General features: G+C 43.8%; 3 protein-coding genes across 3 annotated transcripts; 1 reads left to right on the plus strand and 2 right to left on the minus strand.

Annotated features, from left to right (window-relative positions):
• Positions 1-17994: 17994 nt before the first annotated feature.
• LOC140489361 (ferritin, heavy subunit-like) lies at positions 17995-49249 on the minus strand. Its single transcript, XM_072588840.1, has 5 exons — positions 47307-49249; positions 29327-29804; positions 25444-25590; positions 22158-22283; positions 17995-19889 (listed from the first exon to the last, which is right to left on the minus strand). Exons 2-5 carry the CDS (start codon positions 29426-29428, stop codon positions 19737-19739), a joined length of 528 nt encoding a protein of 175 aa, XP_072444941.1. The 5' UTR covers positions 29429-29804; positions 47307-49249; the 3' UTR covers positions 17995-19736.
• On the plus strand, positions 35202-46910 carry LOC140489359 (ferritin heavy chain, oocyte isoform-like). Its single transcript, XM_072588838.1, has 4 exons — positions 35202-35495; positions 44681-44827; positions 44940-45065; positions 46486-46910. The coding sequence occupies exons 1-4, from the start codon at positions 35241-35243 to the stop codon at positions 46639-46641; spliced, it is 684 nt and encodes a 227-aa protein (XP_072444939.1). The 5' UTR covers positions 35202-35240; the 3' UTR covers positions 46642-46910.
• Positions 49250-49412: 163 nt separating the features above from the next.
• Positions 49413-52115, minus strand: LOC140489360 (ferritin heavy chain-like). Its single transcript, XM_072588839.1, has 4 exons — positions 51865-52115; positions 51345-51491; positions 51058-51183; positions 49413-49840 (listed from the first exon to the last, which is right to left on the minus strand). The coding sequence occupies exons 1-4, from the start codon at positions 51964-51966 to the stop codon at positions 49682-49684; spliced, it is 534 nt and encodes a 177-aa protein (XP_072444940.1). The 5' UTR covers positions 51967-52115; the 3' UTR covers positions 49413-49681.
• Between the last annotated feature and the right edge of the window lie 16167 nt (positions 52116-68282).

Here is a 68282-nt window from a genome sequence, read left to right on the forward strand (position 1 = left end):
GGGACTTAGAATCAGGGGATGTAGAGTCAGTATGGATAGAGCTGAGAAATTCTAAGGGTAGAAAGACCCTCTTGGGAGTTATCTACAGGCCCCCAAACAGTAGTATGGATGTAGGGTGTAAATTGAATAAAGAGCTGAAATTGGCCTGTCGCAAAGATGTTACTACAGTTGGTATGGGGGATTTCAACATGCAGGTAGACTGGGAGAATCAGGATGGTATTGGACCTCAAGAAAGAGACTTTGTGGAGTACCTCAGAGATGGATTCTTATAACAGCTGGTGCTGGAGCCGACCAGGGAGAAGGCAATTCTGGATCTGGTATTGTGCAACAAACCAGAATTGATCAGGGACCTCAAAGTGAAGGAGCCATTGGGAAGTAGTGACCATAATACAATAAGCTTCAATCTGCAATTTGAAAGGGAGAGGGTACAATCGGTAGTGACAATATTTCAGTTGAATAAAGGGAACTATGGAGCTATGAGGGAGGAGCTGGCCAAAGTTCAATGGTGCAATACCTTAGTAGGGATGACAGTGGAGGAACAATGGCAGATATTTCAGTGTATAATGCAGAAGATGCAGGATCAGTTCATTCCAAAAAGGAAGAAAGATCCTAGGAGGAGGCAGAGGTGTCCGTGGCGGACGAGGGAAGTTAAAGCCAAAAGAGAAAAAGTATAACATAGCAAAGATGAGTGGGAAAACAGAGGACTGGGAAGCTTTTAAAGAACAACAGAGGATTACTAAGAAGGAAATACGCAGAGAAAAAGTGAGGTACGAAGGTAAACTGGCCAAAAATATAAAGGAGGATAGTAAAAGCTTTTTTAGGTATATGAAAGGGAAAAAAATGGTTAAGACTAAAACTGGGCCCTTGAAGACAGAAACAGGGGAATATATTACGGGGAACAAAGAAATGGCAGTTGAATTGGTACTTCAGATCTGTGTTCACTGGGGAAGACACAAGCAATCTCCCTGAGGTAACAGTGGCTGAAGGGCCTGAACTTAAGGGAATTTATATTTGCCAGGAATTGGTGTTGGAGAGACTGTTAGGTCTGAAGGTTGATAAGTCCCCGGGGTCTGATGGTCTACATCCCAGGGTACTGAATGAGGTGGCTCGAGAAATCGTGGATGCGTTGGTGATTATTTTCCAGAGTTCAATAGATTCAGGATCAGTTCCTGCGGATTGGAGGGTGGCTAATGTTGTACCACTTTTTAAGAAAGGAGTGAGAGAGAAAGCAGGAAATTATAGACCAGTTAGTCTGACCTCAGTGGTGGGAATGATGCTGGAGTCAATTATAAAGGATGAAATTACAACACATCTGGCTAGCAGTAACAGGATAGGTCAGAGTCAGCATGGATTTATGAAGGGGAAATCATGTTTGACTAATCTTCTGGAATTTTTTGAGGATGTAACTCTGAAGATGGACAAGTGAGATCCACTGAATGTAGTGTACCTGGACTTTCAGAAAGCTTTTGATAAAGTCCCACATAGGAGGTTAGTGAGCAAAATTAGGGCGCATGGTATTGGGGGCAAAGTACTAACTTGGATTGAAAATTAGTTGGTTGACAGGAAACAAAGAGTAGTGATAAACGGCTTCCTTTCGGAATGGCAGGCAGTGACCAGTGGGCTACCCCAGGGATCAGTGCTGGGACCGCAGCTTTTTACAATATATGTTAATGATATAGAAGATGGTATTAATAGTAACATTAGCAAATTTGCTGATGATACAAAGCTGGGTGGCAGGGTGAAATGTGAGGAGGATGTTAGGAGATTACAGGGTGACCTGGACAGGTTAGGTGAGTGGACAGATGCATGGCAGATGCAGTTTAATGTGAATAAATGTATGGTTATCCACTTTGGTGGCAAGAACAGGAAGGCAGATTACTAAATGGAGTCAAGTTAGGTAAAGGGGCAGTACAAAGAGATCTGGGTGTTCTTGTGCACCAGTCAATGAAGGCAAGCATGCAGGTACAGCAGGTAGTGAAGAAGGCTAATAGCATGCTGGTCTTCATAACAAGAGGGATTGAGTATAGAAGCAAAGAGGTTCTTCTGCAGCTGTACAGGGCCCTGGTGAGACCACACCTGGAGTACTGTGTGCAGTTCTGGTCTCCAAATTTGAGGAAAGACATTCTGGCTATTGAGGGAGTGCAGCGTAGGTTCACGAGGTCAATTCATGGAATGGCGGGACTACCTTATGCTGAAAGACTGGGCTTGTATACCCTTGAGTTTAGAAGGCTGAGAGGGGATCTGATTGTGATGTATAAGATTATTAAAGGATTGGACACTCTGGAGGCAGGAAACATGTTTCCGCTGATGGGTGAGTCCTGAACCAGAGGACACAGCTTAAAAATAAGGGGTAGGCCATTTAGGACAGAGATGAGGAGAAACTTCTTCACCCAGAGAGTGGTGGGTGTGTGGAATGCTCTGCCCCAGAAGGCAGTGGAGACCCAGTCTCTGGATTCATTTAAGAAAGAGTTGGATAGAGCTCTCAAGGACTGTGGAATGAAGGGTTATGGAGATAAGGCAGATGATACGAAGATTGGTGGAGTTGTGGATAGTGAGGAGGGCTGTTGTTGGCTGCAAAAGGATTTAGATATGATGCAGAGCTGGGCTGAGGAGTGGCAGATGGAGTTCAACCCTGCAAAGTGTGAAGTTGTCCATTTTGGAAGGACAAATAAGAATGCGGAATACAAGGTTAACGGTAGGATTCTTAGTAAGTTGGATGAACAGAGGGATCTTGGGGTCTATGTTCATAGATTTTTGAAAGTTGCCACTCAGGTGGATAGAGCTTGTAAGAAGGCCTATGGTGTATTAGCGTTCATTCGCAGAGGGATTGAATTCAAGAGTCGTGAAGTGATGTTGCAGCTGTACAGGACTTTGGTTAGGCCACATTTGGAGTACTGTGTAAAGTTCTGGTCACTTCACTTTAGGAAAGATGTGGAAGCTTTGGAGAGGGTGCAGAGGAGATTTACCAGGATGTTGCCTGGAATGGAGAATAGGTTGTACGAGGATAGGTTGAGAGTGCTAGGCCTTTACTCATTGGAACAGCGAAGGATGAGGGGTGACTTGATAGAGGTTTATAAGATGATCCGAGGAATGGATAGAGTAGACAGTCAGAAACTTTTTCCCCAGGTACAACAGAGTGTTACAAAGGGACATAAATTTAAGGTGAAGGGTGGAAGGTATAGGGGGGATGTCAGGGGTAGATTCTTTACCCAGAGAGTGATGGGGGCATGGAATGCGCTGCCTGTGGGAGTGGCAGAGTCAGATTCATTGGTGACCTTTAAGCGGCAATTGGATAGGTACATGGATGGGTGCTTAAGCCAGGACAAATGTTCGGCACAACATTGTGGGCCGAAGGGCCTTTTCTGTGCTGTATTGTTCTATGTTCTATGTTCTATGTTTTATGTTCTAAGGCAGGAACAGGATACTGATTGAGGATGATCAGCCATGATCATAATGAATGGTGGTGCAGGCTCGAAGGGCAGAATGGCCTACTCCTGCACCTATTGTCTATTGTCTATTTAATGGGGTTGATATTAAATGCCTCAATCCTTGCCTACTAACAAGACAGTTCTGACCTTTCTGCCATGGGTTTTCTTCCCTGAGTTTGTTAACTAAACGAATGATAGCTTTCCATTCTATTGTAACTTGTTGCCATAATGTCAGTGCTGTTTGCCAATGACTGTCAGTTACCTCATTTCCTGTTGCAGACAGAATGCCCCCAAATCATCAAGAAATCTCCTTTTTTGGATGTCTTTTCCCATCCCGAAAGAGTTAATTTTTAACCAGCCTTGAACTTACTGAGTAAAGTGAAGTCAAATGCAAACTCTGTTCAGTTTAGATAGAACTATCTCATTGGGTAGTATTGAATTTTGGTAAAGTGATTTTTTTTGTCCTGTTCTTCCTGACAAAAGCTGGTATAGAGTCATAGAGATGTACAGCATGGAAACAGACCCTTCGGTCCAACCCGTCCATGCCGACCAGATATCCCAACCCAATCTAGTCCCACCTATCAGCACCCGGCCCATATCCCTCCAAACCCTTCCTATTCATATACCCATCCAAATACCTCTTAAATGTTGCAATTGTACCAGCCTCCACCACTTCCTCTGGCAGCTCATTCCATACACGTACCACCCTCTGCGTGAAAAAGTTGCACCTTAGGTGTCTTCTTTATCTTTCCCCTCTCACCCTAAACCTATGCCCTCTAGTTCTGGACTCCCAGGCCCCAGGGAAAAGACTTTGCCTATTTATCCTATCCATGCCCCTCATAATTTTGTAAACCTCTATAAGGTCACCCCTCAGCCTCCGACGCTCCAGGGAAAACAACCCCAGCCTGTTCAGCTTCTCCCTGTAGCTCAGATCTTCCAACTCTGGCAACATCCTTGTAAATCTTTTCTGAACCCTTTCAAATTTCACAATATTCTTTCCGATAGGAAGGAGACCAGAATTGCACACAATATTCCAACAGTGGCCTAACCAATGTCCTGTACAGCCGCAACATGACCTCCCAACTCCTGTACTCAATACTCTGACCAATAAAGGAAAGCATACCAAACACCTTCTTCACTATCCTATCGACCTGCGACTCCACTTTCAAGGAGCTATGAACCTGCACTCCAAGGTCTCTTTGTTCAGCAACACTCCCTAGGACCTTACCATTAAGTGTATAAGTCCTGCTAAGATTTGCTTTCCCAAAATGCAGCACCTCGCAGTGATCTTTTCTTCCTCCTTACCTACCTAATACCAAACTGCTCATATAGCACATTGTTAACAATAGTTATAACTGACAAGAGATTGCAATCACTTTTTAACTTCTTCAGCTTGGTGTAGGGAAGGGTCATGCATCTTCATATCCACAGGAAATTACTTAATGCTGAAAGGGGGTGGGGGGCAGGAAGGAATGATGTGTTTTGAAGTTTTCATGATGGGTCCAATTCCACAATTCTCATTCAATTACAGAATTTACTTCTGATACCAAGCTGTTGGACTGAGCTGGACAAAATCAGAAGTCACATGCCACCAGGTTATAGTCCAACAAGTTTACTTGGAATCACAAGCTTTCAGAGCAGTGCTCCTTCATCTGTTTGTTCATGAAGATACTGATCCATTGCCACAAGGGTGGTGTTCAATGCTCATCAGAAATTTCTTTAATGTTTTTAACATCCTGCTAAAATGGAATAACTAGTTAATTGGCACAAATCCTAATGAGTAATATCCTGTTTTCCAAATTTGGGCTAATCAGCTTTGGAAGTGCTTCATTTATCAAACACTCTATAGCTGCTGCCTGAGAGAAATGTGTTTTTTTTATTTGATGGTTATTGGGTTTGACATGAGGATGCAGTTGCTGGGCATGTTATTGCTGAAAACATTTAACTGGAGAAAAATCAAACCCTTCAGGAAAATTTAAGTGGAATGTTGATTTTACTTTAACATTAATATAAAATACCTGGAGAACAACTGACATTTGATTTGTCTTTTAAAGACTTTGGCCAGAATACGTATCAGTTCATCCTTCAACAGAAGGCAAGCCTTGATCTTGCTGCTTCTGGTAGAGCTCAGGGGATCGGATGGCCTACTTCTGTTCTTCATCTGTTTGGTCAGTTATTCAGTCAGACACCACAAACAGGCCCTTCGGCCCAACCAATCCATGCCGAACACAATCCCAAACCAAACCCTTCTGCTCCTGGCCCATATCCCTCCAAACATTTCCTATTCATGAACTTATCCAAATATCTTTTAAATGTTGTAATTGTACTCACATCTACCACTTCTGCAGGAAGATCATTCCACATGCAAACCATTGAGTAAAAAGTTTGCCCCTTAGTCTTTTTTTAAATCTTCTTCCTTTGTCCTTAATGTGTCCCCTAGACTTGGAATTCCCCATCGGAGGGAAAAGACAACAACCGTTACTTTCCCATGCAATAGATGCCAAACTTCCTTTTTAATCTTGGCAGTCCTTGTCTGTGGCTCAATGTCGTGTTAACGTGGTCAGCCAGGTTGTTCTCAGAGTGAGTTCCCTGATTGGGGCAGTTAACTAGTCCAATCAGGCAGCCCTGCATGAGTGTCTGGGGTTCTGTTCAATTGGAGAGCTGGCTCTGAGGAAGCCAGACCAATGGCAAGGAATTTCCACGTGTCATTAAAAAGTTACTTGGTGCTGGGATACCAGCCTCTGTGGAGTTATTTCACTCCCCTCTCTCACACAGATGACCACATCATCCAAGATGTTTTTGTTGGGATTTGAGCAATCTCATTTTTGTAAACCATGATGGGGTGATGGCTTCCTTTCCAGGCAGTGGAGGGTCTGGTTCCATCTTGGATACTCAGGCTGTGGCACTGGGGATGGATTCCCCGTACTGGGTGGAGTAACATTAGGTGTAGCTGCCATGGTATCATGGTCAAAGGGATTTTTTTTAAACTTTGCTCATGGGACATAGTTTGGCTGACTGGGCCATCATTTGTTGCAAGTGAAAAGGTGGCGAGACACTGCCTTGAACAACTGCAGTCCTCGGGTGGGTAGGGATAAGGGCAGCCACACTTCTGTTAGGAAGTATCAGATTTTTACCCAGTGATGCAAAAGGAACACTGTTCCAAGCCAATATGTGATTGTCATTGCAGTTTCCATGTATCTCTCATTTTGTTCAATGAATGCACAATTGAAGGAGCTTTAGTAACTGCTTCTACACTCGTGTCTCTCTGTCCTGGTGATGAAGTTAAGTGGTGGATGTAGTGCTGACTGCTTTGTCCTAGATGGCCTGAGTCTTTGAGTGTTGAGGGAGCTGTATTCATCCAAGCAATTGGAGTAGATGGTGGCAAAGTATTCCAGGAGTGAGTCATTGCTGTAGATTTTCTTGTCTCTAAGTTGCTCTTCAATACTGTAGGTACATCAGGCTGGTTCAGGGTTGGTCAGTCGTAACAACAGGGATGTTGGTGGGTGTATTATACCATTGAATTTGAAAAGAAGATGGTTAGATTAAAAACCAAAAGGACTGTGGATGCTGGAAACCAGAAACAAAATTGCTGGAAAAGTTCAGCAGTCTAGCAGCATCTTGGAGAGAAATCAGAGTTAATGTTTCAGGTCCTGTGACCCTTCCACAGATAGTTTGATTCTCTCTCCAAGGGGAAATTATAATTTCCAGAAAGTGGGAAGCAGGCAATTCAGCCCATCAGGTCCACACCAAACCTCTGAAGAGCATCCCATCCAGACCTGTCCCATCCCTGTCACCCTGCATTTCCTATGGCCAATCCACCCTAACTGGCACATCTTTGGAATGTGGGAGGAAACCCACACACAGGGAGAATGTGCAAACTTCACACAGTTGCCTGAGGGTGGAATCGTACCCCAGTCTCTGGTGCTGTGACGCAGTAGTGTGAGCCACCGAGTTGCCCCAATATAACCTTTTGCTTGCACTTTATCATCCTAAGATGAGATGTTGTCCATGTCCTACTGCATCAGGCTATTGACAATTTTCAGTTTCTGAAGAGTCCTGATAATGTTGAACATTGCAATCATCAGCAACTGTCCTTAGTTTTTGAGGATCACCAAATATACATACTCCAGTTTCTGTTCACGAGTTGGTCCGAACAGATTCCTTGTCAACAGGCATTCTGCTCTACTGAGCAATCACTTTCCAATTAGTTTGCACTTGGAATGGTTCCTCCGTTTGTTAAATAACCCGAAGCACATCAGTGTTGCAATCGGACCTTTATACAGGATAGAGCAGCGCTTCAATAATTATCTATGCTTGATCTTTTAAAAAAGGTTACACCCTGAAACATCTGACCTATGTAAATTCCATTCACAAAGGCTCCACCCCAAGTGGAGGATGATTTGACTTGACAGCAGATGGAACCTCTGGGCTTTGAGTAAAGAAATCAGCTTCCATATAAGCTGTTTGTTCAATCTATTCCAGCTAGTATTTTTTACTGCTATACTTTCCCTCTCAGTATCTTTTTACCCTCATTGCTCTCCCCATTTGCCTTCAGTTGAAGTGAAGATCATGGATGAATTGAAGGGGGAAGGAGAGTAGAAATTCAAGTTTCTGCTACCTCTGAGCCATCAAAGGTCTGAGCTCATTCCTCCTATCTGGATACAGTGACTAGAAAATGTCTGATGTGAGATGGATGAGAATGCTGGTGGGTGCAAGGGAAATACTAGTACCAACTAGATGGGCCAATTGATCTATTTCGCTGCAGTTACTCTGTTTTGTCTCAGATCTATCAGAGCCATTTCACAATACAATTAACAATTCAAAAGTAAGAGACTCAGCATGTTGTGGAATAATGTATGAGTGGTATTGGTAATATTATTGGAATAAGTAATCCAGTGACCCAGACTCATGATCTGGGGAGACATGTTCAAATCCCCATCAAGACAGTGGGAAATTCAATTAATTCATAAATTGAAACCATGAAACTAGTTTCAGGAATGCTGACCATGGGACTAGCATTGATTGCCATTTTTAAAAATCTCATTGCGTCTGTGACTGCTCTGTCCTTACCCGGTCTGGCTGTGTCTGTACATCCACAGCAATGTGGTTGACCATTAACTACACTCTGAAATAGCCATGTGAGCCACTCTGCTCGAGGGCAACTTGGAATGGGGGGAGGGAGGGGGGTGGAGAACAAATATTTGGCTTTGCCAAGGATACCCCACCCTATTCCTTTCATAGCTCAAAACTAGACTTGGACAAATAAATGTAAATATCTGCTATGACAGAAAAATCAATACAGTGAACTCTAAATATCTGCCCACCCATTAACCTAAGTGCAACACCCTCCAATCATCAAACCTTGAGGATAGATTAAGCACAAAGACTTACTGTTGAAAACCCAAACGTCAGAGCCTTGGTGATAATTGTCTTGACATTCAAGTGCAATGGCAGCTTTTAAAATGAGGAGAGAGTAATCTTCTGATCTCATAAGAGCTTTGGAAAGTTAAATGATTTAAGGTGAAAGAAAGTGGATCTCAGGAAGGCTACCACTAACAAATGGAACTGGCAATAATTTAGGCCTCAGCTGGAGTTTTTGACTGACTCTGGGTCCTACATGGTTCAAGAATGACGTCAAGACATTGGAAAGGGTGCACTTGAGTTTCACCCAAATGATAGCAGTGACAAGGGACTTCAGTTCCATGGAGAGACCAGGGAAGAGGATTTCTTTTGAGCAGGTTAAGAGGGAGATTTAAGTGGTCTTGAAGGAATAAATGAGGAAGCTTCCACTGAGGGGCAAGTTGGTTACCAAAGGTAACTGTCATTATAGTCCAAGAGTTGAGGTGTGGGTTTTCTTTTTGCCACAGCAAGTTGCTGTGATTTGGAACATGCTGTCTGTAACAGCAGCGGATGGAGATTCAATAGGAACTTTAAAAGAAATTAGATACTAAGATAAAAAGGATAAATATAGAGCACTGGGGAAAGGGCAAAAAGGAGTAGTACATTGTAAAGCTTCTAAATACGAAAAATTATCTGAGTGGAATCCTTCTGTGCTGTATAACCTTGTGATTTTGAAAATATACTCAGGAACGAAGGGACAATGTATAAATCCATTGTCAGACAATTTTCCGACCCCATGCCTATCTTTTAAATCTCAACCCTTGCTCAATTCCAAGTCAATATATGATCATGTAGTAAGCCCAACCATGAATGCTATTCAGTTAATTGTGCATTTCTGAAGGTCAGAACATTAAACATATCTATAAATCTATAGATTCATCATTAGCTGGACCATGTTGCATTCTCCTACTGCTTTCAGTCTGCAACTAGAAACTGCAGAAAATAGGTTCAACCTTATTGAAACATGCAAAGTTCTAAGAGGACTTGGCAGGGTAGGTGCTGACAGGTTGTTCACCCTTACGAGAAAGTCCAGGACTGGAAAGCATCATCCAGAATAAGACGTTTCATACTTAAGACTGAGATGAGGAGGAATTCCTTCCTTCAGAAGGTAGTGAATCTGTGGAATTATTTATCATAGAGTTGGGTTGTTAAGTATATTCAAGGCTGAAATAGACCTTTTTTATCATCAGTAAGCAAATCAAGGATTATGGGGAAGAGACAGGAAAGTGTTCTGTGTTCTCATTGAATGGTAGAACAGGCTCAATGGGCCAAATGGCCTACTTCTGCTCCTACACCATATGGGTTTTGGTACTGGTATCATACTCTAGTGGGAACAAGGAGGACTGGTGGCAATGAGTGGGAGCAGCGGCCATTTGAGTGGGAGCAGCGGCCGAGGAAAAACGAACCCGGGAGACTACAGCTAAGGTAAGACAGTTTGTTTCAAAATTACTTACCTGTAGCGGGCAGCGGAAGTGAGGTTGGAGCGCATAGCTGGGCGGGAAGGTAAGTGATTAGTATTTGAGTGGGTGTGTTCTAGACCCCAGGTCCTACTTTCGTAGGGCCTCCCTCCCACCCTCCTCCTCTAACCTAACTTTAAAGTCCACAGGTTATTGACTCAGTGTTCTTGTTTTTGGAGACAGTGTACAGTCATGGCAGCACAGGCGGTGGAATGTTCCTCCTGCAGGATGTTTGAGGTAGGGGTGACCACCGATACTCCTGCCGACTTCGTGTGCAGGAAATGCAGTCAGATCCTGATCCTCACCGAACGAGTTAGGGAACTGGAACTGGAACTGGATGAGCTGAGGATTATTAGAGAGGCTGAGAGGGTGATCGATAGAAGCTACAGGGACATAGTTACGCCAGAGAACAGAGGTAGCTGGGTAACAGTTAGAGGTGGGAAGGGGAAGAAACAGGCAGTGCAGGGTTCCCCTGTAGTCGTTCCCCTAAAAAATAAGTATGCAGCTTTGGAAACTGTTGGGGGGGACAGCCTTGCAGGTGTAAGCTGCAGTGAAGGGGTCTGTGGCTCTGAGATTCAGAAGGGAAAGGGGGAGAAGAAGAGAGCGCTAGTTATAGGGGACTCTCTAGTTAGAGGGACGGACAGGCGGTTCTGTGGACATGGGCGAGACTCTCGGATGGTTTGTTGCCTCCCGGGTGCTAGGGTCCGAGACGTCTCGGACCGTGTCTTCAGAATCCTTAAGGGGGAGGGTGTGCAGCCAGAAGTCGTGGTACACATTGGCACCAACGACATAGGTAGGAAGAGGGGCGGGGAGGTCATTCAAGAGCTCAAGGAGTTAGGCTGGAAGCTAAAAGCTAGGACAGACAGAGTCGTCATCTCTGGGTTGTTGCCGGTGCCACGTGACAGAGAGGCAAAGAATAGGGAGAGAGTGCAGTTGAACACGTGGCTGCAAGGATGGTGTAGGAGGGAGGGCTTCAGATATTTGGACAATTGGACTGCATTCTGGGGAAGGTGGGACCTGTATAAACAGGACGGGTTGCACCTGAACCAGAAGGGCACCAATATCCTGGGGGGTAGGTTTGCTAGCACTCTTCGGGGGGGTTTAAACTAATTTGGCAGGGGGATGGGATCCGGACTTGTAGTCCAGCAAGTAAGCTAGCTGTGTGTCAGGATGTCCAAGACTGTAGGGAGGCTGTGGAGAAGGTAGCACTGACAGGGACTACTTACGGACACAGAGATGGGCTCAAGTGCGTATACTTCAATGCAAGGAGTATCAGAAATAAGGTGGGTGAACTTAAGGCGTGGATCGGTACCTGGGACTACGATGTTGTAGCCATCACGGAAACATGGATAGATGAGGGACAGGAATGGCTGTTGGAGGTTCCTGGTTACAGATGTTTCAGTAAGATTAGGGAGGGTGGTAAAAAAGGAGGGGGGGTGGCATTGCTAATTAGAAATGGTATAACGGCTGCAGAAAGGAAGTTTGAGGGAGATCTGCCTCTGGAGGTAGTATGGGCTGAAGTCAGAAATAGGAAAGGTGCAGTCACCTTGTTGGGTGTTTATTATAGGCCCCCCAATAGCAGCAAAGATGTGGAGAAACAGATTGGGAAACAGATTTTGGAAAGGTGCAGAAGCCACAGGGTCGTAGTCATGGGCGACTTCAACTTCCCAAATATTGATTGGAAGCTCTTTAGATCAAGTAGATTGGATGGGGCGGTGTTTGTGCAGTGTGTCCAGGAAGCTTTTCTAACGCAGTATGTAGATTGTCCAACCAGAGGGGAGGCCATATTGGATTTGGTACTCGGTAACGAACCGGGACAAGTGGTGGGCTTGTTAGTGGGTGAACATTTTGGTGATGGCGACCACAATTCTGTCACTTTCACCTTGGTTATGGAGAGGGATAGGTGCACACAACAAGGAAGTTTTTACAATTGGGGGAAGGGAAATTACGATGCTGTAAGACAGGATTTGAGGAGCATACGTTGGGAGCATAGGCTGTCAGGGAAGGATGTGGTGGAAATGTGGGACTTTTTCAAGGAGCAGATACGACGTGTCCTTGATATGTATGTACCGATCAGGCAGGAAAGAAATGGTCGTGTGAGGGAGCCTTGGTTGACGAGGGAGGTTGAATGTCTAGTAAAGAGGAAGAAGGAGGCTTACATAAGGTTGAGGAAACAAGGTTCAGACAGAGCAGTGGAGGGATACAGGATAGCCAGAAGGGACCTGAAGAAAGGGATTAGGAGAGCTAAGAGAGGGCATGAAAAATCCCTGGCGGATAGGATCAAGGATAACCCCAAGGCATTCTATGCGTATGTGAGAAACCTGAGAATGACGAGAACGAGGGTAGGTCCGATCAAGGACAGTGGTGGGAGACTGTGTATTGAGTCGGAAGAGATAGGAGAGGTCTTGAACAAGTACTTCTCTTCAGTATTTACGAACGAGAGGGACTGTATTGTTGAAGAGGAGAGTGTGAAACGGACTGATAAGCTAGAAGAGATATCTGTTAGGAAGGAAGATGTGTTGGACATTTTGAACAACTTGAGGATAGACAAGTCCCCCGGGCCTGACGGGATATATCCTAGGATTATGTGGGAAGCAAGAGAGGAAATTGCAGTACCGTTGGCAATGATCTTCTCGTCTTCACTGGCAACGGGGGTGGTACCAGGGGACTGGAGAGTAGCGAATGTTGTGCCCCTGTTCAAAAAAGGGAATAGGGATAACCCCGGGAATTACAGGCCAGTTAGTCTTACTTCTGTGGTAGGCAAAGTAATGGAAAGGGTACTGAGGGATAGGATTTACGAGTATCTGGAACGGCACTGCTTGATTAGGGACAGCCAGCACGGATTTGTGAAGGGTAGGTCTTGCCTTACAAGTCTTATTGAATTCTTCGAGGAGGTGACCAAGCATGTGGATGAGGGTAGAGCAGTGGATGTAGTGTACATGGATTTTAGTAAGGCATTTGATAAGGTTCCCCATGGTAGGCTTATGCGGAAAGTCAGGAGGCATGGGATAGAGGGAAATTTGGCCAATTGGATAGAAAACTGGCTAACCGGTCGAAGTCAGAGAGTGGTGGTAGATGGTAAATATTCAGCATGGAGTCCAGTTACAAGTGGAGTTCCGCAGGGATCAGTTCTGGGCCCTCTGCTGTTTGTAATTTTTATTAATGACTTAGATGAGGGAGTCGAAGGGTGGGTCAGTAAATTTGCAGATGATACAAAGATAGGTGGAGTTGTGGACAGTGAGGAGGGCTGTTGTCGGCTGCAGAGGGACTTAGATATGATGCAGAGCTGGGCTGAGGAGTGGCAGATGGAGTTCAACCCTGCCAAGTGTGAAGTTGTCCATTTTGGAAGAACAAATAAGAATGCGGAATACAGGGTTAATGGTAGGGTTCTTGGTCAGGTGGAGGAACAGAGGGATCTTGGGGTCTATGTACATAGATCTTTGAAGGTTGCCACTCAGGTGGATAGAGTTTGTAAGAAGGCCTATGGAGTATTATCGTTCATTAGCAGAGGGATTGAATTCAAGAGTCGTGAGGTGATGTTGCAGCTGTACAGGACTTTGGTTAGGCCACATTTGGAGTACTGTGTGCAGTTCTGGTCGCCTCACTTTAGGAAAGATGTGGAAGCTTTGGAGAGGGTGCAGAGAAGATTTACCAGGATGTTGCCTGGAATGGAGAGTAGGTCATACGAGGATAGGTTGAGAGTTCTCGGCCTTTTCTCGTTGGAACGGCGAAGGATGAGGGGTGACTTGATAGAGGTTTATAAGATGATCAGAGGAATAGATAGAGTAGACAGTCAGAAACTTTTTCCCCGGGTACAACAGAGTGTTACAAGGGGACATAAATTTAAGGTGAAGGGTGGAAGGTATAGGGGAGATGTCAGGGGTGGGTTCTTCACCCAGAGAGTGGTGGGGGCATGGAATGCGCTGCCCGTGGGAGTGGTAGAGTCAGATTCATTGGCGACCTTTAAGCGGCATTTGGATAGGTACATGGATGGGTGCTTAATCTAGGATAGAAGTTCGGCACAACATCGTGGGCCGAAGGGCCTGTTCTGTGCTGTATTGTTCTATGTTCTATGTTCTATGAATCTACCCGGGGTGTTCCAGATGCTTGTTTAAGGATTCATTAAGTGCACAATTACACAATGTGGGCAGTGTTGGATTCCAACATTACAATAAATTCTTGTTTTAATAGGTGCTGTTCTTCAGCAGCTCTAATACATCTATAAAAGCAAATAGATAGTTAATCTGTCTTTGAATCTCTACTGCCTAAACATTTTAAAGGTCCTGTGTTGCAAATAGCCAGAAAAGCCTATTACACTTCTAGCTGTAGGCTAAAAGATCATGTTTCCATTTCTCCTCCTCTTTTATGTATTCATTCATGAAATGTAAGCATCACTGGGCAACAAATTTGCAGTCCTAATTGCTCCTTGAGAAGGTGATGATTAGTAGCCCCTTGAACCGCTGCAGTCCATGTGCTGTAGATAGACCCACAGTGATGTTTGGGAAGGAATTCCCTGGAATTGACCCAGTGACAGTGAAGGAATGATAACATATTTCCTACTCAGGATGAATGTGGAAGGGTACTTGCAGGGGATGGTGTTCACATGTATCTGCTGTCCTTGTCCTTCTAAATGAATATGGTCATGGGTTTAAAAGGTGCTGTCTACAAGCTTTGGTGAATTTCTGTGGTGCATTTGTAGATAGTACACACTGCTGCAACTGAGCGTTGGTGGTGGAGGGAGTAGATGTTTGTAGGTTTAGTGCCAATCAAGTGGGCTGCTTTATCCTGGATGGTGTCAAGCTTCTTGAGTCTTGTTAGAGCTGCACCCATCTAGACAAGTGGGGAATATTCCATCACACACCTGACTTGAGCATTGTACATGGTGGACAGGGTTTGAGGAGTCAGAGGTGAGTTGCAGGATTGTTGGTTGGTCAGTTCAGGTTATTGATAAACCTTAGAATATTGATGGACCCAAGGGTTCAGGTGCATAGTTTTTTGATAGTTGCATCATTGGGAGACAGGGTGGTTAAGACGTTTAACATGCTTGCCTTCATTGCTCAGATCATTGAGTGTAAGAGTTGGGACGCCATGTTGAAGTTGTACAAGATGTTGATGAGGTTTCTTCTGGAATAGTGTGTACAGTTCTGGTCACCTGCCATAGGAAGAAGGTTCAGAACAGATTTATCAGGATGTTGCCAGAAGTAAGATTTCAGTTATAAGGAGAGGATGGATAGGCTGGAATTTTCTTTCCCAGGAGCAGAGAAGCTGAAGGGTGACCTTATAGAGATTTGTAAAATCGTGAAGGGCATAAAAAGGTGAATGGCAAAGGTTTTTTTTTCCCCTAGAGTGGGTGAGTTCAAAATTAGTTGGTATATTTTAAAGGTGAAAGGAGAAAAGATTTAAAAAGGACCTGAGAGGCAACCTTTTCACACAGAGGATGGTTTGTATGCGGAATGAACTGCCAGAGGAAGCTGTGGATGTAAGTACTGTTGAAATATGTAAAAGATATTTGGACAGGTACATGAATAGGAAAGGGAGATGGGAGAATTTATTTGGAGGGAAATGGGCCAAATGCCGGCAAGCGGGACTACTTTAATTTGGGAAACGTGGTCAGCATGGACGTGTTGACCTGAAGGGTTTGTTTCCGTACAGTGGAATTTCAATCAGGAAATTCAATCATTCTTGCCTGAATTGTATTATATGTACTCATTTGATGAGTGTTATAGGCTCAGTTGTGTCACTACATGGCTGCATCTGAATTCCAACACTGTGTACCAGAATGGTTAATGGTTAAGTCTCTACAAGGGAGATGGGGGAGAAGTGGCCAACTTCACAGGACCAATAGCCTACTGTGCAGGACAGAACCAGGCACTGCTTGTTCTGCTGATAAAGGCTGCCTGACCACCGTGGTTATTAATGTTACTAAATTAAAAACAGCCAGGAGGACAGTGAAACTGATGTATTGTATCTATATGACCCTTGGATGGATGGTCTCAGAGTCAAGATTAGAGTGGTGTTGGAAAGGCACAGCACGTCAGGCAGCATCAGAGGAGCAAGAAAATCGATGTTTCGGGCAAAAGCCCTTCATCAGGAATGACATTACCCGAAATGTCAATTTTCCTGCTCTTCGGATGCTGCCTGACCTGCTGTGCTTTTCCAGCACCACTCTAATCTTGACTCTGATCTCCAGCATCTGCAGTCCTCATTTTTGTCTGGATGATCTCAGAGTCATGAGGGTCCTGGTCAGGACACTAACTTTCAGAAGAAAACGTACACGTGTTTGAAGACCATTGGCAGCATAATCTACGAACCATCACTGAAGCAGGACCCATTGAGCTTGAAGTTCAGGGAAGGGGGACAGATCCCCCTCAGTTACTATAACTGTCCCTCACCACCGTGGGTAATATCACATCAGAGTCTGAAGCATGTTTGTGTTATAATTTTATGATGTAATGCTGCAGTGTTAAATTGACTGAGTGACAAATACAGACCTAGATTGTATTCACAGTCGAGACTGTAATCACTGTGTTGACTGGTGTTGATCCAGAGTGGACAATGGGCAACACTAGCATTTATTGCCTATCCCTAATTGCCCTTCAGAAGGTGTGTCTAACTGAGTGGGTTTCAAAACCACTTTAGGAAAAATTAGGAAACATCCCAAGGGCCTGGTATCACCAATAGGGCAGGTTGGACAAGCCAAGCAGATTTCCTCTTCAAAAGGAAACGCAACTCCAACTGCGTTTTTCACAACAATCGATAATTTCCTGCTTACAGTATGGAAATGGTTCAAGGCACCTTTTTGTGCTACAGCCACAGTGATGCAAACAGCCTGCACAGTAGCCCCAGTCATTGGAGTTAGTAATTGTATTGTACAGGCTGGGAGAAAAGGTTCTTCTGCTAGATACCAAGGGGGTGGCATTTAATGTGGTGATGATAAATACAGAATGGAGAAAAGGAGCAGAAGGAATTGTTGATTAAGTAAGCGGCAGATGGTTCATTTGTGCCTTAAAGATATCTGGAGCTGTGGGGACGGTCTCTGTGTTGTCTTTAATATCCATGCAATTCAATATATCAATGCGACCAATTCCCTTCCAACTGGCTGTATCTGTATCATTTCAAAGAGATTAATGAAGTAAAGAAATGAGAAGTGATGATGTTGAATTAATATTGAGCTAACCATAATCTAAATAAATCGAGAACCAATTTCTAGGTCAAAAGGCAGTGTGGAGGTTCAAGTCTAAATAAACACAGTTTCACTTTGAGGACTCAGGTTGCACCAGTGCACTGGAACACAATCACTGGAATTGTCAACATTAAGATCTGATTTAGCACTGAACCTTGTGTCCAATCTCCACTTACTTGCACCTTGTATCCTGCAACTTACAAATAGGGATCAGAATAGGCAAGAAATGCAAGCAGCTGGAGACCATTCAGCCCATCAAGTCTGCTCCATCATTTAACATGATCATGACTGATCTCAGGCTTCAATTCCACATTCCCACCCAATTCCCCCATATCACTTCGATCCCAGTCAGTGATGATCCCCTGTTTCACACATGTTAATGTCATCTACAATGCTATGATTCATGAGAGTGACAAGTAATTGCAACGAAACTTCATCATGGAGATATTCTACCTTATCAAACTACTGAGAGATGATTAAAGGCATTTACAGTGACTGGTCCTATTTACAGAATACTCCAACAACATTGTGCATGGTCTGGTTTTATTGATTAAATTCTTTGAAATACATGCGATGGCAGTGAGTGCTTCATCACTATTGAAGGGTTAGGGATTTCTCACAGAACGGACATCCCAATTTTACACAGTGCTCAAACAATTGGTATTGAGAAAACTATGTAAGAACGAGAGCAGGAAAGTTGGAAGATTACCAATTGCCAATTTAGAAGGTGTGCAAAGTGAGGTCCTGCAGGTTAGCTGAGTTCCACGGTGCTAAGTTGTTGAGTTACCACTTGAGCTTGTGCTTCAGAAATGGAGCAGCTCCAGATCCCAGGAAATCACTAGAGGAGGTGGGGGAGAAAGGAGAGTAGAGTCTGGATGTACTGAGATTTTCAATTGTCTTGGCCAGGTTCCATGGTTGGGGGAGGGGAGGGGAGGGGAGGGGAGGGGAGGGGAGGGGAGAGGAGGTAAACAACTTGAAGGTCTGTTGCTGTGTCACCATTTTGATTGCTGAAAAAGGACACATTTTTCTCAATGCTTTGTGTCATGCACTCAAAAGGACCATTTGCAAGAAATACTATTTCACAAGCAAAACCAATATTTATACTGCATGAGAGGAGAGTACTAATTGGTTGACAAGAGGACACCTATTGGTAGAGGGGTTTCTATGGAGAATGTGTGAGTTAATGATGACTGACAGTTAACTATCAGCCTCTGTTTAAATTTTGGACCAGGCAGCTTGCATCTGATTGGTTACTGAGAAATGAATCAGTAAAGAGTTGTCACCTATTTTGGTTGAAAATTCAGACAGAGCCTGGCATTTAGCTGCCAATCCCATTAACTAGTGCATTCTCCATAGCAACACCTCATTCCATTGCAATTAACTTGTCAAATAATTAGGATTCTCCTCTTGTTGGGTTTGCCCTTTAGATTGGTATTTTTGCAAACTGTGAATAAAAGATGAAAAGCTTTGTTGAGGAAGTCTTCACCAGTGCTCAATTTCTATGCTACAAAAAACAGTTTTGATTTAATTTGACATATAGTAGGACAGGACGACAAGGGATGGGCAAAATCACTTAGGAGGCACCAGTTGGCAATCATGTCCTTGCCAGCAGGTCAGGTTGTGAGGGAGCAGCTGCATCAGACATCTTCATTTTGGGGAAGTCCAGAACTAGAGGCCATGGGTTTAAGGTGACAGGTGAAAGATTTAAAAGGGACCTAAGGGGCAACTTTTTCATGCAGAGACTGGTGTGTATATGGAATGAGGAAGTGATGGAGGCTGGTACAACTACAGTATTTAAAAGACATCTGGATCGGTATATGAATAGGAAGGGTTCAGAGGGAAATGGGCCCAGTGCTGGCAAATGGGACTAGATTAATTTAGAATCTCTGGTCAGCATGGACGAGTCGGACCGAAGGGTCTGTTTCCGTGCTGTACAGCTCTATGAGTGGTAGAGACTCACTGAGGGCCATATGACCTCTTCCTGTTCCAAACCCGTTTGTGACCTATGGAAAAATTTCTTCTAGTGAGTTATTACCGTAGTCAACGTCAGGAACTTGTTACTCTGCTGCCTAGTTATTCAATGAAAGGAGTTGTACACATTAGCAATCCAGCAATGTTAGCTGCTAAACTAAATTGGCAAACAGTGGGGAGTTTTCTAATGGGTGTCAAACGACAGAGAATTCTAGAACCTTCAGGCTCTGGAGAATATTTTGAGAAATAGATGCTGTCAATGAGTTGGAGGGTGTGAGGAGTCTGGTGTTGCATGGTCTACTCTCCCCCCAAAGTGTGCTTGTTGAACAGGTATTCAGCCATGCCATTCTGAGGGGCACCTAAGCGATGCAGGTTAGTGACGTGGTCACCAAGTTTCTTGATGGTCTTGACTTGCTTCTCCAAGTAATGGGTCTCCAGAAAGTTAGACAACTGGAAGAGAATGAGATATAACCACTGTTTACTATGCATGAAACATTGATTGCTTTTGAAGGTTAAAGCAAATCTAGTGTATCAGGCAAGGACAAGTTGTACGATTTTGTTTACTGTCCCCTACTTTGAGCAAAGGGGAATGTGAGCAAAAGAACAGGAATTATTCACCTGAATCTGTTCCCCACCTGACAATGAGATCACGATGAGCTTCTACATAAGTCCACTTTCCCATTTTAGAATCAAACAGTACAGAAGAGGCCTTTCAGCCCATTATGTCTGTACAGGAAAATACACTGCCACCTACTCTCGTCCCATTTTCTCCCACCAAGCCCATTGCCTTGAATGTTGGAACACTTCAAGTGCTCATCCAAACACTTTTTTAAAAGGTTGTGAGGTTTCCTGCCTCAACTCCTCTCCCAGGCAGCGCATTACTGACCTTCACCACACTCTAGATTAAAAAAAGGTTTTCCTCAAGTCCCCCTCTAAAGCTCCTGCCTTTCACTTTAAAATTATGCCCCACACATTATTGACCCTTCATCTAAAGGAAACAGCTGCTTTCCATCCATCCTGTCCATGTTATTGATAAATGAACACACCTCAATCAGGTTTCCCCCAGCCTTCTGTGCTCCAAAGAAAACAACCCATGCTTATCCAGCCTCTCTTCATCGCTGACATGCCCCATCCCAGGCAATATCCTGGTGAATCTCCTCTACACCCCCTTTAGTCTAGTCTATAGTGAAGTGACCAGAACTGCACACAGTACTCCAGCTGTGGCCTAACCAAAGTTCTGCATAGCTCCAACATGACTTTCCAGATCTTAACAGCAATGCAATGGTTGATAAAGGAAAGCATCCTTTATGCCTCCTCAACTAATCTCTGACTCTGACCCTATAACCCATGGCTCTGGACTCTCCAATCAGGGGAACAGCCTCTCTGTATCTGCCCTGTCAAACTCTCTAGGAACTCTATAAGTTTCAACAGACTTGTCTCTCATTTTTCTAACTCCAAATAACATAATCACTTTCTAATCAATCTCTACAGGCCCATTCTATTCATTTGTAAGTTCATAGGAGTGTAGAAAACAGGAACAGAAGTAGGCCATTCAGCCCCTCTGTTCCTCCATCAACTAAACCATGGCTAATCTTCTACCTCAACACCATTTATCTCACTTGATATCTTAAAGATTGTTAGATTTATAGAACTCCGATGGCTTGACTCCACAGCCCTCTGGTTGAGAGAATTCCACCACTCTACAAATGGAAAAATTCATATTCTGTCAGTCCTAAATGTCCTTTTAGTCTGGGGCTGTGTCCCCTGATTCTAGATCACCGTCCTCCAGCCACAGGAAACATCCTTCCTGTTCATACCCTCATGAGACCAGGAAGAACACTGCTTTCTTCGATGAGATCACCTTTCGTTCTTAGAACTGTAGATCATCATAGAATCCCTACAGAGTGGAAATAGGCCATTTCACCCTACAAGTCCACACTGACCCTCCGAAGAGTATCCCACCCAGACCCATTCCCCTACATTTATCCCTGACTAATGAACACTATGGGCAATGTAGTATGGCCAATTCACCTAACATGTACATCTTTGGACTGTGGGAGGAAACCGGAGCACCCGGAGGAAACCCACGCTGACATGGGAATAATGAGCAAACTCCACGCAGACAGTTGCCCGAGGCTGAAATCGAACCTGGGTTCCTGGCACTATAAGGCAGCAGTGCTAACCACTGAGCCACCACATAGGAAGCATGGGCTCCTCAAGCTGTCCTCATGCGATAATCCTGCCACCTCCGGGATTATTAACCACTGGCATCCACCAAAACAGATCCTCCTTCCAAAAACTGAGTGATTTCAAACATCATTGTCACCACTAAAGGGGCCATGATTGGCAAGTCTGCAAGTAACTCTAAATCTCTTTGTCTGAAAGGATTGAGTTGACATATCTGAATGGAGCAGCAAGCCAACGAGGGTGGAAGGGCTTCAAGCATTCAGTTAAAAAGAGACATGAGAGCACTTGTAGTTACAAACGCTCCTGAGCCTGTAGGAGCAGCCAAACTTGCCACAAATAGTGAGGCCATTCCAAATGGCACACTTGCAGCATTTCTATTTCCTGACCATCCATGTAAACACGGTTTTCAGAGACCGTCACAATATCAATTTTATGCAAAAAAAAATTCAATTGCTCTCCACCAACACATTACAAGTTGAATTCCAACAACCCAAACAAACTTAGGTTATATTTCTTTTACTGAATACGTACATGAGGGTCACTTCTATCCTTCGAGAGTTTGTACAGCTCCAGCAGGCTTTGGTTAATGTTCTTCTCCAACTGCAGAGCACACTGCATTGCCTGCAGACCACTGTCCCAGTCATCTTGTTCTGGTCTCTAGAAAGGAAAGTTAGTGATAATCAGGACAAACAAAGAATGCATGGGGAATCCCTGGAATCTAACTATCCAGTTATTCTATACAACATCGATTCCTGGGATGAAAGGACTGCCTTATGAGGAAAACATAAGCTGTTTGGACCAGTGCACATTGTAGTTTAGAAGAATGAGAGGTGATTTTATTGAAAGAAGCATCACAAAATAAACTGGACAAGGTGAGTGCTGAAAGTATGTCTTACAGACCAGGTCAGACACCCTCAAAATATTTCAAGAAGGTAGCCTAGGCCCTAATGTTTTCTTATTTTAAAGGCAGGTGTGTAGTGGATATTCCAGGTGTGATGCAGCTGGTCAAACCACTCGGCATTAAGTGAAACAGAATTTGTTTAAACGTTACAGTTGAAACACGAACAAAAGAAAATAGAATTTAGAACGACTTAACTATTTGAAAACTTAACCGACTCGATACAACAACCTAGCTAAGGAGCTGTTCTGTAACCTCCCATAAACACACCCCTTGGTAAAAGGTAAACTCAAACACAAGTTCTTACAGGCAGGAGAGATTTCAGAGAGAAAAGTCAGGCAGGGATCATCTGCTGAAACATCGAACCTTTTTTGCACTGTGGTAACTTCTGCTACAGCTACCAGCAGGTTCTCTGCTACAACTAAACCAAACTAGAAAAAACCTGAACTGGGAGTACTGGCCACTCCCCTGCCACTGTTAAAGTAGACATATCGGCACCTCTGGCTTAATGACCCCTCGTGAAAAAAACCAAGGACAAAATAAATTTCTTAAAGTGATGGCATTGTCACAGATGTCTCGCCTTGTACGGGAGTTCTCTATCCCAAATAGCAATGAAGACAGGGTCATTCAATACATTCAAGGTTGAGTTAGATTTTTAATTGTGACCGTCAAGGATTATAGGTAGGAGTTAAGACCAGGATCACGTCAGTCCAGACTTTATTGAATACCAGAGCAGGCTCAAGGGTCTTAATAACCTACTCTTGCTCCTGTTTCTCGTGTCAGAATCTTACACAATTTTCCAGCAAGCTTTTTGATGGGCAGTAAGTTTACAGCGAGTGAGACAATGGACAGTAACATGGGAATGAAGGCTTTTTGGTTAAGCAAAGATATTAAGGAATATGGGCCAAAGCTGCAATATGGAGTTAGGCCACAGATCAACTATGCTCTCATTAGATGGCAGAATAGGGGCTAAATGACCTATTCTTGTTCCTACCTTCCTTTCTCACTTTGTTGTTAATTGGACACAAACATCTCATGTAGCACATGCATTAAGAGAATGCCGAGTTAATGTACAGCTTTGGGGTTGAAATACAACAGAGAATGAGGCTATGAGAAACAATACAGAGCTACTGCTATACCAATATGTTAATGTCCTAATCCCAGAAGAGCATTCCATCTGCCTCTATGTGATAATTCATTCTCAGAATGATGGAGTAATGAATAGAGAATAGATTTGTTCAAGGAGTCTTCCAGAGCTGAGTGTAAAACAGCATGGGTTATACAATCATAGAGTCATAGAGTTACACAGCACAGAAACAGACCCTTCAGCCCAATTCATTCATGCCAATCTGATGTCCTAACCTAATCCAGTCCCATTTGCCAGAACTTGGCCCATATCCCTCAAAACCCTCCCTATTCACGTACCCATCCAGATACTTTTAAATGTTGTCATTGTACAACCTCCACTGGCAGCTTCCTCTGGCAGCTCATTCTATCCATGCATCACCCTCTGCGTGAAAATGTTGCCCTTTAGGTTCCTTTTAAATCTTGCCCCCTCTCACCTTAAACAAATGCCCTCTCGTTCTGGACTCCCCCACCCAGGGAAAGGACCAAATCTATTTACCCTATCCATGCACCCCATAATTTTATAAACCTCTATAAGGTCACCCCTCAACCTCCGACGGCCCAGGGAAAAGAGCCTCAGCCTATTCAGCCTCTCCCTGTAGCTCAAACCCTCCAAAACTGGCAACATCCTTGTAAATCTTTTCTGAATATCTTTACTATAGCAGGGAAACCAGAATTGAATGCAGTTTTCCAAAACTAGCCGAACCAATATCCTGCACAATCACAACATGATGTCAATAGCTAATTTGTTTTGGACCTTTTGAAACAAGTGAATGGGTTCACTTTTTACCTTTAGTATTGCAGATCTTGATTGTTGCTGGAAAAAGAGACATTTTGTCGAAGCTATTGTTATAGAATCTAGAGTCATACAGCATAGAAACAAACCCTTTGGTCTAACTAGTCCACATCAACCATGTTCCTCAACTAAACTAATCTCACCTGCCCACATTTGACCCATATTCCTCCAAACCTTTCCTAATCATTACCCTGTCCAAATGTCTTTTAATTGCTGTAACTGTACCTACATTCACCACTTCCTGTGGCAGTTCATTTCACACACTAACCACTCTGTGTAAAAAAGTTGCTCCTCATGTTCTTTTTAAACCTTTCTCCTCTCTCACCTTAAAAATATGCCACCCCTCCCACCCCACCAGTTTTGAACTCTCCCCTAAAGCAGGGAAAAGACCTTTGCTATTCACCTTATCTATACCCCTCTTGATTTTACAAACCCCTACAAGGTTACCCCTCAGCCTCCTACACTCCAGTAAAAAAATCCCAGCCTACTTTTTAACTCAAACCCTCTATCCCTGGCAACATCCTGATTAGTCTTTTCTGAACCGAACCCAATTCAATAATATCCTTCCTATAGCAGGGCGACCACAGCTGTACATGTACTCCAGAAGAAGCCTCGTTTTTGCACTCTTCAGGTCTGATGCAAGAATGCCAAATACCAAACACAGGGCCCCACCCTCTGCAAACAGAAAGAAAACACCCAGGATATATGCCTTTTGCAATTAAACGAAAGCACTGGGGACAACAGTTGCCCATTGAATTATCTATAGCAATGCCTTGAGCAACGAGAGTTCATTTCCAAACTAATCAGTATCTTTGTCTCATGTAGAAAATGTTGTTGCTCCCTTTGAAAACTGGCATTCTTGCATCTGTCCTGATTAATGTAAAATGCAATATTTCAACAATGTGTCACCTTAATCAGTGACACGTAAGTAGACATTAAGTTTGCAACATTTGGCATATAACAAATCTGTTCCTATTAGTTGCTTTCGACAGGCTAACCTTGATATCTTGCAGGGCGATGTGACCTCCTCGTTGATTCTGGAATTTCATCAGATTCTCCGCTTGCTCATGTTCCTTGTCTGACTGCTTCTTGAAGAACTTCACAAAGTTGCCCAGGGCAATAGATCCTTGGTCAAAGTAATAGGACTGCAGAACAGAGGACAGGATGGGGTGAAATGTAAGGAAAATCAATTTAACAGATTTCCAAAGTGTGATTGTCTGGGAAAGATACAGAGGGATTCTATTTTATTCATTCTTAGGGTACACATATCGCTAAGAATGGCCAGCATTTTTTGCCTGTCCCTAATTGCCCCTTGAGAAAGTGGTGGTGAGCTGTCTTTTTGAACCACTGCAGTCCATGTGGTGTTAAGGAGAATTAAACATTTTGTTGTGAGGCTGGAGTCACCTATAAGCCAATCCATGAAGAAATAGCAGATTTCTTCCTCTTGAGAGGTAGGAGTGAACCAGATGGTTCAATAATCTCATAGTTTGATGGTCATTAATACTTAGAATAGCATTTTAGCTTGGATTTATTCATCAACTGAAGTCAATCTGTGATGGTACTTGAAGTCATTGAATCATACAGTATAGAAGAGGCCCTTCAGCCCATCAAGTCTGTACTATCAAAAGTATATTGCTACCTTATTACCCTGTTCCCAGTTTATCTTGGCCTGATTCTCACATCCCAGACCATTGAGTCAGGTGTTTGGATTCTTAGTCCTGCAACATTACCACTACACGTGGATGAAAAAAACCACCATTTCGACTGGGACAACACATCTATCCTGGGACAGACTAAGCAAAGACATGTCAGAGAATTCCTCGAGGCCTGGCACTGCAACCACAACGTCATAAACAAACACATAGATCTAGATACCATCTATCAACCCCTCAGAAAACGAACAGGAAATGACATCACCACAAACCCCAGGAACCCCATCCAGGACAAACATATAAATAGAAAACAGGAGACAACAGCTTCGCTTCACTTGGAGGTCGCCACTGATGTTACCTAACCAGGTAATGAAACGTCTGGATATCAAACCTACAGTTCAACGAGCAAACCTACACCCTAAACCTCAACCTGAGCTACAAACCTTGACAAACCTTGCACATTACCACTACGCTACCATCCCCTTTGTTCTAATGCAGCCTCTAACCCTTATCTTAGAATCATACAATCATCAAATTATATAGTACTGAAGATGTCCTTCAAACCATTAAGTCTACTGTCAAAAATAGACTAAATCTGAACTCATTCCACTTTCTAGCACTTGGCCCACAGCCTTTAATGTTGTGACACTTCAAATGCTCATCCAAGAACTGTTTTAAAGGTTCAGGTTTCCCACCTCAACTACCCTCTGGGCAGTACATTCCAGACCTCCTCCTAGCCCCACCTCCCAACCCCCACCACCCTGTGGGTGAGAAAATAATTCCTCAATTTTTTATTATCATTGAGTCAAACGGTACTTTTTTGCAGTAGGCATCAGCAGAAGGAGAGTCTAGATTAGAGTGGTGCTGGAAAAGCACAGCAGGTCAGGCAGCACCAGAGGAGCAGGAAAATCGACGTTCCGGGCAAAAGCCCTTCATCAGGAATGGAAGCAGGGAGCCTCCATGGTGGAGAGAAAATGGGGGTGGGGGGGGGAGCTGGGGAGAAGGTGGCAAAGAGTACAATAGGTGAATGGGGGTGGGGATGGAGGTGATAGGTCAAAGAGGAGGGTGGAGCAGACAGGTGGGAAGGAAGATTGGCAGGTAGGACAGATCATGAGGATGGTGCTGAGCTGGAAGGTTGGAACTGGGGTAAGGTGGGGGGAGGGGAAATGAGGAAACTGGTGAAGTCCACATTGATGCCCTGGGGTTGAAGATGAGGCGTTCTTCCTCGAGGAGTCAGGTGGTGAGGGAGTGGCAGTGGATCTGTTTCCCTCAGATTGTGCCATGATTGAGAAAAAAAGTCTCTTTAGAATCAGGATTATATCAGTAGCGTCCCAGTTTTAATGGCCAGTTGGTTATTATCACACATTGGAAGAGAAATGCCTCAGCTCCCTTCAGTTTACTGAGGCTTATAATCTGTTATCATTTTGTCAGAATCAATCCATTATTCTCATTGTACTAATACGTGCTCGTTCCTATTCACTTGTTTGGGAAATCATGCGATAAACATATGTCCGATTTCATTATTTACAAGGCATTTTCATTCAGCTGTCATACCAACAGTCATTAGCGAAGCTTAAAAATCAGTCTTCAGTTTGCTGATTGACATTTGAAACTTTGGAGGTGATTTCAGCTGCTTTGGGTAGGTCAATAATGAAGGCTGAGACAGAAATTGCTGGAGAAACTCAGCAAGTCTGACTGTAGAGAGAAAGCAGGGTTATCGTTTCAGGTCTTATAGAATCATAGAGATTTACAGCACGGAAGCACAGCTTTCAGTCCAACTCATCAATGCCGACCAGATATCCCAACCTAATCTAGTTCCAATTGGTCCATATTCCCTCTCAATCCTTCCTATTCATATATGCATTCAGAGATCTCCAGCAATTTCTGTTTTTATTTCAGTTTTCCTGCTTTGTTTTAGTAAAGGCTAAGAGAGGGTTCCCAACTGTCAAGTTCTCAAGTGCCCCAGGTTTTTTTAGTTTAAGATAATGTTTAATGGGTAACACAAGCACAAGTTAAATAGGATACATACAATATTCTTAAAGCCATCTCACATTGAAGACAGTGTTAAACTGCACACCTGAGAATATAGTCTTAGCTCGTTAAAGATTCCTAATGATTGGAAGTTCTACTCCCAGAAATTATTGAATTGAATTAGTTTTATTGTCACATGGACTCAAAAGAGTACAATTAAAGTTTACAGTTGCTGCATTACTTAGGTATAAAAGTACAGATACTTAAAATCAAATTCTTAGAAAGTACAGCTGTAGGTAGATAGGATAGTGAAAAAGGCCAAGTTGTGGCTGTACAGGACATTGGTTAGGCTGTTTTTGGAATATAGCATACAATTCTGGTCTCCTTCCTATCAGAAAGATGTTGTGAAACTTGAAAGGGTTCAGAAAAGACTTATAAAGATGTTGCCAGTGTTGGGGGGTTTGAGCTATGGCAAAGGCTGAACAGGCTGGGGCTGTTTTCCCTGGAGTGTCGGAAGCTGAGGGGTGACCTTAAAGAGGTTTATAAAATCATGAGGAGCATGGATAGGGTAAATAGCCAAAGTCTTTTCCCCAGGGTAGGTGAGTCCAAAACTGGAGAGTATAGGTTTAAGGTGAAAGAGGAAAGATTTAAAAGGGAACTGAGGGGCAGCTTTTTCACGCAGAGGGTGGTACATGTGTGGAACGACCTGCCAGAGGAAGTGGTGGAGGCTGGTACAATTACAACATTTAAAAGGCATCTGGATGGGTATATGAATAGGAAAGGTTTTAGGGATATGGGCCAAAGGCTGGTAAATAGGACTACATTAACTTAGGATAATTGGTCAGCATGGACGAGTTGGACTGAAGGATCTGTTCCCGTGCTGTACATCTCTATGACTATGAAAAAAAAATTAGGAAAGTAAAGGAATAGTTCAGCATTATAGATCATAGGAATAAATTAGAAAAATAAAGAAATAAAAATTTCAGAGCATCAGTCTTTCCGACTCCATCCATGCCCACACCTAGCCTCATCTTCGTCATTTTAGACATATAACAGTGCAACAAAAGGTCAATAAGCTCAGTCGTTTCATGCAACAGACTGGGGGAAGGAACTATTTTCCATACTTAAGCTCGGGAAAAATATCAAAAAATTGTTTTCTGTGCAAGTTACCACTAATCCTTCAAGGGGAAGGTGCAGATTGAAAAGACCAACATGAATTCCTGACAGGTTTGGAATTTGCTTCAGATTCAAAACTCACCATGGAGAGGTAAACATACGAGGCGTAGAGTTCCATGTTGATCATGCGATTGACAGCACTCTCACAGTCCTTGTGATAATTCAGGCGGATATTATGGTCCATGCTGAACCGGTCTTTAAAACAGGGTCAAATCCTCAGAGCTGGTATTGACTCAGGAACAGCTGCTCTAGGCACTCAGAGTCAACATCTGAAAATATATTGCAGGTGCCCCCGAATTTATATTATTGCTCAGGCACAGCCCACTCTCCCTTCAAGTTGCTACATGCTTATTGAGTGACAGATCTTCCAACTAATCGAGCAGCTCAGGTGTGAACAGCAGGGAGTGGTGGCGAGATGGCCTGAGATTTGGGAAGGATTGACAAATCAGCTCGGTGGCTTCCTGACTTTGTCCTGGTGGTTTCGTCCGCATCAGGAAGGCTCTGACGGGAGGATCTTCAAAGCTTTCCCTCCGAAAGGATGTTTCCTCATGTGGGGCAATCTGGAACGAGAGGTCAACAGTTCTGGAATAAATCTGCCGATTTAAAGCAGAGGTGAGGAGGAGTTTATTTCAAAGGGTCATGAATCTGTGGAATTCACTCCCCCAGAGTGCGCAGTGGGTGCCAAGACACTGAGTAAATTTAAGGAGGAGATAGACAGATTTTTAATTAGTAACAGGTTGAAAGGTTATGGAGAGCAGGAAAGTGGAGTTAAGGCTGAGACTAGATCAGCTATGATTGTATCTATTGCAGCGCAGGGTCAAGGGGCTGAATGGCCTTATCCTACTCCTAGTTCTTACGTTTTTATTTGTATCATATTAGGTGAGGAATGATTTTTGGTGAAATCAGCAGGGAAATAGAAACATTTTGGGTGTGACAGTCTTCTCTCAGTTATCCTAACAAAGGTGTTGATCAGTTTTTTTAAATCTCTCTCTCTCTCTCTCTCTCTGTCTATCCCAATGGGTTCACTCGTCCTAAAATTTCCTCTAATATTTGATGTTGGTGATCTTAGAGTCATAGGGCTGTACAGCATGGAAACAGAGCCTTCGGTCCTACTCGCCTATGTCAACCAGATATCTTAAACTAATCCAGTCCTATTTGCCTGCATTTGGGCCATATCCCTCTAAACCTTTCCTATTCATGTACCCATCCAGATGTCTTTTAAATGTTGTAATTGTACCAGCCTCCATCACTTCCTCTGGCAGCTCATTCCATACGTGCACCACCCTCTACGTGAAAACGTTGCCCTTTGGGTCCCTCTTAATTTTTTCCCCTCTCACCTTAAGCCTATACCCTCTAGATCTAGACTCCCCCACTCCAGGGAAATGACTTTGTCTATTTACCCTATCTGTGCCCCTCATGATTTTATAAACCTCTATAACGTTACCCCTCAGCCTCCAAAGCTCCAGGGAAAACAGCTCCAGTCTATTCAGCCTCTCCCCATGGCTCAAATCCTCCAATCCTGGCCACATCCTTGTAAATCTTTTCCAAACCCTTCAAGTTTCACCACATCCTTCCAATATGGGGGAGACCAGAATTGCATGCAATATTCTAAAAGTGACCGAACCAATATCCTATGCAGCTGCATCATGACCTCCCAACTCCTATACTCAGTGCACTGACCAATAAAAGAAAGCATACCAAACACCTTCTTCACTCTCCTGTCTTCCTGCAACTCCGCTTTCAAGGAACTTATTGAAGTATAAAAGGTCCTGAAATCACATATGATCAGCTGGCAACTCAAAAGAGGTTTCTCCATGTGGGAGAGATTGGAATGAGGGGACACAGTTTAAAAATACTGGGTGTCCCAATTAAGACAGAAATGAGAAGAACGTTTTTCTCTCAAGAGAGTCATGAGTCTGTAGAGTTTTCTTCCCCAGATGAGGTGGAAAAGGAGTCATAGAGGTCTACAGCATGGAAATAGGCCCTTCAGCCCAACTTGTCCATGCTGCCCAGTTTTCAGAGTCAAATTAGTCCTATTCACCTGTATTTTTTCCATATCCTTGCACACCTATCCCATCCATGTATCTGTCTAAATGTTTCTTAAAATGACTAAATTGCACTCACTTCCACCACTACACCTGGCAGCCCATTCCAGACACTCACCACTCTCTGTGTGAAATGTTTTTAAGGAGATAGATAGATTCATGACTAACAAGGATATTGGGGTGTAGTAGGGTGGGGCGGGGCGGTGGGTGTTGCAAAGGGAGCAATGTGAAGTCGAGGCCACAGTCAGACCAGCCATGGTCATGGTGAATGCTGGAGCAGGCTTGAGGGGCCGGATGGCATACTCCTGCTCATCATTTGTAAGTTCATTGTTGAATAGTTAGCTGCTCGGATCAGGAGTGAACTGCCTGGATCAGGTTCTGCAGATGCTGGAGACTCACAATGAAAATAATGGAGAAACTCAGTAGGTCTGGCATCTTCTGTGGAGGGAGAAACAAAGTTAATGTTTTGAGTCCTGTATGACTTTTCTTTGGAACTCAGAACACGTATGACTCCATTCTGAAGATCAGTCATAGTGGTCGGGAAACATCATCCCTCTCTCCAGGGATGCTGCTGGAGCTACTGAGCTTCTCCAGCACTCTCTGTTTTCAATCAAAATGGGAACTGGATCATTATCTAAAGAGGAAAGCTTTGTGGGGAAGGAGTGGCACTAGAGTGAATTAAATTAAATTCATATAATTTCTAATCAAATTAAATTTGAGAGAAAACTAAACCATTATTTATAAAGGGACAATGTGTTGGGAAGAATGACACAAAGTAAGATGCTCAGAGAACCAGTACAGAGTCGAGTGTGGTGCTGGAAAAGCACAGGTCAGGCAGCATCTGAGGAGCAGGAGAATAGACGTTTCGGGCATAAGTCCTTCATCAGGATTCCTGATGAAGGGCTTATGCCCGAAATGTTGATTCTCTTGCTCCTCAGATGCTGCCTGACCTGCTGTGCTTTTCCAGCATCACACTCTCAACTCTGATCTCCAGCATCTGCAGACCTCACTCTCTCCTAGAGAACAAACAAGATGGGCTGAATGGTCACTCCACAGCAATTCTATGATTCTGCATAAGGCATTGGACAGTCAATGGACTTTGGTCATACCTTCTATTTTCTGTTTTGCCTTTAAAACTCAACATTCTAACAAGTATAAGGTAAAGTCACTATAGTCTGACCAGCCAATAGGGCTGCTCGGTCATTAGGCGGGGATTTAACCTGAGGGCCACCACGTCTCAGGCGAGGGGAGAAGTTGGTAAAGAGAGACCTTCAAGGTAACTTCAGCTGATGCAGTAATTGAACCCACAATGTGAGCATCACTCTGTTCGTAAACGAGCCAGCCAGCTAATGGACCCCTATCCTATGGCAGGAACACTCACTCTGTTAAATTAGGGAGAATCGAGTGGAATTGCACTGGGAAAGTACAAAAATAAACATCAGAATGCAATCCATTTTCAGTAATTTCTTTTGTCAAACTGAATCCAAAACTTTAATATACATAAAATTCTATTCTAATCAAGACAATCTATTAATCTCCATGAGATTATATCATACATTGAATTAGACAATGGTTACTGTGTAGAAGGAAGCCATATTTCTTTTTATTCCATTCTGGGATTCGGGTATTACTGGTCTTTCCCTAATTGTCTTTTGAGAAAGCGGTAATAAAACGCCTTCATGAACTGTTTCAGTCCTTAGGGTGTAGGGACCACCCGCAGTGCTGTTAGAAAGGGAATTCCAGGATTTTGATCCAGTGACACTTAAGGAACAACAATATATTTCCAAGTTGGAATGGTGAGTGGCTTGGAAGGGAACGTTCAAGTAGTTGTGTTCATATATTTTACTGCTGTCCTTGTTCTTCTGGATGGAGGAAGTCATGGGTTTAGCAGGAGATGTTGAAGGAGCCTTGGTGAATTTCTGAAATGCATCTTGTAGATGGTACACACTTCTCTGGTGTTTTGAAGAAGGATAATGTCGGACTGGAAACGTTAACTCTGTTTCTCTCTTCCACAGATGCTACAGACCTGTGGAGGTTCTCTAGCACTTCCTGTTTTGAGTTGAGATCTCCCACATCTTCAATGGAGTCAGAATTTGTACAAAATAAAGAGAGGTCCTCCACTCCATTCTGTCTGCACACAGTCTTCAAACATCCACCCATTCTAAAATAGTTCTGAAGGAAGTTCTCTGGATCTGAAACGTCAATTCTGCTTTCTCTCTGCTGCCAGACCTGCAGGGGTTCTCCAGGACATTCTGATTTTATTTCTGATTTCCAGCATGTATAGTAGTTTGTTTTTATATTATTGCTCTTCTGGCTCTGATCCGTCTTTTTAAAACAAACTGCAGAATCACGTATTCAGCACACAAGCAAACATAGGCATGCCAGTTCTGATCTGTTAGATCATATCAACTAATCCCATCTTTTTCCAATAGTAATATAATATAAAAGTAAAATACTACACATGCTGGAGGTCAGAAATAAAATCAAAAAGTGCTGGCGAAACTCAACATCTGTGGAGAGGTAAACAGTTAATGTAGCAAGTTCAGTGTGAGTTTTCGTTGGAAGATGGTGTTTTTTCAGCTGTCGATAGAGGCAGAGGAGAAGCAAGTGGAACAAATTAGATTAGATTACAGTGTGGAAACAGGCCCTTCGGCCCAACAAGTCCACACCGATCCGCCGAAGCGCAACCCACCCATACCCCTACATTTACCCCTTACCTAACACTACGGGCAATTTGGCATGGCCAATTCACCTGACCAGCACATCTTTGGACTGTGGGAGGAAACCGGAGCACCCGGAGGAAACCCACGCAGACACGGGGAGAACATGCAAACTCCACACAGTCAGTCGCCTGAGGTGGGAATTGAACCCGGGTCTCTGGCGCTGTGAGGCAGCAGTGCTAACCACTGTGCCACCGTGCCGCCCACGGTGAGGGTGGTGAGGGTGCCCAGAGCAACTGACAAAGGGAGTGCCAATGGTAGTGAGGGAGTGATCGAGATGGTCATTAGATGTTGATGTTAGCTACGAAAAGGAGAAAATTAGTCCATACCACTTAGGACAAAGTTGACGAGTGACAATGTGCCCTAGGCACTTTACAGCCCTCTCGGTCTTAACACTGAGCCCTTTATTAGGGTTGTGATAACCCCGACAAGGCCCCTGGAGAATCACTAATTAATCTCCACATGGAGCTCAGTGAACATGTGTTTGTTGGGTAACAGGCAATGGTCTGTCCAGCTGGAACTCATTACCTAAGTCCTTCGTAATGCAGACCCATGCCACATTGGTACTTTCCTGGTGGTGGAGAAAAAAATTCAATAAAGTCTAGTCACAACGTGTCTTTATTTACTAAGACAAAAACAAAAAGACAGTGAATGGGGGCCCTCTCGTGGTGCAGTGGTAGTATCCCTATCCTTGGAGCATGAGACCCAGGTTCAAGTCCCACTTGTGCCAGAGGTGTGTAATTACATCTTTGAACAGGTTGATAAGGTTAAATTAAAGCAAACCTATATGCTCATAATGAGGTTTGCTTGTAAATACTCAATTGGATACACTGATGTTCTTACTGGTGGGGCCACAGGATATTAAAACAAAGTAAAGCACACCCATAAAAGCGGTGGACGCCACACCCAAGATGGCGGAGCTTTGTGGCAACTCGAGGGCTTTCCACACCCAAGATGGCGGCGGCCCTGCCACATCCAAAATGGCGACCCGCCCCGATGCTGCTCCAGGGAGCCGGCCACGTGACGCCGTCTCTTCCCAACCTGACGGTTGGAGTGCGCGCGCTCCCCCCCAACCCCGCCATTTGCAGCCAATCAGTGGGAGCGGAGCCGGCGCGCGTGGCCCCGATCGGGTGCGTGCACGGCGCCGTGCGCGCTCCCCCCCCCCCCCCCCCCCCCCGCCTCGCCTCGCCTCGCCTCGAGCCGCCGCCTGTCGTGCCTGAGCCCCCAGGCCATGGGCAGCCTGTGGCGCCTGTTAACGGGCGGTTGTCGCTTCCTCCTGGTCGCGCCTCGCCTCCCTGGCCTCCTGCCACCCCCGGGCCCGCCTTGCTACCCCCTCGCCGCCCGGGCACAGCTGCAGGTCCGGAGGGGGCCCCAGGGCCCGCGGAAATGGGGCAAAAACCGTCAGGACTACCCGAGGGAATGTGAGGAAGGCATCAACAGACAGATCAACCAGGAGCTCACCGCCTTCTATGTCTACCTGTCCATGGTGAGAGTGGATCCCAGCGGGGAATCCAGCAGATCCCAGTCACTCCTGTACATCCACCAGGTCCCATTTGATCCAACACAGCACATCCGAACACCCAGCACACCCCCCAAACAAGAAACCAGCAGATCCCATTTGACCCAGGACATCCTGCACACACTCCAGCAAGGAATCCAGCAGGTTCAACCTACTCCGGATCCCATTCACTCCAACACACCCCCCAAAAAAGGAATCCAGCGGATCCCATTTGATCCAATACTTTGCATCAGGACACCCAACAGACCCCATTCACTCCAGCACGTTCCCCCGTCAAGATTTCCTGGATCCTGTTTCAGCACATCCCAACAGGGAATCCAACAGATACCGTTTGATCCAGCACATCCCAACAGGACATCCAGCACATCCCATTCACTCCAATACATTCCCACAACGAGGAAGCAACTGGATCCCATTTGATCCAACGCATCAAATCAAGATACCCAGCAGATGCAATTCAGTACTGCACACCCCCAGCAAGGAATCCCACAGACACAACACACCCTAGACTGTAGTCACTCCAGCATATTCCAACAGGGAAGCCAGCAGATATCATTCTCTCTAGCACACGCCAACAGGAAATTCAATAGATCCCACTGATACCAATACTTTTAATAGGGAAACCCAGCGGATCCTCACTGCCTCATGTATAATGTCCTGGATAGTCCTGGACTATCCCATTCACTTTGCCACATCCCAGGAGAGACCTCAGCATATTCCCATGCAGTTCAGTCATTTCCAGCAAGGAATCCCAGCACAAGCATGGAGAAAATCCTGAAGCTTCCAGCATACCTCAGGAGAGAATCCAAGCATATTCTCACTGTTAAATCCCAGAAAGGAATCCCAACATGTACCCACGAGACCCCAAGATAAAAATCCAGCCAGTCATGTTCAACTCTGAACATGCGAGGAGGGAAACCCAGCATGTTAAGGAGACAGTCCGACAGATCACATTCAGATTAACATGTCTTTGGAGATAAATCCCAGGAGAGAATCAAGCACATCCCATTCAAGACAGTATATCCTGATGCATCCTACAGAGTCCAGGATGTGTCACAAGGGATTCCAGCACATCCCAGCAAGGTGTCCCAGTACATCTAGCCTAACACCAGCCATCCCATTCCCTACATTAACACACCAGCTTCAAAGCAGAAATAGCAAGACTCCACAGTAGCAAAAAAAATCCAGTGCAACCTATACAATGGAACATAACCCACACAGCACAACTAAGAACCTCTATTTTCCTCTCAATTAAAACACATGCCCTGAAACAATTCCAACATCTTCCCTCACTTTCCCATGCCAAAATATAAATTCAGTTTGGCTGGAGATAAGTGACAAAGGGAAAACATCATGGCTGGGTGTGGTTTGTAGCCCTAATAATAATTAAAGTCTAGTTCAGAGTATATAACATTACTATTCAAGAAAGTGGGGAGCCAGGAAGCATAAAGCTATTATCTAAGATTGGGAACTTGCTAGAATTCAGTAATGTAGCAGGTCATTTAGAACATCATCATGCAAACAGGCAGAGTCAACATGGTTTTGTGAAAGGGAACCTGACAGGTTTATTACAGTTCTAGGTGAATGTTAAAAGTATGGTAAAGAAGGGGGGATAGCAATATTTGGATTTACAATATGCATTCAAAAGGATGAATAAACAGTTAATTGACAGGATATAAGCTCATGGTGTTTGGGGGGCTATGTTAGCATGGATAGAGGGAGGTGACACCCTTGTGGTATTATAATTGGACTGTTAATCCATTGACCCAGCATTGATCCAATAGGGTGGCTCAGTGGTTAGCACTGCTGCTTCATGGTGCTCGGAACCAAGGTTTGATTCCATTTTCAGGTGACTGTGTGGAGTTTGTATATTCTTCCTGTCCCTAGTGCATGTTTCCTCTTGGTGCTTTGGTTTACTCCCTCAGTCTGAAGATGTGCAAGTTAGGTGGATTGACTATGGTAAATTGCCTGTAGTGTCCAGGGATGTGTAGGTTAGGTGGGCTCGCCATGGGAAATGTGGGATTATAGGGATAGTTTGTGAGGATAGGGATTGGGTGTGGACTCAATGGGCCAAACGACCTGCTTCCACACTCTGGAATCTATGACCCAGGTAACATTCTGGGGATCCAGTTTCAAATCCTGCCATGGCAAGTAATGGAATTTGAATTAATTAAAATTTGGAATTAAGAGTCGATTGTGGGTGGGTGAGCGAAAGCCCATCTGGTTCACTAATGTCCTTTAGGGAAGGAAATTGCCATCCTTACCTCCGTGTGACTCCAGACCTACAGCTACGTAATTGACTCTTAACTCAATTAGGGATGGGCGATAAGTGCTGGCTGTGCCAGTAATGGCCTCATCCTCCAATAAAAAAAGGACTGGCTGACTAACTAACAAGAAACAGAGTCAGCATAAAAGGTCATTTTCAGATTGGTGAACTATTAACTAGTCAAGTGACAAGGGATCAGTGCTGAGACTTGAACTATTTGCAATTACCATTAATCAGTTGAATGAAAGGTCAGACTGTATTTTAATTAGATTTACTGATGGTATAAGGATATGTACGAAAGCAAATTCTCAGAAGGATAGGAGTTTAAGAGAAATGGATAGGTTAAGTTATGGAGTTTAATGTTGGACAATGTGAGGATATACACTTCATTAGAAGAATAGAAGTCCCAGGTTCGATTCCAGCCTTGGGCGACTGTCTGTGTGGGGTTTGCACATTCTCCCCGTGTCTAACTGGGTTTCCTCCGGGTGCTCCGGTTTCCTCCCACAGTCCAAAGATGTGCAGGGTAGGTGAATTGGACATGCTAAATTGCCCATAGTGTTAGGTACATTAGTTAGAGGGAAATGGGTCTGGGTGGGTTACTCTTCAGAGGGTCGGTGTGGACTGGTTGGGCCGAAGGGCCTGTTTCCACACCGAAGGGAATCTAATCTAGTCTAATCTAAAAAAATGAAATATTATTTAATGGAGAGAGACTGGAGAATGCTGCATTACAGTGGGATCTGGGTTATCATATATTAATCACAATGGTGAGCATGGAGTTACACCAAGTAATTATAAAAGCAAATGGACCATTTGTCTTTATTGCAAAGAGAAAGGAGTATAAAAATAGCAAAATCCTGTTGTGGTTCTGTTCGCCGAGCTGGGAATTTGTGTTGCAGACGTTTCGTCCCCTGTCTAGGTTACATCCTCAGTGCTTGGGAGCCTCCCGTGAAGAGCTTCTGTGATCTTTCCTCCGGCATTTGTAGTGGTTTGAATCTCCCGATTCCGGTTGTCAGTTCCGACTGTCTGCTGCAGTGGTCGGTATATTGGGTCCAGGTCGATGTGCTTATTGATTGAATCTGTGGACGAGTGCCATGCCTCTAGGAATTCCCTGGCTGTTCTCTGTTTGGCTTGTCCTATAATAGTAGTGTTGTCCCAGTCAAATTCATGTTGCTTATCATCTGCGTGTGTGGCTACTAAGGATAGCTGGTCATGTCGTTTCGTGGCTAGTTGGTGTTCATGGATGCAGATCGTTAGCTGACTTCCTGTTTGTCCTATATAATGTTTTGTGCAGTCCTTGCATGGGATTTTGTACACTACATTGGTTTTGCTCATGCTGGGTATTGGGTCCCTCGTTTTGGTGAGTTGTTGTCAGAGAATGACTTGGTTTGTGTGCTGTTATGAGTCCTAGTGGTCGCAATAGTCTGGCTGTCAGTTCGGAAATGCTCTTGGTGTATGGTAGTGTGGCTAGTCCTTTGGGTTGCGGCATGTCCTCGTTCCGTTGTCTTTCCCTTAGGCATCTGTTGATGAAATTGCGTGGGTATCCGTTTTTGGCGAATACATTGTATAGGTGTTCTTCTTCCTCTTTTTGCAGTTCTGGTGTACTGCAGTGTGTTGTGGCCCTTTTGAATAGTGTCTTGATGCCCAAGGGAAAGACAACGGAACGAGGACATGCCACAACCCAAAGGACTAGCCACACTACCATACATCAAGAGCATTTCCGAACTGACAGCCAGACTATTGCGACCACTAGGACTCATAACAGCACACACACCAACAGCCATTCTTAGACAACAACTCACCAGAACGAAGGACCCGATACCCAGCATGAGCAAAACCAATGTAGTGTACAAAATCCCATGCAAGGACTGCACAAAACACTACATAGGACTAACAGGAAGACAGCTAACAATCTCCATCCATGAACATCAACAAGCCACGAAACAACATGACCAGCTATCCTTAGTAGCCACACACGCAGATGACAAGCAACATGAATTCGACTGGGACAACACTACTATTATAGGACAAGCCAAACAGAGAACAGCCAGGGAATTCCTAGAGGCATGGCACTCGTCCACAGATTCAATCAATAAGCACATCGACCTGGGCCCAATATACCGACCACTGCAGCAGACAGCTGGAACTGACAACCAGAAGCGGCAGATTCAAACCACTAAAAATGCCGGAGGAAAGATCACAGAAGTGCTTCACAGGAGGCTCCTAAGCACTGAGGATGTCACCTAGACAGGGGACGAAACGTCTGCAACACAAATTCCCAGCTCAGCAAACACAACCACAACAACGAGCACCCGAGCTACAAATCTTCCCACAAAGTTTTAGCAAAATCCTGTTACATTGGTAGCTGGATTGGAATACAGTTTTAGTGTCCATTTTGAGTGAGTAACATACAAGTTTCCCCTGACTCCGAAAGTAGAGCCAAAATGCTGTAAAACGAAGAAGCAATTACTTATATCGTAAAAGCGAAAATCCTCTCCACATTTCTTTCAGTTAGCGAACACAGGTTCCAGTGTAAGTCTTTTGTAGAAGTGAAGTGGCGTAAAGCAAACTTTCAAAAAGCGAGGGATACCTGTAATTGCATTGGAAGCAGTCCAGAGAAGACTTCCTTGGATAAAGGAATTTGTTTTACAAGGAAAGGTTGTACTCAATGGAGTTTAGAAGAAACAAATGCTCTTATTGAAACAAAAGATTCTGAGCAAGTCTGGAAGGATTTGTTTTTCTAGGGGGTACCTAGAACCAGGGGTCACAGTTTCAAAATTTACAGTCTCATTTAAAATAAAAAGAGAAAATGCCAGAGGAACTCAGCAAGTCTAATAGTATCTGTGGAAAAAAAAACAGAGATGGAAATATGAAAAAGGAGGCGTAAGCGGAATGAAACAGAAGGTCAGGGAAAGGTTATCGGGTGAAGGAATGTAGAGATCAGACATTGAGCATTTTATTTCACAATGATTGATAATGATTATACTGAAGCAAAGCATAGATTCAATGTAGGGCTTAATGGTAGATTAGTGTGTTCTTGTGTAGGGCAATTTCCCTACCTCTGAGTCAGAAGCACTAGGTTCAAGTCCCACCTTCACTGAGGTGTATCATAACATGTCCGAACAGGCTAAATACAAACCAACATTAATAGCAGACTAAAGGTCAGCTCTGACCAAATGTGAAGACATGAGAGCTCAGGGATAGAGAATCATTAGTCTTTGAAATTCTTTCCACAAAGAGCAAGAGAGATTGGGTCATTGAATATATTTAAGGTTGCTTTAGATGTATTTTTGATTGATTAAGAATGAAAGTGGACTAACAGAAAAGTGGACTTGAGGCCACAGTCAGATCAGTGAAGATTTTATCAACTGGTCGAACAGGTTCAATGGACTGAATGGCCTACTCCTGTTCCCATTCGATATAATCTTATGATCATTGACTCTCAATGCCAGTACATCACACAATCAATTCTCAACTGCCCTCTCAGAATCCGAGGAATCAGTTAATCTCTCTCATAGTTTAACAGATTTGACAAATTATAAAGCAACATGTAATCTTGTTGATTTGCATGAATCATAGGACATTGGTTTCATATTAAACAGTCTTTAATGACACAATATTTGAAGTCATCAGACAGTATATCTTGAAGACACAGTCCCTTAAAATAATTAAGGCTTAATCCAGCGTAGTTTTTGTTTTGAATTGAGAACAGGAAGAATATAGAATTACCTGTGGAATTCCATACGGCAAAGTGCCGTGAATACTGGGACAGTGAGTAAATTTAAGGAGGAGTTAGACAGATTTTTAATTGGTAATGGGTTGAAGGGATATGGAAAGAAATCAGGAAAATGGGGGTGAGGAGCAGATCAGCCATGATTGAATGGCAGAGCAGATTCAATGGACTGAATGGCCTAACTCTGCTCCTATATCTTATGAACTTAGAGTCATAATATTGGCAAGAAATATGAAATGACACAAAAAGCAAGGACTAGAAATCATCCAGGAGGTCAGATAGTACCTGGATAGAGATAGAGCAAATGAACTTTGAAGTTTGGTGGCCTATTGTCCAAACTGGAAGATGTTAGAGACTAGTCATCATTGAGCAGGGACAAAACATGACTATAATGTGAATTAAAATTAGAAGTTATACAAATAGATATAAACAGTGGAGACTTATGTTGAAGGGCTAATGTTAGCTCACATTCAGCTAAGGCTGGCCTTTTTATTACAAACCCCTATGCCTGTTTATAAAGAGTATAAGCTTGTCATATTGTAATTACACCTTATGATAGTTGGAGCTGCTGAAGAACCTCCAGTGGCAGGAGGATGTAACTGCAGTGTGACATGTTTATATTAGCAATTTCATTGATAAAGAAAGAATTTGCATTGTATAGCTCCTTTCTCAACCTAACGACATCCCAAAATACTTAACAGCAAGCAAGGTGTTTTGCTGATATTTATTTACTTATGCAGGAAACAGGATGCCAGTTTCCTCAAAGCAAAGAACAAAGAAAATTTACAGCCCAGGAACAGGCCCTTCGGCCCTCCAAGCCTGAGCCGATCCTAATCAACAGCCTAAACCTATCGCCCAATTCCTAAGCATCTGTATCCCTCTGCTCCCCACCTACTCCTGCATCTGTCCAGATGCATCTTAAATTAATCTACCGTGCCTGCCTCTACTACCTCTGCTGGCAATGTGTTCCAGGCATCTACCACCCTCTGCGTAAAGTACTTGCCGTGTGTATCCATCTTAAACTTTTCACTTCTCACCTTGAACGCGTGACCTCTCGTTACTGAATCCCTCATGTGGGGAAAAAGCTTATCTCTATCTGCCCTGTCTATACCCTATTTTGCAGACCTCAATCAGGTCCCCCCTCAATCTCCTTTTTTCTACTGAAAAAATCCTAACCTACTCAACCTCTCTTCATAGCTAGCACCTTCAATACCAGGCAACATCCTCGTAAACCTCCTCTGCACCTTCTCCAAAGCATCTACATCCCTTTGGTAATGTGGCGACCAGAACTGTACACAGTATTCTAATGCAGCCAAACCAATGTCTTGTACAATTTTAACATGACTTGCCAGCTCTTATATTCAATACCCCGTCCAATGAAGGAAAGCATATCAAATACCTTCTTGACCACTCTACCCACCTGCGCAGCCACCTTCAGGGTACAATGGACCTGAACTCCCAGATCTCTCTGCTCATCAACTTTTCCCAAGGCTCTTCCATTTATAGTATAGTTGGCTCTAGAATCAAACTTCCCAAAATGCATCACATCACATTTGCCTGGATTGAACTCCATCTGCCACTTCTCCGTCCAACTCTCCTGTCTATCTATATTGTCCTGTATTCTTTGACAGTCCCCTATGCTTTCTGCTACTCCACCAATTTTCAAGTCATCTGCAAGCTTACTGATCAGACCAACAGTGCCCTCTTCCAGATAATTTATGGATATTACAAACAACAGTGGCCCCAGCACTGGCCCCTGTGGAACACCACTGGTCACTTTTCTGCATTTGGAGAAACTCCCTTCAATGACTACACTCTGTCTCCTGTTGCTCAACCAGTTCTTTATTCACCTAGCTAGAACACCCTGCACACCATGTGACTTCACTTTCTCCATTAGTTTACTATGGGGAACCTTATCAAATGCCTTACTCAAGTCCATGTATATGACACCTACAGTCCTTCCTTCATCTCTCAACTTGGTCACTTCCTCTCTACCTCACACAAAACCATGTTGCCTATCACTGATAAGCCCGTTCTTTTCCAAACTTTCCCACCACTGACATCAGGCTCACTGGTCTGTAGTTAACCTGGAATATCCCTAATACCATTCTTGTACATGAGCAACCCTCCAGTCATCCGGCACTTCACCTGTGTTTAAGGATGCTACAAAAGATATCTGTCAGGACCCCAGCTACTTCCTCTCTTGCTTCTCTCAGCAACCTGGGAGGTCCTGGGGTCTTGTCTACTTTAATATCCTTTAGCCAACCCAATACATCTTCTCTCCTTATGTCAACGTGATCCAGAGTAGACAAACTTCTGTCTATAATTTCAGCATTCATCACCTCCGTTCCTCAGTGAACAATGATGCAAAGTAACCATTAAGAATCTCACCCATTTTCTCAGGTTCGACACACAACCTTCCTTCCTTATCCTTCAGTGGACCAACCCTTTCTCTAGTTAGTCTCTTGCTTCTTATATAAGAAAAGTTGACAGAATCAATAAGACAGTGAACAAATAAAACAACTGTGGATGATGGAAATCTGAAACAAAAGCAGAAATTGCTGAAGAAACTCAGCAGGTCTGGCAACATCTCTGGAGAGAGAGCAGAGTTAATGTTTGGAGTCCAGAACAGTTCTGAAGAAGGGTCACTGAACTCGGGACATTAACTGCTTTCTCTCCACTAAGTCACCTGTTTGTTTTACTGGTTATGGTAGAAAGATAAATACTGGCTGGGAAACCAGGGATAACAGGCCTGGTCTCTGAAATACAATAAAACCATTGGGTTTTTTACATGTGTCTGAGGGTGTTTTGCAAAGGAAGACGTCACTTTGGAGAACTTCTTGAGTTGCACGTAAATAACTACAATGGACATGTATCTCTCCGGAGAGAAATGCAAACTTAGATTTTTCTGAGGTCTGTGTGTTACATACTGGTACAAAGCTGCCATTTACACATTCTTACTTACCCTGAGAAGATTATGTGATTGCCTCTTGAAGCCTTAAAGGTTTCATAGTCTGCTCTGAGTTGGTCATGAACGATAGGATATTGACAGGGTGACTATAAATGAAGGGTTGGGTATATTCATGTTGGGGTGGCATGTCCCTTGAAGGTGGTGTTTTAAATATTGTCATTGTGCAGTGTTCTTTTCTGCCTCAGTCATACTACTTTGACCGGGAAGATGTCGCTTTGCGGAACTTTGCCAAGTTCTACTTTGAGCAGGCACTTGAGGAACAGAAACATGCAAAGTTGCTGATGGATTTTCAGAATCAACGTGGAGGCCGCATCATCTTCTGGGACATCAAGGTTAGTGGGTGAGAGATCTCTCTACCCTTTTTTCTTCCCTGTTCCCAATGCCTTCTCCTTAATGTTAAGCAATTTGGTTCAACTCCATTGACCCAATTGTCTTTATTCATAGAAACCCAGCCGGGATGAGTGGGGAAATGGCTTGGAAGCTATGGAACAGGCCCTGGACCTGGAGAAAACGGTGAACAAATCTATCCTGGATCTACACAAAGTGGCATCCGAGCACAACGATCTTGTTGTGAGTTCACCAAACATTGCCAACCCCTTTCCACTCTGATTTGATGTACACATTTGTTGCCCTAAGAACTGGAAAAGTTCTGTATAGATTTAACGCAGTCGTTTAAAGCTATAAGAGACCCTCCTGGAATCAGTAAGTAGAAACTGTTTGTGCTGGCTGGAAGTTAATATCAAAAAGATTAGGGTTCAAGATAATTGGCAAAAGAAACAGAGCGATGGATAGAGTGTTTTTTTAAACTTAACACAGAGCATTATGAAAGGGTGGTGAAAGCAAATTCTGGTAACTTACCAAAGGGATAAATATAGGAGGATTTGAAGGGCTGTGGGGAATGAGTAGGAGAGTGAGAGAAACTAGATGACTCTTCCTTTTAGCTAGCCTGGAAGTGTGGGGTTGCATAGTCTCCTTTGCTAAGCAGTTCTGTGATTAAACATAGAGGGGCGAATGTACAAAGCAACATACTTAATGGCTGTTTTGTTTGACTCACCTTCGTTAGTAAAACCAGGTGACAAGCTCATGGAATCTGGCCATGATTTACCGATTAATACAAAGAGACATTGCACCCAGAAAGGACAGAACGCCCCCTCAGTTTCAACCCTGTGATTGTAAGCTGGTGTTACGCCAGTGACTCTGCATAAGACACTTGGAAACAAATATCACAAATGCTCAGATCAGTTAGTGGACATTGGAAAATCCCTCTTTAGCCAGTGACTAATTAGATACATTCTCAAGGGTTCATAGCCATCTTACAGAAGGGGAACAAACCTATAGTGTGGAAATTTGATTCTCATCTGAGCAAACTACAACAGCGTTTATTTGAAGGACAGCAGAAAGATTCAAAAGTCTATTGTATCAGGAAACTTTTTAAAAAATCATTCAGAGGATGTGGGCATTGTTGGGTTAGTTGACCTTGAGAACGTGGTGGTGAGCTGCCTTCTTGAACTGCTGCAGCTGTTGGTAGTCCCACAATGTCATTAGGGAGGGAGTTGCAGGATGTTGACTCAAGTATAAAGTTGCCATAGTCCTACTGGACCAAAGGACTGCTGTTTCATTAGAGACAACTGGTGGTGGTTTAACGTGAGGGTGAACCACGCTTCAGGCAAAGGGAGAGAGTGAGAAGGAGAATCCTTCATGGTAACCTCAGCAAGTGCGGAAATTTAACTCATTCTGTTGGCATTACATTGCATCAAATATCAGCCATCCAGCCAAATGAGCTAGCCAACTACCAATCAAGGAGTAGGATCTAATCATTAATCAATCTCTGACTAGTTGTGGACAATTTCGAGCTTGAAATGTGCTTCACTATTCAACTGAACAATGTACATGAACTGAGGCTGGTAACCAAATCTATCAGTAGAGTCTGGAGTGACATAAATATTGGTATAGAGGCAGTCCTCAGCACTACATTTTCTTTCTGTTTCAGCTATGTGAGTTCCTGGAATCTAACTACTTGAATGAGCAAATTGAGGCCATTAGGATGTTTGGAGATCACATCACCAACCTGAAGCGGTTGGGAGCTCCTGAGAATGGCATGGGAGAGTACCTGTTCGACAAGCACACCCTGGGGGAAGGCAGCTAACAGTCAAGGACACCTGGCTATCGTATGTCAATAGAGCACAGCCTCGTGTTCTGCCAAGTTATCACCCTGACCAGCCAGATGGGAATCTATAGCAAAATTGAACAGTAGACCGTGTTGTCCCATATGTTACATTATAGCACTGTTATTGCTGGAATAAATGGACTGTGGCATTAAAGTGAATCCATTTTGGCAACAGTAATCCATTCGATAAGTACTTCCAGAAAGAATACACTTGGCAATCTGTTCCCAAATAAAAGTGGTTAAGTCTTTACTGTTTTGCCTTTCACTGTTTCTTGGATCCACAAGGAAAGATTGGGGCTCATTTTAAAATTGGGGAAACTTGCACTGGGTCAGTATATGGGTATGGAACAACTGCTGTGCTTGGCTGGGTAACCAGTCAGATGCCTCCTCTATTCCTCCCTGTGTAACTTGCCCTAGTGACAAACCTTGATGATTTGCTGGTCTTTTTTCTCAGGAACCAACTTCTTTTGAGCCTAATTTACATAAACCTGGGCCCACCTTGTGTAATGTTGCAGTTGTGACAATATAACCACCCAGACCCATGGTTAAACTGGAATCCTTTCTGAAATATGTGCTCCAGTCCCACACAAAATTTTAAGGGTGCTTAAGGAACAAAATCTGCAAGGGCACCTCAAAGAACTTACCTTTATGGATGAGCCTTTCACAGCCAATGAAGTCTTTTTGAAGTGGTGTCACACATCTGGAGGGAAGCCAGCGTGTACAACAGAAAAGACAAGATGGCCAAATGTTGTTGATGGATGGATGAATGTTGGCCAAAACACCTGGGAGGCTGAACATCAAATACAAAAAAAAGCAGGTCAGAGTGTGCAGCACTCCTTCACTACCACCCTGGCAATGCCAGATGAGGTTGTGTTCAAAATCTCAGGATTGGGGCTTGAACCAGCAGATGGAGGTCACAGTTTGGAAAAGTTACACAAGGTTCATATTGAACAAAGATGGTAAGCAAGTTGGAGGAACATAGCGACATTAGCATTTGTGCTTCCAAGGGTTTAATTATTTTAAAAATGGTAGTTTTATAGATGCGAATCTGATGGATCTACTAACATTTGGACATCATGCTGTACGAAGTCTATTACAAGCCTGGTTTTCTTTGCTAAATATGTGGCTTGCTACCACTCCCCACTGGAGTACAAGATCTTCATGAGCAGAGGCAGCTGACTGATGGCAAGAGGACTGTGTTTAAGGCATTACCACAGATAATGTACCCAGGAATAATTAAAGTGCTTGTTCATTGAACAAGGAAATTGTAGAAAGTTTTGTACAGTCATTCAGTGATACCGAATGTGAGTACTGCTCAGAAAAAGCATCCGCAAGTCTATTTTTGTCTTAACATTGACCAGGCTAGATGCAAAATAAGTTATACATTTCAAAAGGAACAATCGTTTATATAGTGGTCATGTCCTTACTTCTAAGCCATGAGATCCAGGTTTAAGTCCTACCTGCTCCAGAGGTGTGTAATAAATATCCCTGATCAGACTGATAAGTAAATTATAAAGCAGAGCGTCCTTTAATTTATAAGCCATCCAGAATCACTTGGAGAGTATAGTCACCATTGCCACACCCATCAACAACTAGACAAAGTGTAGGGCCCCTTAAAAGATATTTGTATTGAACCTTAGGAGAGATATTAAGTGAACATTGTCAGTTTTTACTGTGGAAAAAGAAATGTAAGCTGGAGAATTCAGGGAAATTTAAATAGACATTTTTAAAACAATTCACATTACAGAAGAGGAAATGCTGGAGGTCTCAAAATATAAAGGTGCAGAAATCTTGGAACCTGATCTAGTGTGTGTCTCAGGTTGTTGTGGGAAGTTATGGAAGCAAGAAATTAGGGATAGTTGACATGGTTTTGCAAGAGGGAAATTATCTCTCAAACTGGACTTTACTTTTGGAGGAAGTAACCAAGAAGATTGAGGAGGGCAGAGTGCTAAGACACTTGTTTACTTGGACTTTACCAAAGCCCTTGACAATGTTCCATGTGGAAGACTAATTAGATCATGTGATTCAGGGCAAGCTTGCTAATTAGCTAGCTTCAAGGTGGTGGTAGAGTAGCAGCATTCAGGTTAGAGTGCAGGGCTTGTCCATTTCCATCAGCTTTCCTTTAAAGCAGGTCTCTTGCCTTGATTGCAGCAGCTCGTGCTGCACACGAAAGGCTGATTAAGATGGTGGCATATGAAGAGCAGCAAGGCTAATTAAATGGCAAAAGGAGATATCTAGGAGTGGTGGGAAGCAAAGCCAGGACAAGGTGAACATGGCTCCAGACCAGACTTGCAGGCTGAGCAAGGGCTCTATATTAAGGATATGGAGTTGAGAGACAGTTCAGGAAAGGCTTACCAGACTATTGCTGGGAATGAAAGATTTAAATTAGTGAGTTATTCTCACCCCACACCCCCAAAGGAAGTTAAATTATTATGGTGTGGGATGTTAATAAGCTATCAGCTGCTTCCCCCACCCACTGGTTAGAATAGAGACTGGAGGGCTTCTGGGAATAAAAAAAGCCAGGGAGAGATTTTAAATCTAAAGGGGCTATTTTGTTTTAAAACCAAAAATGTGTTGTGTGTGTGGAGTGAACTTCCAGAGGAAGGGTAGGATAAAGGCAGAAGGACTCACTTTAGAACATGTTGAAAGTGGACTGGTTGGACTGCTTAGATGGGGTGGAGAGACTGGAAAGAGATTACAGCTACATATTGGAGTATAGATGAAGTGCATTTTAATTAAGCAATAGACAGTTTCAACACTTAAACTTTTATTTACTTAAAATCAGCAGCTGTGCCATATAGCTTCACAATTTGTGCACTTGATAGAAAGTTTCACTGAGTTGACCCAAAAGCATGTTTACTTTCACCTTTCCCTTACTCAAATTCAAAGTTAATACCCATGAAAGAAAGATAGTACCAAAAACCTGACTCCATTCAAAAAAGGTAGACAAAATTCACTTGTAAAAAGAACATTTTGTAGGTGGTTTTAGAGGCACACTGATTTCAAAGTGGCGAATCTTTTAGCTGCTGCTCTCTCCCAGTGTGTGCTTGTCAAACAGGTACTCTGCCATGCCAGTCTGGGGAGCTCCCATACGGACCAGGTTGGTGATAAAATCACCAAGCTGCTTGATAGCCTTTACTTGTTCATCCAAATAGTGAGTTTCCAGGAAGTCACACATCTAGAGGCAAGATATTAAAAATAGTTACGCTTTTAGAAAGTGTGTTCTGGTTTTAGAAAAAGCAGGTAAGACTTGAGCTTTGATAAGAACAGCACTTGTCATATTTCATCAATCCTCAAGTAGTCAAAAATCTGTAGGAAGAGGCCATTTGGCCCACTGAATCTATACTAACTCTGAAGAGGACTCCATTCAAGCTTTCCCCCACCAAATCCTTGCAACTTCACATTTACCCTGGTTAATTTAAACTGCCCAGCTTTTGGGGCAGGGACAGAAGGAGGAGGGAAGACAAGCCAAAGTACCCAGATGCCCAAGTAGACAATGCAATGGACAGTAGGCTGGAGTAAACCCAGGCCTCTGGCATGAAGATGGGCAGTGCTAACCCCTGGAGTCACTGCCACCTTCAACAAAGTTTTGAAGAAAAACTAAAACATTTAAAAAGGCATCTGGATGGGTATATGAATAGGAAGGGTTAGAGGTATGGGCCAAGTGCTGGCAGGAGACACTAGATTGGGATATCTAGTCAGCATGACCAAGTCAGACCAAAGGGTCTGTTTCCATGCTGCACATTTCTAACAGATTAACTAATCAGCTACGCAAGCAACTGACTAGAGTTGCTGTGTTTGTAGTGCTACCAGCAAGTGTTCAACACTTCGTTATTTTCACCAGTGCAGTCCCACAATCACAACCCTCCCCTTGCCAGAGGTGGTGAGGCTCAGCTTACATTCACCAGTCATGCCAGGGAATGGTCCTATGGTGACTAAGTGAATATTTAATCCTAATCTTAAAAACTCAAACCAATTGTGTTGATAAACTAATCAAGGTCAGAGGTCAGAACTAGTGCACAAGATATTTTAAATGCACTCAATTCAGTATTGCTGTGTTAACTTGCCTAGAGTTTGAATTTAAAAAGGCCATTTCAGGCAAAAGGGCTTTTGCCCAAGATGTCAATTTTCCTGCTCCTTGGATGCTGCACTTTTTCTATACCACTAATCTAGAATCTGCAGCCCTTGTTTTTACCTTTATCAAAAAAGGGATGATCTGTATAAATACAAAGGCCTGAACAGCATTAAATGTACAAATCTGTGCTAGGAATCCTGTTGTTATCTTAGTACTTTAAAATGATTAATGAAACCAATATTTGGGTGGAGGGAGGGAGGGAGGGGTGGAGAAAGCAGGTTAGGATCAGTTTGGGAGGTAACAAAGGAATCGATACTCACATGAGGATCGACCTTGTCAGAAGCCAGTTTGTGCAGTTCCAGCAGAGACTGGTTCACAGTCTTTTCCAGATGGAGGGCACACCTCATGGCTTCGAGTGTATTGCTCCATTCATCACGGTCAGGTTTCTGGGTGGGGAAAAGGAAAAGAAAAGAAAGATCAGATTAAAATTTCATTTTAAAAAAAAAGGTGGTGATTAGACAGACAAATCTTGAACACGACGACAGACATGTCGTCTGCTGTTTGCACGTAGAGGCCATTTGTGGCTTTATTGCTGAAAAAAACTAACCGCGACATCCTGAAGGATCACACGGCCCCCTCGTTGGTTTTGAAACTGCATCAGCTTCTCTGCATGTTCCCGTTCCTCATGGGACTGATGCTGGAAAAATTTGGCAACGTGTTTCAGAGCAACATCATCCCGGTCAAAGAAGGCATACTGAGGAAAGGGAAGGGGAAGAAAAAAAAAAGTTTAAGGAACGCATTTTAAAAATACAAATATTGAAGTTACAATAAAAAGGCTAAAAAGAAAGTTGCGTCAAGTTACTATTTACTGATTTCTCAGTTTGTTTTGCTGAAACATTCTAGCCAGAATGAAGTTACCGTGCTGAGGGGGAAGAGGGCGTTGTTCGAGAAAGAGACAAAGGAATCAGCTACAAAGTTTGGTTTTAAAAGAGGTTTAAGGCTTTATTTGAGAGACAGAGGTTAATTTAGGACTACCCACCTCCCCCAATCCAGAAATTAGAACAGATTCAACTTTAACAGAGGCTTATTTTAAAAAAAAATTGATAAGAGCATTTGCCCAGCCTTACCATAGACATGTAGACATAAGAAGCATAGAGCTCCATGTTAATCTGGCGATTAATAGCCGCTTCGCAATCCTGGTGGTAATTCTGGCGAACCTGGGAGGCCATTATCTGATCTTGCTGTGGTTGTCCAAAGGAAAAGTGTTAAAAAAAATTTTTCTTGAAAAGGTTAGACGAGTGAGGAAGAAACTAGGGTTCTATTCCGTTCAAACACTGTTGAAGCAAGAATACAACCCGAATTCTGAGCTACAGCCGCCCCCGAGCCTCTTATTTAACGCGCTACACGCCGCCCACAATCTTGTTACCGCCTCTCTGAGATGATTCAGCAGAAAATGGTTAACCCCTCCAGTACTGGGCTCCTTACCGTCAACTCCTTAACCACGTTGAATTAACAAAGGAATCTGTTCTTGTTGTAACTTGAGACATTGCTAGCCAGTTTGAGGGGTGATAGACATTGTGATAGAATTCCTGCAGTGCACAAGGGGGTCATCCAGCCCATTGAGTCTGAGCATCCCACCCAGACCCCTCCCCTATATCCCCATTACCTGACATTTCCCATGGCTAATCCACCTACATCCCTGGACATAAATGGCAATTTCCCATGGCCAATCCATCCAAACCTGAACAACTTTGGACTGTGGGAGGAAACCGGAACACCCAGAGGAAATCCTCCAGACACAGGGAGAATGTGCAAACTCCACAGTGTCACCTGAGGATGGAATCAAATCTGATCCCTGGCGCTATGCACCAACAGTGCTAGCCAGTGAGCCACCGTGCAGCCCCAAGGTTTGCACTTGTAATACCAAAGCATACAGGACTATGGGCCAAGTGCTGTAAAATGGGATTACCCAGTGTGGCATTCAGGAACCTTGGCAAGACTGGAATCAACAGGAATTGGGGGAAGTTCTCCATTGTTTGGAGTCAAACCTGGCATGTAAAAACATTATCCATTATCCAAACAAACGGTTATCCTAGCAATCATTTATGCGGACAAAATCCTCCCTGTCCGTCTTGTTCAGATAATTGAGGTTCTTCTATATATGGAGATAATTCTGAAAACTTGCCCAACAATTTTATGAATATTTTGAATTCATTCTTTCATAGGATGTGGGTATTGCTGGCAAGACCACCATATGCAGTTCACTCTGAGGGCTGTTAGGAAACAACCACATTGCTGTGGGTATGGAGTCACATGTAGGCCAGGCCAGATCATAGATTTCCTTCCTTAAAAGGGCATGACTGGACCAGATGTTGCTTTTCTGACTATCAATGATACTGTAATGCTCACCATTTATTAGCAATGGCTTTCAACTCCAGATTTATCAATAAAATTCAAATTCTACCGGTTGCCATGGTGGGGATTTGAACTCATGCTCCTAGGACTTTAGCCTAAGACACATCTCTGCTCTGGCCCAAGCCAGTCAGCAGGCCTCCCAATGCTCAGTGGGCACTAGGGACCATCCCTGACCCACATGAGGTGGATGGGCCTGCTCACTACCCAGTGTCTCAACAAGTAAGGTTGAGTTTCCAGTCAGCACCAACAGATGGGCAGGTGTAACAAAACACTTTGGAGTTGATCGTACCTGTTCTCGAATGACTGCGCTCTGTAGTCACGTTAGCGAGAAGCTCTTAACAAAAATGATTCTGTAAGCCTGCTTCATTCACAATGTTAGAGAAACAGAAATTACTGGCGAAACTCAGCATATGTGTGTACCTCACACTCATTTGAGCTTGGAAATGTTGCCGGCCACCTATGACGAGACAACTCTGAAGAGCAAGCAGCTGACACTGTAGTGTAAGGGGTTAAGTCTGATAGTGAGTGATTCTAATGAGACAGTGTGCATCATCAGAAGAACTGATACAATGTCACATGATCCTGTGCTCTCTTGCAGCATCGCATTGTAACCACAATAGGATGTTTTTTAAGTAAAATGATTTCCTGAACTCAGCAGCCTCTGTAAATGTTCCTCAACCATCCAGCGGGTCCAGGATTAGTATACGTCCCACCTCCTTGTTGTCAATCTGGACTGTTTCTTCAATACCAACCTAAATTCCAAATGAATGAGGATTCAGGCACTCTGTGAATGTTTACATGTCAGAATATTATTTCATGGCTTTCGACAAAAAAGTACCTTATTTCTATCTGGGCTCTTGGGTGAAATGCTTTCTCATGAGTTTACAAATGCTAAGTGGAAATAGTTTATCCCCTTGAGTTAAGAAATTCATTACCTTTCTATTTAATTGAAAAGTATGTGCAGAGACAGTGGTCGCACTTCTGGATCATTCATAGTACAATGTAGGGCCATCGATTATCACAGACAGTGAAGCATCAGGACACGTGCAGACCGATTCACTGCATTTGTATTGGCTGTGACTTCAGTGGCTGGCACTTTCTCCTGGTTAGAGGTTGTGGCATCAAAGCCCACACCAGAGACTCAGTGACACTGACAGTGCAGCATTGAGGGAGCGCCATGTTGTTCAAGTCGTTCAGGTCGAGGCCATGCCTGAGTTCTCACTTGGGTGCAATATAAACAATCCGACGGACACTGTTTGGAAGAAGATATCCTGGTCCCTGTCCAATATTCACCCCAAGTTGGCTGGTCTGACTCCAATGCTGGGCAGCACAGTGGTTAGCACTGCTGCCTCACAGCGCCAGAGACCCGGCTTCAATTCCTGCCTCAGGTAACTGTCTGTGTGGAGTTTGCACATTCTCCCCGTGTCTGAGTGGGTTTGCTCCGGTTTCCTCCCACAATCCAAAAATGTGCAGGTTAGGTGAATTGGCCTGGCTAAATTGCCCATAGTGTTAGGTGAAGGGGTAAATTAGGGGAATGGGTCTAGGTGGGTTGCGCTTTGGCAGGTCGGTGTGGACTTGTTGGGCCGAAGGGCCTGTTTCCACACTGTAAGTAAGTAATCTAAGATATCTCCTTTTAAACAGTGTCCATGGGACCGTGTACATTGCACACATGCCATATTTTTATTTATTCATTCATGGGATGAGGGCACCTCTCATTAGGCCAGCATTTATTGCCCATCACTAATTGCCCAGAGAGCACTTAAGAGTTAACTACATCGCTGTGGATCTGGAGACACATGTAGGTCAGACCGGATAAGTATAGCAAATTTCTTTCCCGAAAGGGCATTAGTGTGCCAGGTGGGTTTTTCCTGACAATTAGCAATGGATTTATGATCATCATTAGATTCTTAATTCCAGATTTTTATTGGATTCATATGCCACTATCTGCCATAGTGGGATCCAAACTCAGGTCCCCAGAACATTACCTTGGTCTCCAGATTAACAGGCCAGCAATAATACCACTAGGTCATTGTTTCGTTGTTGTGGGATCTTGCTGTGCACACCTTGGCTGCCATTTTTTTCCTGCATTGGAAGAGTAATGACACATCAAAAGCTCCTTAGCTGTAAAGTGCATTATGATGTCCTGAGGTTGTGAAAGGCACAAACTAAATGCCAATCCTTTTACTTCAATAAGATTCGATGGAAAATTCAGTAGCAAGTTGGTGGCTAAGTGTCATGTCACTGCACCATGAATCCAGAGACCCCAGGTTAAAGCTCTTCAGATACCAGTTCATAAGACAGCTAATGGAATTTGATGGAATTTGACTGAATAAGTAAAAACTGGAATTGAAATCCAGTCTCAGTAATGGTGACCAGGACCGACACTCATTTATTGTCGTTAAAACCCATCTGTCCCTTCAGAGAAGGAAATCTGACCTACCCATGACTCCAGACTCACTGTGGTTGGCTGTTAACTGCCCTCTGAAATGGTCGAGCGAGCCACCTATTTCAAGGGGCAATTGGGGATTGGCAACAAACACTGGCTTGTCCAATGAGAGAATAAAGAAACCTGAAATTTGAAATTGGTGGGATGGCAGGGTGTGTAAAATTGATACAAGCACAGAGATTGCTGGAGAAATTCAGCAGCTCTGGCAGTACCTGTGGCGAGAGAAACAGAGTCAATGTTTCCAGCCCTGTTACCCATCTCATGTAAAACTGACTGTGTGGAGATTTCAAACAAACAAGAGAAGATTTCCCACTTTTGTGTTTCCCTCTAACATCTTCATCATTAAATTATTTGTCTTATTTTTTGAGGCTTTGATTTACCTACACAACAGGAAGCATGTTAAAGTAATTAGATGAGTGCAAGGCAATTGGACTTGGCTTAAGAATGACAAATGGATGCATCAGCAGCAAACACAAAAATTTGCAGAGTGCAAAGCCAATTAATGAGTTGTAAATATTAACTCCAGATATGGAATGTGATTGGAATCATGTTTAGCGTCCAGGTGGTTCTCAACACGTCTCACACCGACCTCATAATGTCTCTCTTCAGTTCAATCTATCATTGCCAGATTTTAAGATTAATGTTGTAATTTATTGTAATACTGCTGACCAGCTAGCATTGAGTAATAAGGAGCAATTAGCAATTCAGTATGTAGACTCGTGAGATGATGAGTCACTTGAGGGCAACTTTAAGAATTTAATCATGTGATAAGGGCAAGGCCAGCATTTATTGCTCATCCCTAAATTGCCCTTGACATAAGGGTCATTCCAGAGGGCACATAAGAGTCACATTGCTGTTGGTCTGGATTCACACATAGGTCAGACCAAGTAAGGACAGCAGATTTCCTACCCAGACGGGTTTTTTTTAACTATACATTCACAGGATGTGGATGTCACTGTCTCGGCCAGCATTTATTGCCCGTCACTAATTGCCCAGCGGGCAGTTAAGAGTCAACCACATTGTTCTGGGTCTGGAGTCACACGTAGGCCAGACTACTTTCCTTCCCTAAGGGCCATTGGTGAAACCACAGAGTTCGCCATTAGACTATCTTTTCCCCCCTAGAATTCCTACATTGTGAAACAGGCGATTTGGCCCATATAGTCCACACCGACCCTCCGAAGATTATCCCATCCAAACCCACCCTATTCCTGTAACCCTGCATTTTCCATGGCTAACCCACCTAAGCTGCACATCCCTGGATACTACAGAGTAATTTCCCATGGCCAATCTGCCTAACCTGCACATCTTTGGACTGCAGGAGGAAACCACACAGACACAGGGAGAATGTGCAAACTCTAGTCGTCCAAGGGTGGAATCGTACCTGGGCCCCTGGTGCAGTGAGGCAGCAGTGCTAACCACTGATTGCGGATTTTTAATATCCCCATAATATTAGAATACGATTCTGGAATACTGGTCTAATGACAGTACCACTACATGACTGTCATCTGCAATATAAGCACATACTCTCAGCCTTTAAACCAGTGTAGGTCTGAAGAAGTACTGTACAGTACTGTCAGAAGTGTTGTTCCAGTAGCCATGTCTGCATCTTATGTAAAATATCCCCATAACACCATACAAAGAAAAAGTGCAAAATTATTCCAATGTCCTGTCCAAAATGTTGTTAATCTGAGGCACAACAGTTCTAATTATGTAGGGAGAAATAGATACTGCAGATGCTGGAGATTAGAGCCAAGATTAGAGTATTGCTGGAAAAGCACAGCAGGTAGGGCAGCATCCGAGGAGCAGGAAAATCGACTTTTCGGGCAAAAGCCCTTCATCAGGAAAGTTGTAACTATGTTACATTCTGTGCATATAAAACAGACAGGCAGGCAGGCAGAAAATGCAGAAGCTTAAACAACAGATTCAAGAACAGCTTCTTTCCCTCTGTAATCAGATCACTTCAAACCTAATGTTGTTGCCGTAACTTTGTATACCTCTCTCTGTCTAAGCACTCTGTGATCTGTATGTCTTTGTTTGCTATATGATCTGCATGTACTGCTTGCAAAACAAAACTTTTCATTGTACTCAGGTACATGTGACAGCAATAAATCAAATCAAATTAAAGATGTTACATTCAGTGTCTGTCAAATTTATCATCACAAAATTAAAGAGCATGCCATATCTTCTTGCCTGAGTGTAGTAACACAGCTTCTAACTATCCCCCAATGATCCAACTCCTGAGTCTCAGAAAGATTCTTATGGAAGATCGTATATTGGGGGAAGCGCTATACTGAAATATTGAGTATTTGGAATAGGCAGAGTACAGATCCTTCTCAAACTGTGTGTGGTTTGTAAAACCTAGAATATATAATGTCTAAGGTTTGATGTGATTTCGCATTTGGACAACACTTGAAGAACAATCTGAATGTGCCAAGAATTACACTAACATCCAATTTAAGGTTATCAGTTAAGCTTCCAGTATGGTTCACTTGCACTTGCTGGAAGATCTGTAGATTTATAAGCTGATACCAATCTCCTACAGGGATACCTAGATGTTGTGCCTTTTATGATTTAGGGAGAATAATTCCCTGGGCAATTTCTCAGGCAATGCCTCAACCAATCAGTCAACCTTTCCACCGATCAGCACTCTTTTCTCACACAGCATAAATTGTTGTTCCCGTTGTAATTTGACATTCTTGCAATTACGTCCTGATAGGTTCCAGATGGGTTCGGCATCACGCTTCTTTTCTCAGCAGCAGTAACAGAGTAAACCCCAGTTGAACCTCTCTCACTCAATCCCTCAAACTGACAATCCTCCAGTGCTGAAATAAAATGGATATTCCTGGGATCTCTCAGTAGCATTAGCAAAAGGAATGAAGGTTAACCACTTTTTTGTTGGAACCCATGGATCTTTGACCTCAAACTTTGGCCACATCTTCTCTTCACAGACTGTCCTCAGTCTGGCTCAGCAAGTGTTTCTAACCTTTTTCTGTTCTCATTTCAGATTTGCAGCATCCACAGTACTTTTGTTCTCCCTCAGTGCTGTGTCACCCTGGGTCACGCATGCAACTCCTGGACTGGAGCTTGAACCCATGACATTTCAACTGAGTCATGCTGACTGTTCATTCATCAGTGCTGACTGGCTAGTCACCTGCTGTCCACAGAGGTTAATTGTCATGCATTCTGAAACTTGCAGCCTAACCTGAATGAGAAAGGCCAAATCAAGACACTCTTTCTCTGGCGTGATTTGCGCTTGCAAACCTGAGTTGTTTGCAGAGCCTTCCTGTGCGCAAGATTGCAAACTGAACTTGCCTCCTAAATAATAGTGAGGACACTTCAAAAACGATTTGTGAAGCACTTTGGGATGCCCCGTGAATGTAACAGGTTCTATATAAATGAAGCTTCCTTCTCAGCTGTGACTTCCTGTTCTGTCAGCTTCCTGGGCATTAATCTTTGGGATTCTTTCCCTTAGACCTCGCTCTGCCTCTTTGTTGATAAACTCTTCGCAATGCCAAAGTATCAGGGGACTCCAGACCCAGGGGTCACAGTCTGAGGGTACGGGCTAAACCATTTAAAACTGAAATGAGGAGAGGCCAATGGGCTGAGGAGTAACAGATGGAGATTAATTTAGATAAATGTGAGGTGCTGCATTTTGGGAAAGTGAATCTCAGCAGGACTTATACACCTTATGGTAAGGTCCTAGGGAGTGTTGCTGAACAAAGAGACCTTGGAGTGCAGGTTCATAGCTCCTTGAAAATGGAGTCACAGGTAGATAGGATAGTGAAGAAGGCGTTTGGTATGCTTTCCTTTATTGGTCAGAGTATTGAGTACAGGAGTTGGGAGGTCATGTTGCAGCTGTACAGGACATTGGTTAGGCCATTGTTGGAATATTGCATGCAATTCTGGTCTCCTTCCTATCGGAAGGATGCTGTAACGCTTGAAAGAGTTCAGAAAAGATTTACAAGGATGCTGCCCGGGTTGGAGGCTTGGAGCTATAGGGAGAGGTTGAACATGCTGGGGCTGTTTTCCCTGGAGTGTTGAAGGCTGAGGGGTAACCTTATAGAGGTTTATAAAATCATAAGGGGCATGGATAGGGTAAATAGACAAGGTCTTTTCCCTGGGGTGAGGGAGTCCAGAACTAGAGGGCATAGGTTTAGGGTGAGAGGGAAATGATATAAAAGAGACCTAAGGGGCAACCTTTTCACACAGAGGGTGGTACATGTATGGAATGGGCTGCCAGTGGTAGTGGTGGAGGCTGGTACAACTACAACATTTGAAAGACATCTGGATCAGTATATGAATAGGAAGGGCTTGGCAGTATATGGGCTGGGTGCTGGCAAGTGGGACTAGATTGGGGTGGGATATCTGGTCGGCAAAGATGAGTTGGACTGAAGGGTCTATACCTCCCTATGACTCTATGACTCTAAATGTCTTCACCCAGAGAGTGGGGAACCTGTAGAATTCTCTACTACAGAAAGCAGGTGAGACCAAAACATTGAATTCAAGAAGGAGCTGACAAACACTTAGAGATCAAAAGGATGGGGGTAAAGCAGGAGCAAGCTAATGAGTTGGATGATCAACCATGATTATGATGAATGGCAGAGCAGGCTCAAAGGGCTGAATGGCCTACTTTCTCAGTTTCTATGTGGTCTCTCCTAATATCTTGTCATGTGTCTCAGTTTCAAATCCAGCTTAAATCATTGCTCTTGGGAAACACCTTGAGATCTTTTCATGCGCATTACAGTCTATGGAATTCACTGCCACAGAGGGCAGTGGAGGCCGGGATGTTGAGTATATTTAAGAATGAGGTCAATAGGTTCTTGAGTATCAAGGGGATCAAGAGTTACGGGGCAAAAGCGGGAGAATGGGATTGAGAAACCTATCAGCTGTGACTGAATGGTGAAGCAGACTCGATGGGTTGAATGGCCTCATCTCTGCTTCTATGTGATGTGGTCTTTGTCTCCAGGGTGGGGGCGTCCATAACTAGACAGCATAGGTTTAAGGTGAGAGGGAAAAGATTTAAAAAGGATGTGAGGAGCAATTTTTCAAACAGAGAATGGTGTGTGTATGGATGGAGCTGCCAGAGGAAGTGGTGGAGGCTGGTACATTTGCAACATTTAAAAGGCATCTGGATGGGTATATGAATAGGGAGAGTTTAGAGGGATATGGGCAAATGCTGGCAAATGGGACTGGATTGATTTAGGATTTTTGGTCGACTTGGATGAGTTGGACTGAAGGGTCTGCTTCTGTGCTGTACAACTCAATGACACTGTGACATTAAAGGTGCTGCACAGATGCAAGTTGTTGTTGCTGTAGCTTTTTACATGCTGCACTCTGCACGTCTGGGGAGCTTACGTGAGTCATACTATTCCAAAGACAGAGAATGGTTCCTCCTCATGTAGTGTGCACTGCACATATCCAGAAAACTGTCAACCACATTTGTACGTGATTCTGGGCAGAGTTAGCATCTCTCCTTATCCCCCCTCCCCTCTGTACAGGAGCTGACACCGAGACATGCAGGATTACACAATAGCCGGGTTGGGTGGCACAGTGGCTCAGTGGTTAGCACTGCTGCCTCACAGTACCAGGGTCTAAGGTTCGATTCTAGCCTCGGGCTCTGATTTCCTCCTACAATCCAAAGATGTGCAGGTCAGGTGAATTGGCCATGCTAAATTGCCCGTAGTGTTAGGTGCATTAGTCAGAGGGAAATGGGTCTGGTTATTCTCTGGAGGTTCGGTGTGGACTGGTTGGGCTGAAGGGCTTGTTTGCACACTGTAGGGTATCTAATCAGAGTGGAGTGAAATGGACAGAGTCGTTAGGCACACACCTTCCCCATTGGTGGAAGCAAAGTAGGAAACATCAGGACTGAGAGGCAGGCTATCAACAACAACCACCTTTATGTAGCCCCATTAATATCCCAAGGAATTTCACTGGAGCACTACTAAGCAATATTTGACACCAAGCCACATTAGGGGGTGTTAGGAAAGGCCAACAGATGTTTGGCTGAAAATGGGTCAAAATTCTGGAACTCCTTCGCAATACTCCCTCTAATTGTCTTTTCTTTCAGTGTGCAGACCTCCGTGATCCAAGTGCAGCTGCAACCTCCATACCCTAGTCAATGCATTGGCACGCTGTGCACAGAATCTCGGAGGAACTGTGCAGTTTAGTGGGAGCACTGCACTCTCTCTGATTTGATTTGATTTATTACTGTTACATGTACCGACATACAGTGAAAAGCAGACAAATCATACCCTTACATAAGTACATCAAGGTAATAGAACAGAATGCAGAATATAGTGTTACAGCTACAGAGAAGGTGCAGAGAGAGATCAGCTCGAATATATGAAAGGTCCATTCATAAGTCTGAAAAAAGCAGGGAGGAAGCTGTTCTTGAATCTGTTGGTACGTGTTTTCAAACTTCTGTATCTTCTGCCCAATGACAGAGAGTGGAAGAGAGAATAATCGGGGTGGGAGGGCTCTTTGATAATGTTAGCTGCTTTTCCAAGGTGGCGGGAAGTATAAACGGAATTATTGGATGGAAGGCCGGCTTGTGTGATGGTCTGGGCTGTGTTCACAACACTCCGCAATTTCTTGCTGTCTTGGGCAGAGCTGAAATGCATCTGGATAGGATACTTTCTATGGTGCATCTATAAAAATTGCTAAGAACCCTTATGGACATGTCAAATCTCCTTAGCCTCCTGAGGAAGTGGAGGTGTGACTTGCTTTCGTGACCTTCCCTAATATCACTAATGGCGCTTCCCTACACCAATCAGACTGCAGCAGTTCAAGAAGGCAGCTCACCACCACCTTCTCAACGGGCAACTAGGGATGGGCAATAAATTCTGGGCCCAGCCAGAGATGCCCACGAATGAATAAAACAAAAATGGATTTTTTAAGAAGCACCTTAAGAGTGGAGGATGGAAGCTCAGCCAGGCAAATAATATCTATAGAGAAAAGGTGGCACGGGGGCTCAGTGGTTAGCACTGCTGCCTTATTGCACCAGGGACCCCAGTTCAATTCCAGCCTCAGGCAACTGTCTGTGTGGAGTTTGCATATTCTACCCATGTCTGTGTGGGTATCCTCCGGGTGGTCCGGTTTCCTCCCACGGTCCAAAGATGTGCAAGTTAGGCTGGATTGGACAAACTAAATTGCCCATAGTGTTCTGGAATGTATAAGCTTAAGTCAGGGGTAAATATAGAGTAATAGGGGTAGAGGATTGGGTCTGGGTTGTATAATCTTCAAAGGGTCGGTGTGGACTTGTTGGGCCAAATGGCGTGTTTCCACTCTGTAGTGATTCTGTGATGAAGAGGGACAGACATATGATTTGGGATCAGTGAGAGTGAGTAATAGGGATACCAGCTATGATCAAATGGTGGAACAACCTCAATGGGTCCATTGGTCTAATTCTGCTCCTATATCTGATGGTTGTATCAGACTGAGCTCCAATCTTTTGGAAGTAGTGACAGCAAACTGTTAAATGACTCGAATGATATTTTACCTCAAATCATGCAAAGATACACTCAGAGGATTTAAAACCAACAGAAGATACAATGAAAACCAAAAGAACTGTGGATGCTGCAAATCAGAAACAAAAACAGAAATTGCTGGAAAAGCTCAGCAGGTCTGGCAGCATCTGTAGAGAGAAGTCAGAGTTAACGTTTTGGGTAGAGTGACCCTTCCTCAGAACTGAAGATACAATGAGCAGCGTATTTGAACTGATTAAGGGTCAGTATTCTGATTATACTAAACCTCGCAAAGTGATTGATAGCCAATGATGCCATGTTGTCTGTGCTGGAAGGTGGGAACATGAGACTTAAGGTATCAGCGCTGGCTGACATCCTAGCGTTACCTGGGTATGTAGGAGGTGACTCCAGATACCATAAAGGCCAATAATGAGCCCATTATACATGTGCAGATACAGTTCCAGAATGCATCCACACTTACTGAAATCACCAAATTCCATGCACAAATAGCCCCACCTTGATTTCATGGTCAAGGTTAGAGTGGTGCTGGAAAAGCACAGCAGGACAGGCAGCATCCGAGGAGCAGGAAAATCAATGTTTCGGGCAAAAGCCCTTCATCAGAAATTTCATGGCAGCTAGCTTGTCGAAAGGTGATCCTGAGGGGTCTTGACTTGTTGGATGGGAAGGATGTTTGTAAGTGAATCTAGGACCATGGGTCACTGTTTAAAAATAAAGGGGCGCCCATTTAAACCAGAGCCAAGGCAACTTTTTTCTCCCTCAGAGGGTTGTGAGTCTTTGTAATTCCCTTCCTCAGGCAGATGGAGTTTAATTCAGATAAATGCGAGGTGCTACATTTTGGGAAAGCAAATCTTAGCAGGATTATACACTTAACGGTAAGGTCCTAGGGAACAAAGAGAACTTGGAGTGCAGCTTCATAGCTCCTTGAAAGTGAAGTCGCAGGTAGATAGGATAGTGAAGAAGGCGTTTGGTATGCTTTCCTTTATTGGTCAGAGTATTGAGTACAGGAGTTGGGAGGTCATGTTGCAGCTGTACAGGACATTGGTTAGGCCACTGTTGGAATATTGCGTGCAATTCTGGTCTCCTTCCTATCGGAAAGATGTTGTGAAATTTGAAAGAGTTCAGAAAAGATTTACAAGGATGTTGCCAGGGTTGGAGGATTTGAGCTATAGGGAGAGGCTGAACAGGCTGGGGCTTTTTCCCTGGAGCATTGGAGGTTGAGGGGTGACCTTATAGAGGTTTATAAAATTATGAGGGGCATGGATAGGGTAAATAGGCAAAGTATTTTCCCTGGGGTCGGGGAATCCAGAACTAGAGGACATAGGTTTAGGGTGAGAGGGGAAAGATATAAAATAGACCTAAGGGGCAACTTTTTCATGCAGAGGGTGGTTTGTGTATGGAATGAGCTGTCAGAGGAAGTGGTGAGGCTGGTACAATTGCCAACATTTAAGAGGCATTTGGATGAATGGGAAGAGTTTGGAGGGATATGGGCCGGGCGCTGGCAGGTGGGTCTAGATTGGGTTGGGATATCTGGTCAGCATGGACAGGTTGGACCGAAGGGTCTGTTTCCATGCTGTACATCTCTATGACTCTATATGGCAGCAGATGCAAAATCTTTAAATATTTTTAAAGCAAAGCTAGATTGATTCTTGATGACCCAGGGGATATGCGGGATGTAGAGTTGAGGTTAGAATCAGATTAGCTTTGCTCTTATTGAATGTGAGGGCAGGCTTGAAAGGTGGTGGGACCCAGTCTTGTTCCTTGTTCGTGTGTGGCAGTCAAAGGCGAGACAGTAAATGAGCCATCTCCCTCTATTCCCTTCCTATTCCCGTTCGGTATTCGGCCAGGTGTTTCATGAATGCTGCTATTGTGTCTGTTAGCACCACCTCCTCTGGTAGCATGTTCCAGACACTCACCACCTTTTGTATAAAAACCTGCCTCACACATCTCTTTTAAACTTCCCACCCCCACGTCTTGAACCTGTCTCCCTTAGTAATTGACCCCTTCAATCTGGGAAAAAGCCTCACACTTTCCACTCTATCCACGCCATTCACAATGTTATAAACTTCTACCAGGTCACCTGCATTCGTGAGAAAACAAACCCAGTCTATCCAAGATTTCTTCATAGCTAGAATTCCCCAGACCAGGCAACATCCTGGTAAATCTGCTCTGAGTCCTCTCCAAAACATCCATATCCTTCTGATAGTGTGGTGACCAGAACTGTAAGCAATACACCAAGTGTGGCCCAACTGAAGTTCTATCAAGCTGCTTCTATAATTTAATATAATTCAATAACTTCTTTAAAACAAAAGTTATCAGGGACAGATGAGAATGTGGAACTCAGCATGATCATATTAAACAGCAGAGCAGGCTGAAAGGGCTGAATGGCCTTCTGCTGCTCCTATTTCGTCCATTCATAATGTTTCCACTGTTGCTTTAGGTTTATGGCCTCTGAATAATGGTGTCCTTACTGATCAAAGTCAGTCCTTCCTATCTAGTCAATGATGTGTCCTCATGTGCCTCAATTAAATTTTATTTAAACCTCATCTGATTGAAAGAAAATGACCTCAGCCAACCCAACCTTCCCACAGCCAATCCAAACTTCCAAAGCCAATCCAACCTTCCCACAGCCAATCCAAACTTCCAAACCAATCCAACCTTCCCACAGCCAATCCAAACTTCCAAAGCCAATCCAACCTTCCCATGCCAAGCCAAACGTCCAAAGCCAATCCAACCTTCCCACAGCCAATCCAAACTTCCAAACCAATCCAACCTACCCAGCCAATCTAACCTTCCTACAGAGCTAAGAATCTCACAAATCCCCACCAAAGCCTCTTGGTTACCAGTGTGTTCCCCGCACCCTGTAAAGCATGGCCACTGCACAGAAGTGTAACTAACCTAACTTGGAGTCCACATTAGTGCAAACATATACATATGAGATGTACAGGGCAGTACTGGAAGTGATTGGTCACCTTTAATTGACCTGCATTGAACACATGCTCGGAACCGACTCTGAAACAAACAGCATGACCTGGAGTGCTAGATCTACAGGCATGTTTGCTGGAACAGTTTATTCTGAACTAGAGCAGGGGCTGAGACAAAAGTTGCACAGTCAGTGTGTTGCCAGTAACTGACAGGCTCCAGTGACTCACACCGTCCAGTGACTGGTTTGTAAACAGTCTGTCAGCCCTGGTGGGGTTTGGGAAATAGCAGAAACCTGTTTTGTAAGTCTGGAACATTTCAGTTGTGCCTTTTTGTTGTATAACCCCAGCTCCCATACTTGACGCAGTTTTTGAGGTACATGTTATATTGCCAAACACCAACGATGACAGAAGAACATGGACTGCGCACTGAGCAGAACTGGAGACTTGATCCTGTTTGTCAGACATTTTGAGGGAATGTCAATATTAGACCAAACACTGTTATAATGACCTCCCTTGGGTTCCAATCGTGCAATTTTAATTCAAACTTTCCGACTGGGACAGATTGTTTACTGAGTATTTCCTACATCATGAAGGCAACATGAAAGGTGTCCACTGTGTGACATCTAGAAAAATTGCTAAGTCACTTTAAAGCAATTGGACTGATGATGTTTCCAGAATTGCCAAATCTTTCAAAGTATGCCTGGTTTGTTAACATTGTAACATTACAACTCCAATGACATGTTACTGAGAGTGAGTCAGCAATGTGAGGGAACTGAAAGAGTAAAACTGAAGATAATATCAGTAACACGGAGTCCCGGCTGGGAACAGGGAGCAACCAGGCAAGATTTATTCTGTGTAACATACATCTCATGAGCAATGTTTCCCCTTTTGGAAATTGAGACCCTGTAAAAACTGAATTTTCCTGTAGAGCGTGAGATTTCATTTAACAGCAGAAATTAACTTCCTTAAATTCTAACATAGGAAAACAAAAGGGAAACATTACGAGAAACACAGACGTCACGATGTACATTGAACTGGTGCCAAATGTACCCTATTATCAGTTCAAAAATAGGAACATTTGTTCATAGAAGGAATAAAAGCTAACCTTCAAATGGAGATGGACAAAAGGGCAATGACCATTGAACATCCTGAGTATTTGTTCTATGGTCTAAAGGCTAAAGGGTTCAGGGTAAATTTCCTGCCCCTGGAAATATGATACAATCATAAGTGCCAAGGGCAGAGGGGAGTTCTCAGAGGGCAGTCCTCAGGGAGCTGTCTTCTTCAGGTAGAAGATGGACCAGAAGAAGAGGAGGAGGACCCAGGGAAGAGTTTCCGAACTTCTCGGCCGCAGAGCAGGATGCTGCTGCACCACTTTAACACGGCCGAACCATTCCAGGCCAACAGGCTGTGTGCCCTCTGGCATCAGTGAGCCGTGCCCAGGTGTCAGGGCTGTACACTTTCCTTATCTCACTCACTAACGTGCCTCACCTAAACAGCTGCTTCTTAACAAACTCAATCAACTGCCAGAAAATCGATTACAAATTGTCGATTTTAGGTAAGTCAGATGTCACATGACATCAGGTTATAGTCCAACTGGTTTATTTAAAATCACAAGCTTACGGAGAGCTGACCCTTCGTCAGTGAAGCACTTCTGACTTTATCCACCCCAGTCTAACACCGGCATCTCCACATCATGGCTACATTAGGCCCACTGTAATCAGTCCGACATGGGGCAGAGGACAGTCCTCAGAGTGGAAGATGGAAGGGAACACTGTGGGGGTGGCACAATGGCTCAGTGGTTAGCACTGCTGCCTCACAGCGCCAGGGACCTGGGTTCAATTCTCAGGTGACTGTCTGTGTGGAGTTTGCACATTCTCCCCGTGTCTGTTTCCAATGGGTGTTCTGGTTTCCTCCCGCAATCCAAAAGATGTACAGGTCAAGTGAATTGGTCGTGCTAAATTGCCCATAGTATTAGGTGCATTAGCCAGGGGTAAATATAGGGTAGGGGAATGGGTCTGGGTGGGTTACTCTTCGGAGGGTCAGTGTAAACTTGTTGGGCCGAAGAGCCTGTTCCATACTGTGGGGAATCTAATCTAATCAGGAAACCCCGAAATCAACAGCCCTAACATTTCTTCATGGGGTTACAAACTCCCCAGAGGGCTCCGTTCATGTTCATGGGGGACTAACATTTTAAACCTCTCTTGAACAGTCACAAAGATGTGAGTGGGCAGTTTGTTTTCCAACATACAGTACCTTCTTGATCGCTGTACCACCCTCCA

The sequence above is a fragment of the Chiloscyllium punctatum genome, chromosome 18, assembly GCF_047496795.1.
Source record: "Chiloscyllium punctatum isolate Juve2018m chromosome 18, sChiPun1.3, whole genome shotgun sequence".
In the NCBI taxonomy this organism is placed as follows: domain Eukaryota; kingdom Metazoa; phylum Chordata; class Chondrichthyes; order Orectolobiformes; family Hemiscylliidae; genus Chiloscyllium; species Chiloscyllium punctatum.

Bases quoted from the DNA above. Each gene is read 5' to 3' on its own strand.
- LOC140489361 (XM_072588840.1), bottom strand. From the start codon at position 29,428: ATGGACCATAATATCCGCCTGAATTATCACAAGGACTGTGAGAGTGCT. The intron at 25,591-29,326 runs GTGAGTTTTGAA...TCTGTTCTGCAG, and splicing joins CGTATGTTTACCTCTCCATG to TCCTATTACTTTGACCAAGG. The intron at 19,890-22,157 runs GTACGTATTCAG...ATTCTCTTCCAG, and splicing joins AGGATAGAAGTGACCCTCAT to TTGTCTAACTTTCTGGAGAC.
- LOC140489359 (XM_072588838.1), top strand. From the start codon at position 35,241: ATGGGCAGCCTGTGGCGCCTGTTAACGGGCGGTTGTCGCTTCCTCCTG. The intron at 35,496-44,680 runs GTGAGAGTGGAT...TTTCTGCCTCAG, and splicing joins TCTATGTCTACCTGTCCATG to TCATACTACTTTGACCGGGA. The intron at 45,066-46,485 runs GTGAGTTCACCA...TTTCTGTTTCAG, and splicing joins CCGAGCACAACGATCTTGTT to CTATGTGAGTTCCTGGAATC.
- LOC140489360 (XM_072588839.1), bottom strand. From the start codon at position 51,966: ATGGCCTCCCAGGTTCGCCAGAATTACCACCAGGATTGCGAAGCGGCT. The intron at 51,184-51,344 runs GTTAGTTTTTTT...TTCCCCACCCAG, and splicing joins TGATCCTTCAGGATGTCGCG to AAACCTGACCGTGATGAATG. The intron at 49,841-51,057 runs GTGAGTATCGAT...TCTTGCCTCTAG, and splicing joins CTGACAAGGTCGATCCTCAT to ATGTGTGACTTCCTGGAAAC.